Below are 69369 nucleotides of genomic sequence, written 5' to 3' on the forward strand. Positions count from 1 at the left end.
TCTTTGGGATTGCCTTTCTTTGGGATTGGAATGAAAACGGACCTTTTCCAGTCCTGTGGCCACTGCTGAGTTTTCCAAATTTGCTGGCATATTGAGTGCAGCACTTTCACAGCATCATCTTTCAGGATTTGAAATAGCTCAACTGGAATTCCATCACTTCCACTAGCTTTGTTCGTGGTGATGCTTTCTAAGGCCCACTTGACTTCACATTCCAGGATGTCTGGCTCTAGGTGAGTGATCACACCATTGTGATTATCTGGGTCGTGAAGATCTTTTTTGTACAGTTCTTCTGTGTATTCTTGCCACCTCTTCTTAATATCTTCTGCTTCTGTTAGGTCCATACCATTTCTGTCCTTTATTGAGCCCACTTTTGCATGAAATGTTCCCTTGGTATCTCTAATTTTCTTGAAGAGATCTCTAGTCTTTCCCATTCTGTTGTTTTCCTCTATCTCTTTGTATTGATTGCTGAGGAAGGCTTTCTTATCTCTCCATGCTATTCTTTGGAACTCTGTATTCAAATGGATATATCTTTCCTTTTCTCCTTTGCTTTTTGCTTCTCTTCTTTTCACAGCTATTTGTAATGCCTCCTCAGACAACCATTTTGTCTTTTTGCATTTCTTTTCCATGGGGATGGTCTTGATCCCTGTCTCCTGTACAATGTCATGAACGTCCATCCATAGTTCATCAGGCACTCTGTCTATCAGATCTAGTCCCTTAAATCTATTTCTCACTTCCACTGTATATTCATAAGGGATTTGATTTAGGTCATACCTGCATGATCTAGTGGTTATCCCTACTCTCTTCAGTTTAAATCTGAATTTGGCAATAAGGAGTTCAAGATCTGAGCCACAGTCAGCTCCAGGTCTTATTTTTGCTGACTGTATAGAGCTTCTCCATCTTTGGCTGCAAAGAATATAATCAAAGAATACATGTTAGGTGGTGTCAAACTTTCTCAGTCAATGGGTTGTTGAGTTCTTAAACGTCTTTGATCATTTTCTGTCTAGTAAGGGGTGTTGATGTCTCCAACTATAATTGCAAATTTATCTACATGTCCTTTCAGCTCTATCAGTTTTCAATTCATGGATTTTGAGACTCTGTTGTCTGGTGCATACATATTTGGAAATTAAAATAGAAGTGCGACATGTCACAATACGCGGGATGCAGCTAAAGCAGTGCAGGTAGGAGAATTTATAGTACTGAATGCTTACACTAGAAAAGAGGGCAGGACTCAAGTTAATATTTTAAGTTCCTGTCTCAAGAGACCAGAAAGAGGAGGAAAATAAAACCAAAGAAGGCAGGAGAAAAATAGTAATTTAAGAGCAGTCATCAATGAAATTAAATAGGAAAACAATAAGGAAATCATTTAAAAATATTTATTTATTTATCTGACTGTGTCTGGTCTTAGTTTTGGCACATGGGATCTTTCCTTGTGGTGCATAAACAGGACACTCTAGTGTGGTCCATGGGCTCCAGAGTGTGGGGGCTTAGTAGTTGTGGCACATGGGCTTAGTTGCTCTGTGGGATATTAGTTCCCCGACCAGGGATGGAAGCCATGTCCCTTGAATTGCAAGGCAGATTCTTAACCACTAGACCACCAGGGAAGTCTCCAAGAAATCAATTTTAAAAGCTAGTCCTAAAAAATGTTTATAAACTCTAGTAAGACTGAAGAATGTAAAAAGAGAGAAGACACAAATCATCAAAATCAGGATGAAACAAGAGACATCACTACAGATCCTGGGACATTACAAAGATAATAAGGCAAGCTATGAACAACTTTACATTCATAAATCCAACAACTTAGAAGAAATGAATAAATTCCTCAAAAACTATAAACTACCAAAACTCAACCAAGATGAAATAAATTACCTGAATAGTCCTATAACTATTTCAAAAATTGGTGTAAATAAAAGCCCCTCTCCCCAAAGAAATCCTCATGATCAGAAGAAGTAGCATCGATTTTATACAATTTCTTCTAGGAAATAGAAGAGATAGGAATATATCCCAGCTCATGTTAGGAAATTAGTATTACCCTGTGTGATACCCACACCCAGGAAAGACAGTACCAAAGAGAAAGAGAGAGAGAACTGCAGACTAATATTCCTTATGAACTCAGGGGAAAACATCTCAGCAAAGTATTAGAAAAATGAACTTATAAATATATAAAAAGAATTATATAACATGGCCAAGTGAGAGTCAATGGTCAACCCTTGAAAATCAGTGTAATCTATCACATCAACTGGCTAAAGAAGAAAAATCATATGCTTATACTAATACAGAAAAAGCATTTGAAAAAAATCCATCCATTCATGAAGAAAGCTCTATCAAACTAGGAATTGAGGAGCATTTTCCCTAATGATAAATAACATCTGAAAGAAAAACAAGCCCCTGACATCACAGTGGTGAAAGATGGAAGTTTTCCCTCTGTTGTTCGAGAACAAGACAATGATATCTGCTCTCACCACTGTTTTCCAACATAGTACTGGAAGTTCTAGTCAGTGTAATAATATAAGGAATGAAGGGTAGACAGGAAAGGAAGAACTAAAACTATTCCTATTGGCAGATGACACAGTAGGAAATCCCAATGAACCTTCTGTTTTTTTTTTTAAGAATGTCTTTTGGTTGCTGTTCTTTTTTTAAAATAATAATTCTATTTGTTTACTTTTGGCTGTGCTGGGTCTTTGTTGCTGTGCAGGCTTCTCCCTGGTTGTGGAAGTGGGGGATACTCTCTGGTTGCAGGGCATGGGCTTCTCACCGTGGCAGCTTCTGTCATTGCACAGCGTGGGCTCCAGGGCTCTCGGGCTTCGGTGGTTGCAGCGCATGGGCTCAGTAGTTGTGGGCTTCTGGGCTCTAGAGCAAGGTCTAAATAGTTGAGGTGCATGGGCTTAGTCACTCTGAGGCATGTGCGATCTTCTTGGTTCAGGGGTCGAACCCATGTCTCCTGCATTTGGGATTCGACCCCTGGATTCTTTACCACTGAGCCACCAGGGAAGTCCCCCAACGAACCTTTTAAAAGAAAAAAATCCAAACCTTCCAGCACTAAGTATACTCTGTATGATTGTGTGTAAGATCAGCACACAAAAATCAATTGCATTTCCATATACTTACAATGAACATGTGGAAATGGAAATGTAAAATACAATACCATTTATAATCACTCTGAAGAAAATGAAGTATTCAGTTATGAACTTGACAAAATGTGCAGAATCTTTATGTTGAAATTACAAAATGATTTTAAAAAGTCAAAGAAAACCTAAATAAATAGAGACATTTTGTGTTCATGAATTGGAAGACCTAACACAGCAAAAATGTCAGTTCTCTCCGAATTGATCTATAGGTTTAACATAATTCTTAACAGAATCCCAGTAAGGTTTTTTTTTTTTTTTTTTCTGGTAGGCACAGACAAGCTTATTATAAAACTATGGAAAGGTACAAGACTTTGAATAGCTAAAATGATCTTGAAAAAAGAAGACTAAAGTGAAAGAATACCCCTATGCAATGTTGACTTGCTATATAGTTCCAGGAATCAGTGTGATCCAGAAATCAGACAGGGTGGTATTGGCAGAGGGATAGACACATACACGAACAGAACACCACAGTGAATCCAGAAATAGCTCCACTCAAATATACACAACTGATTTCTAAGAATAAGGCACAGAAGCAATTGAGTGGAGGAAAAAGCCTTTAAAACAAATGTTGCTAAAGCAATTGGACATCCACAGACAGAAAAACGAACCTCAACCTAAACCTTACACTTTATATAAAAATTAACTCAAAATGTATCATGAACTTAAAGCTGTAAGACTATAAAACTTTTATTTTAAAAAAATAGGAAAAATCTTCAGAATCTTGGCCTAGGCAAAGAGCTCAGGCATAACCCCAAAAGCATGACAATAAAAGAAAATATTAAGTTTTGCTTTGCAAAAGCCCAGGCGAGGAGGATGAAATGACAAACTACAGACTGGGAGAAAATATTTGCAAACTAGCATCTGACAAAAGAATCATACTTATAATATATAAAGAGCATTCAAAGCTCAACATTAAAAAATTCAATTAGAAAGTGGGCAAAAGATGAAAGACATTTTATCAAAGAGGCAATAAAATCCATTAATGTTCAACATTATTAGCCACTAGGGAGATGCAAATTAAAGCCACAATGAGATACCACTGCATGCTTATAAGAATGACTAAAATAAAAAAAAAAAAACAGTGACAACCCCAAATACTGATAAGGATGTAAAAAAACTAGATTTCTTGTACATTGCTGGTGGGAATGTAAAACAGTGCAGCCACCCAGGAAAATAGTTTGGCAATTTCTTACAAAACTAATCACGCAACTACCATATGACCCAGCCATTGCTCTCCTAAGCATTTATCTCAGATGAATAAAACTTATGTTCACACAAAACCTGTACACAAATGTTAACAGCAGTTTTATTCATAATAACCAGAAGCTGGACACAGCCCAGATGTTCTTCAATGACCGAATGGTATATCCACACAGTAGAATCCTATGAAACAACCAAAAGGAAGGAACTATTGATACACTTGGGTTTCCCAGGTGGCGCTAGTGGTAAAGAATCAGCCTGCCAATGCAGGAGATGGAAGAGAAGCAGGTTCGATCCCTGGGTCAGAAAGATCCCCTGGAGGAGGAAATGGCACCCCACTCCAGTATCCTGGCCTGGAAAATTTCACGGGAAGAAGAGCCTGGTGGGCATAGTCCATGGGCTGCTAAGAGTTGGACACAGCTGAGAGACTGAGCACACACACATTGATACACTTGACAACCTGGATAGATTTCCAGGAAATTACTCTCAGTGCAAACGCCAATGCTTAAAGTTTGCAAACTGTATGATGACATGCATATAGCATCCCTGAGCTGACAAAAGGATAGACGGAGAGCAGGCTAGCAGATGCTAGGGGGTGTGTGGCATGAATGATGATGTTCAGTGTAACTGTGGCAGACAAGTGAACCTCCGCACTTAATAAAAGTACACAGAAGAAAACACACATGTACACAGATGAGTGCATGCGGCAAGGCCAGTGGATTTTGTTAATGCCAGTTTCCTGGCTTGTCACACTGTCCTATAGTTTGCAAGACGTTATAACTGGGAGAAACCAGATGAAGGGTACAAGGAGTCTCTTTATTATTTTTCACAGTTGCATGTGGATCTACCATCCTACCAAAATAGGTTTTAAACATTTGAATAAACATGTTAAAATGTTTATCATGCATCCCGTCTCCAACACACATCTCACAGAGGGTGAAGTGGTGTGAACAGATGGTGTTCCACTGAAGAAAACACTCCATGTCCATTTGGCATATATCCCGGAACAGGTCCTGTGCTGGCCCTGCAGAGAAGGTATGTTCATGCTGGCCTGAATGCTGGCCAGGAAGCTGGCTGGGGTGCTGGGTGAGGATATTAAGCCAGGATGCTGGCGGGATTGCTAAACCCAGATGTTGACTGAGATATTGGGCCCTTCCCTCGCTGACCTGCAGGGGGCAGTCTGCCCATGCAGTACCATGGCCCACAGCGGAGGCTCCACACCCAGTGGAGAGCTGGGCTCGGCTTCTGAGTCCCAGCTGTGTGACTACCAGCTTTTTCTCTCTTCTCTTCTTTTCCTCCCCTCCCTTCCCTTCCCTCTCTCCACCTCTCTCATGCACACATACGCATGCACACACGCACTCGCATACACACACACACACACACACACACGCATTCATGTGCGCCCCAGAGTCCATGAGCTCATTCTACCTATGGCTGGCAGGCTGGGTGGGATCATTTCTCCTTAAGCTCTTTGTCCGGCTGTTTCAAATGACTCATGAGTGGCTTTCACCATCCCCCCCAGGGAGCCCCCCTGCCTGGCCCCATAAACCTTCCCAGTTAGGCCCCAATTAGGCAATGTTTTCTGATAAGCAGCTGTTCACCCACTCCTTCCAGACCACCGGAGAGAACTGTTCCTGGTTCTGGGCAGCATCAAGGGCACTGAAACCTCCCCAGCCTGCCCCTCGAGATCCTCCCCAAACCTCATTCTCATCTTGCTGTTGGCTCGGCAACTCAGGCCTGACGAGTGACTGAGGAGTAGGTGGGCCTCAGCTGGGAAGGTGGGCCTTCTCCTGTCTTCTACGCCTTCTCTCTGGCTCTGGCCCTGGGAGGAGGTGACTGAGGAGGTCACTGAACTGACAGCTGAGGCCTTGCTGCTGCATCCAAACCTGGCCTTGAAGGTGTCGGGTGGGCCTGGCCTAGGAAGGTGTACTGCTTGTGCCCAGCCTGGGGTCATGCTGAGCACTCTAGCTTTGCAGGAATTTGCTGTCATGCTGAGACCTGGGCAGCGCCCTCTGTCAGCTGGGCGTCAGCGTGCTCTGGACCTGTTGCTGTGAGTGATTCTGGCAGTTCACAGGGCTAGGGTCTCCACGAAGTCGGATGTTTGCAAAAGTGTCAGTGAGCCTTCAGAGCTTACCACCCTTGTTTTTCCCCTCCTGGGGTGGGCTTTGTTTCAGAGCATACACCACCCCTGGTGCTGATATAGTCCTCTTGGAGCTGTGCCCATCAGCCCCTTGGAGACCATAACTCTGGTTAGGAACACGTACAGGTTGGAGACCATGCAGACAGCCTGGACCACTCTGTGCTCTCCCGCACGCTGCACGGGGTGGCCGCAGCCCCTGCAGTAGTAACGGCTTGTCCTGCCTGGTACTCTGGATGTCCTTTCCCAGACAGCGTGCCAAGGAGACCTAGGTGGCTGTGGCAGGGGAATAAGGAAGCCTCAAGCCCAGGCTTCTCCAGCAGAAATATGGGACCACTTTGCCATTGGCCAGAGCACGCGATGCTGCAAGAAAAAGCTCTGACCTCCTGAGATAACACGGCCTTCTCATGCTGTGCTGAGGCCAGCAAGATCACCTGTGAGGTGGCTCAGCTGGTAAAAGCATGAGGCAGGGGTCAGGCGTTCCTTCTCCCACCCCTAGGTTGCTTTGTGTCCTTTGTGCTAATTTGCTGGGTTCTCTGGGCCTCATTTTACCACCCAGTGTCAACCAAACCATATACTTGTCTGTTAATGACTATTCCACATTAACTTACCTTCCTTCTCCACACTGGGCACAGAGAGGCCAGGCCAACACGGAATGGCTAGGGGAGGTGTTGCAGGTGACCAGAATCTGCAACGGTGGGTTGGGGCTTGTGTGCGGGGAGGCAGGAGATGGGGACACAGAAGTGGGAAGCACGTGGCCCCCTCTGAAGAGGTCTAGACTGCATGGGTGCCTTGAGGTCCGTAAGGAGCAGGGCCACCTCGGTTTTTGTCTGCAGTACAGGAAGGCCCACCAGTGGTCATGGCGGAGGTATGAATGCAGGCAAGGGCAGGGCAAAGTGTCAGACCTGATGGAGAGGCCTAAGGTCTGGGAGACTCCTGGGGGAGGCGGCCAGTGTCCCCAGGTCCAGCTGGAGTGGTAGCTGGCGGCACCACCTCAGTTGCCGCCATCACTCCAGGGGCGGCCCCACCTAGACCCTCAGGTGTATTCCCAATGTTACTGTGCACCACACACTGCCACCCACCCCACCCTTCTCCCATGTTGCACGGCCTAGGAAAGCCTGGTCCTCCTATTCCCTGGACTGAAGGTGTCTCTCAGAATCCCTTCCCTGCTGATACGTGGGGGAGGCTTAGCACTCAAAAACAGGTGCTTTGCGCTGCTCAGCCTGGCTGCACTAGCACCCCAAGCTGCTATGAGTTGGCAGCCCCTGATGAAAACCCCCATTCCCCTTCCACAGATGGCACTCGTCTTTCCAGCCCCCATTGCACCAACTGTGGGCCCCCCCCCCGCCCCCGCCAAGTTGTTGGCTGGAACCTCAGCTGGCCGCCTCTTTCTTTGGGACTTGCTGGGTGGCCAAAAGAGAACCTTCCACTCCCTATGGAAAGAAACTCTATTAAGGCCTGCAGCGCCTTCCAGACACATTTACAATCTCACATTTCACTCTTTTTGGATGCAATCTCTGTGCCTTTAAAGATGTCATCAGTCTGCATCCCCTCGGCTCATGCCTCACGCTTTCGGGGTGTGGGTGCCAGGACTTCAGGTGGAGGCCTTGGGGGTTGAACTCGGGCACTTGGATGTGGGGCAGGACAGGGTGTCCCCTAGCCCTCCAGCCTGGGTGGGCTGGAGCTGCTTTGGTGTTCTCTTTGCTGTGCCAGCCCTGTTGAAGTGGCTGAGTGTGGTGTGAGCAGACGAGAGTGTTGGAGAGCTCCCTCCTACATGAGGAGTCCCTGGGGTGGGGGAATGACGTGAGGCTGGTCACACCCACAGAAGCAAAACCATGGGTGGAGGTTTCTGCAGCGTGACGTTACAACTTAGAAAAATACATTATGATTTCCTAGAGTTAGATGCGTCTCGGATGGGGAAATTGAGGCCCAGAGAGGAAGTGATTTGCCCACACCCCATCTCCTCTCTGCCCTCTTTTCACCAGCCCAGCACTAGGAGGCCCCTAGGGAGGATGGGGTATGCTCACCTGGGTGGCCTTCTAAGAGAGGTGGAAGCCCAAGAATATGTCCCGCTCCATGAGCCACTATCAGGGTAGCTTCTTTTGCCCTCCTGTTTGGCCTTTCGGTTCTTGTCCTGAGACACGTCACCAAGCAGATCTTCAGAACTCATTAACCCAGCCTTTGGAGGTGCTCAGACCCCCAGACCCTGCGTCACTCTGCCCAGAAGCAGCAGCTCAGTTCAGACGGCTGATAGAAAGCTGTGCTTTCCCTTGCAGGCCCAGGACTTGAGGGCCCCCACAGTACTGGCCAAGTGGACCCATGGAGCCTCTAGGGTCACCTGAAGGCTGGCATTTCGTGGACACTATTCCCATATCCTGAACCTCAGAGCTCTCCCCCACTGTGGCTGTTGACATGGAGAAGCCCTGGTCCAGGGTCTCTAAGGATTCTCCTCGAGCCCACCTGTTTTCTGTTGATTTGTGTTATCTGTTTTAATCTGGGGTTTGGGTTCTCGGACCCTGACTTACTTCAGCAGTGATTCTGCATCGTCTCTCCTCCCTGTCTCTCGCAGCTCCTACTGCCTCTCCCCGTGCCAAGCCCCCTTCGTCCAGTCCTGACAGTAGAGGTTCTGAGAAGGAGGTCACCCGAGGATCAGCGCTGGCAGTGACCTCAGCCAGCTCCTCCTTCGATTTAAGAATAGGGAGACAGAGGTCCCAAAAGGTTGATCTACCCGGCCGCACCATCCCGGATCAGGTCGCCTCATTCCCAAGACAACAAGCCAGGGAGCAGCGCCCGTCTGGCCTCGCAAAGGCAGGGGCATCACCTGCTGGCTTGTCTCCCCTTTCACGCAAACTCCTCTGGGAGCCGACAAGCGAGCTCCAGCTCCGGGCTGACACCCGAGTCCCCCGCCGCACCACCCGCTTGCGTGCCGGCCAAGAGCTCCGCCCCGGCCCCGCCCCAGGTCACACCCCGCCCCCGCAGCTGCACCAAACCTCCCACTTCCAGCTTCCCCCGGCGTTCCCACCCGCTCGCTCCCACCCGGCTAGCCGCCCAGCGCCAGCCTCGCCGTCTTGCCCCAGGCCACCAACGCTCCGACTTGGCTCCACCCACGCCCACAGCCGCTGGGGGGCTCGTTCCCTTCTCCGGGCCCCCGCCGCGCTCCCGCCCCTTCCGGCCGCCCGGGTTCCCACCCGCCCCTCGCGTGCCTCGCTTCCCACGCGCGAGGCGCGCCCTGAGACCCGAGTGGCCCGGAGGCACCAGGGCTGGGCGGTGCGCTGGCTCGGATTTCGGCCCGCCCCCGGCGCCGGCGTGACCCCTCCCCGGGCGCGGGCGGGGCCGGGCCAGCTGGCCGGCGCCCCGCCCCCGGCCTGGCGCTCCGGGCGCTATAAGAGGGCGGCGGCCGCGGGGCGCCCAGCGCGGGGCCGGGAGCGCGATGGTCAGCCGCCGCGGCGCGGCAAGATGCTGGATGGGCCCCTGCTGGCGCGCTGGCTGGCCGCGGCCTTCGCGCTGACGCTGCTGCTCGCCGCGCTGCGCCCCTCGGCCGCCTACTTCGGGTAGGTGCCTCGGCTGCCCGGCGGGCGGGGCGGGCGGGCCGGGCCCGAGGCCGGCGCGGGCGCGAGGGCGGGGGCGATCCAGGTGCGCGGGGCGCGGTGCCCGGGCTAGCGAGGGGCGCCGGGTTGCCTGGAGCTGTTTGTTTGCGGCGCCCGCGTCGCTGGGTTCGGGAGTCGGTGTCCCTGTGGCGCGGCTCACGGAGAGGGGCCGGCGTGCCCGACGGGCTGGCGTGAGGCCCCGGTCCTCCGTGACCCCGGAGCCGTAGTCCCTGTGGCCGCGCCCGCGGCCGTGCGCGAGGCTCCCTGCAGCTGCGGGACCAAGCTCTGGTTATCGGCTGCCTTTGGCTGGGATTTCTTGCCAAACGTCTGGAGCCTCCCTGGCCCCTGCACACCCACCCGCCTTGCAGTTTCCCCCTCCTTTCTCTCCCGGAGAAGTTAATTTAACAACAACAAAAAAATACGTACAAAATCCAGATGTTCCTTGCACTGAGCCCCAAAGGGGGAAAGAAACTCCAGGCTGGAGGAATTTTATTTTTCTTGCGCTTTGCTTCTGACGTTCGCTTGGGCCGCGACCCGCGGGAGCGCGTCTGTGGGACCTCTCTGGTGCGCCGGGCCCAGGCGGGCTGTGAATGCTGCCTCCAGCCGCCTCCCGGGTCGCTGCCCCGCGCGCTTCTCCGCAGCAGCAGTTTTTTGTGGTTTTGGCTCGTCGCGCCCCATCGTTCTTTCCTGCCTTTCCTGGTTGCTCGCTCCCAGATCTGGGCTGTCCTGCCAGGCGAGCTCTGGGGACCCTCGCAGTGCCCTGCAGCTGGGCCCCCGAGGTTTGCGTGGCATCGTGTAGGCAGCCCTGCGGCTCTCCCCAGCCGCCCCGCCTTCTGCCCTCCTGCCACTCCTGGAGCCGAGGGCAGCCTCGAGTCCCGCCCAGACCCCGTCCTGGGTGCCTCATGCCCGTTCCGGGCTGCCGCCCTGCACCCGTTGTCACCTGTTCCCTCTCCCGTGGACCAGGCACCGGCGCGCAGCGGCCTGGCCGGCAGAGGGCCCCGTTGGTCCAGAAATGTGGCACTGCCAGGGCGGGGAGCGGCCGACTGGGCGAGAAGCCCTGCAGGTGTATCCTGTTCTCAAAGAAAATAAAATATTTTCATGGGAAACTTTCCCTTTGTGTTTTTCTCCCCCCACCCACTTCTCCTGTTCCCTTCTCCTGGGTTGTCTTCCAGGGTCAGCTCCTTGTCTTCTCACCCTGGAGACCCCATCCCGCAGCCAGGGCTGTGGCTCTGAGTCTGGCCTGCCTGGGGCTCAGGCCGTGCAGAGGCTGGCACGCCCCTGCATGCCATCTGTGCAGCCTTTGCCTCACCCTCTCGGGCAGAGGGAGGGTCAGAGGCTGGCTGTCTGGCTGCAGGTCCACGGTGAGTCACGATGGCCTGTCAGCCAGCTGGGCCTTTGCGCTGTCCAGGCGCAGCCATGGGTCTGCTCACCAGGCTTCAGACACGCCCTGGGCTCGTCTGCGCCACTGTGCTCTGCTCGGAGTCCCTGCTGCCAGCTTTTACTCTCCGGGAAGATCGGAGCCACAGGATGGTTTTCAGGGTCCTGGCTCCCATCCTTCACCGCCACCCCGGTAGCATCCCTCTCTTTCTCCATCTTTTCTCTGCGCTTTGTACCTCTGGGGAAGTCTCCTTAGCTCCCTTGAAGAGAGTAACCCCCAGGGGCTGTGTGGCAAGTTGGGAGGGCTTGGTGCCCCTGTGGCTTCTCCAGCTAGCCCTTTTGGCCCTGCTCTTTAATCCCAAAGGTCACCTCAAGTGGGCTCCTCAAGTCCCGCCCCATGGAAGACTGCCCCATAGGAAGAAGTTGTGCTTCCTCTGCTGGGGGGTACTCCCCCTCTGTATCCTCCACGCCGGGCAAGAGAGACAAGGCTCAGCTTGGTGCACGAAAGTCCTGGAGGGTGGCAGGCTCTGCGCCAGCTGAGCAGGCAAAGGCGGGAAGGGACCTGGTCCTGGAGTCCACTCAGGATAGCCCCGGGTGTAAAGACCCAGCCTCTGGCCGGCAGTGAGCGGCTGAGCCTGGGTCTGGGGCTGTTTCTCCTGGCAGGGGGAGGCGGAGATGGCCCAAGGCTGGCAGGGCTAGGCAGGGCTGGGCCAGAGCCAGGGGGCCTCCCTGTGCCTTGTGCTAGGGCTCCCCTCCCCACCCCGAGTACCGAGGGAACAGGGGGAAGGCGCTGGGATCCAGCCCTCCTCTCCCTTCCCCCACTCTGAAAGCTCTGCCTGGCACCGGGGCGCACAGGCAGGGCAGCTCCAGTTACAGCCCAGAAACCCGGAGAGGCTGGCCTGGGGGAGGATCACGTGGGCGGTGGGAGCCCGCCCGGCCTGCCCCCCCCACCCCCCCTCAGCCTGCAACCCAACCCGCCTGGCCTCCGCAGTCCTCCCCAGCCTCTGGCCACCAGGCCGGCCCTCCAGGTCACCTGCCTGCCACGGAAAAGGGGCTCCTCTCTCCTGCCGGGCCTGACCCTGCTTTTCGGCGTGATTAGCAGGTGGTGTTTCCATGATTCTCCTGGGGCGACAGAGGTGTCTGTGCTCTGGGGGCCTAGACAGCTTGGCCTGATGCCCTCTTGGAAGGAAGTGGAGCCTGGCTCTAAGCAGGAAGAGGCTGTCCCAAGGGCTTGTGGCACGTTTGAGATACAAACTTGGACACCCCTCCCTGCCACCAACGACCTCCCCCCACTCCCCCCGGCCTCCCTGTTCCACTCCATAGACCTGGGTGGGCTCTCCGATACTCAGCTTCTCTCTTGGTGTTATCCTCAGGTGAGAATATGGAGGTAAAGGGTGCGCCGTGTATGCTGAAATCTGCCCAGGAAGGTGATGCCCCAGACCCTGGGGCAAGCCACCCTTGTGCTTCTCTGAGCCTGGAGTTAGGGGCTGGGGCTGGGATTTGGGGATCTGTGCCAGCCAAAGCATTGCCTGGCCTCCCTGGTGCTTCACTGCCTTTTTCTTAGAGGTCCCATGTGTGAAGCCAGCCCCCAGCAGAGGCCCCTAGGGAAGCTGTGAGACAGGCATCCAGGAGCTGCCCAGGCGAGTGGAGGCCTGAGGCTTCCAAGGTGATTAATCTTCAAAAGAAGCAAGAAGGGGCACAGTGAGCGCTGAGGCTCTTCCAGGTGTTGGCCTCCGCACTCCACATTATACTGGAAGCATTTGCAGGTTACGGAGGGGGAGCAGGGCAGTGCTGTGAGGTCTGTGGGTTTGTCCCAACTTTCTGTTCTAGGCAGCCTGGAGGCCTGCATGGATGAGGCAGCACTAGGAACGGCATTGAGGGCTTCCCTAGTCTATGAGAGGTGCTGGCAATCAATTTAATTGGCAGCTGAGGTGCTCTGGACTGTTGCGAATGGGTGGGGGGCAAGTGCTTTTTGTTATTGAAATGTAACTCACATCTTCTCAACTTATTAGTTGATGCATACAGTTCAGTGGTTTTTAATACATCCACAAGGCTGTGCAAGCAGCACTGCTATCTAATTCCAGAACATTTTCATCACCCCAGAAACCTTATATCCCCCCCCCCCGCCCCCCGCCAGCCCCTGGCAACCACTAATCCACTTTCTGTTTCTGTGGATTTGCCTGTTCTGGACATTTCATATAAACGGAATCATACCGTATGTGGCCTTTCGCATCTGGCTTTTTTCACCGAGCATACTGTTTTCAACATTTATTCACATTTGTAGGATGATTCAGTGTATCATTCCTTTTTGTGACTAAATAATATTCGACTGGATGGGCATATGATGGTTCTCTTCCATCTTTTCATCTGTTGATAGGTACCTGGGTAGTTTCAGCTTTTTGGGTATTGTGGATAATGGTCCCGTGAAAATTGGTTTACGGTTTTATTTTTTGTGGATGTATGTTTTCAGTTTTTCTGGGTATATACCTAAAAGTAGAATTGTTGGATCATGTAGTAATGCTGTGTTTAACTTTTTGAGGAACCACCAAACTCTTTTTCCACAGCATCATTTTACATTCCCGCCAGTAATGCATGAGGGTTCCAATTTCTCCACATCCTCACCAATGCTTAATTCTCTGATTTTTAAAAAACATTTTTTTTTTTTTTGTTAAAATTCTGGCCATCCTGATAGACTTGAGGTAGTATCTCATTGTAGTTTTCATTCACATTTTCCTGATGACTGGCTTCCACAGTGTCTCAGAAGGTAAAGAATCTGCCTGCAATGCCGGAGACCCAGGTTCCGTTTCTGGGTTGGGAAGATCCCCTGGAGTAAGGGAATGGCTACTTACTCCAGTATTCTTGCCTGGAGAATTCCATGGACAGAGGAGCCTGGCGGGCTATAGTCATTGGGGTTGCAAAGAGTCAGACATGACTGAGCGACTAACGCTTCCCTGAGAGCTAGGGATATTGAGCATCTTTTTATGTGCATAGCAGCTATTTGCAATGTCTACTTTTGGGGAAATGTCTATTCAGTTTCTTTGCCTAATTTTTAGTACAGTTGTTTGTCTTTCTGTTGAGACGTCAGAGCTTCTTAAATGTTCTAGATCTCTTCTTGGACCGAGGTGAACCTGTTTTCTTGACCTGTGAACCAGCAGGCTGCCTCTCAGCCCTTCCTAAAGGTTTGCATCCCTGGGCCGTCACAACAGACCTTCCTGCTTGGCCCCCAGGGGACTGTGTGGGGGCAGGGGTGAAGGTTTGCTTGCTGGGGTCTGGTCTGGGGTTAGGGCTTTGCCTCAGACTGGGGCTAGCTGTGGGCCCTGGCACTGTGCTTAGGGGTGCTCTCATGGGGTACGGGTGGTCTCTGAATGCAGGTCAGGGAGGGTCAACCTCCTCCGCTTCTCTGAATACTGAGCCTTGGGTTCCACTGGGGGTCCTGTGTGGCCACATGCCTGCTGGCTGCTTCAAGGAGAGGCTTCCAGCTGGTCCCTGGAGCAGAAAGGAGGAGAGAAGGCTTCCAGGATGGGAGGAGCCGGCCTGAAGGTAGAAGGACGAGGCTGCGTGGTGAACCAGTGAAGTGGGCGGGGGGCGAGGTGGAGACCTGCTGAGAGAGTGCCACAGCCCTCGTAGGGGCAGGGGGAGATGTGGGGGGCTCGGGAGACCCAGAGTCCGCGGGGGTTAGGGAGGGGCTGGCAGGGTGAGGTGTCCCAGGTGATCCCCTGGCCAGGAGTGGGGGTGCTGTAAGGTAAGTCGGAATTCGGGGAGTCACGCAAGCTTGGGTGGCAGGGCGGGTGCTACCCACAGAGACCCACCTCAGGACAGACGTGCCCTAAGAAGGCCAGCAAGGCAAATGGCCTCTGGGGGAGAGGCCACGGGGAGCAGTGCGCTTCAGAGGGTCAGGAGAGAGTCGGCCTCCACTGCGAGCTGAGGCTCAGGCGATGGGGCCCTATCCACAGTGTGCAGGGCCGCTGAGGGGCTGGCAGAGAGATTGCTGACGCCTCTTGGAAGTCGCCCTGGGTTACATTAAGCGTTCTAGATCTGTTCTCAGACCGAGGAGAACCTGTTTTCTTGACCTGTAAGGCAGCATGCTGTCTCTCACCCTTTCATAAAGGAGCTCTTACAACTCAACAGATAAACAACTGAGCCAGAAATTAGGCAAAGAAACAGAATAGACATTTCCCCCAAAGAAATGTTCTGCAGCGGGGGATGGGGGCTGGGGATGGAGGCAGCAGGCTGCTGGAAGGGCCTGGCGATGTGGGGAGGGCTTCCAGGGACAGGAGAGGACGGAGGGATGTGGTGGACGGGCCGGGCTTCCTGCCCGCAGAGGAAGGGAGATTCTTTCTGGACTTGCGGTCTCAGACCTCTGTGGCCAGCAGAGGGACCGAGGTGTTCCAGTTCCCCAGCCTTCGGGTCCAGGGCGGACATGGGGAGGCAGGTGGAAAGAGCAGGTGGGGGAGGCGGAGGGGATCCCCTGGTGGGCTGACTGCCTGTTGCATCTCTGGTCTCCAGAGTCCTCCTCCTCCTGTCCACTCTGCTCTGGGGGTCTGTGGACTCCCAATCCATTGGCTCCGGCCTCCCTCATTGTCCCCTTCTGCAGGCTCCCGTGGGGCTCTGCCCCGGCCCCCTAACACAGAGGCAGGCAGGAGCATCAGGGAAGGCCTGGGCCTCGGGGCTGGGAGCCCATGTGCACAGGCGGTGGGGTCTGAAGCCTCCTGGTGGGGCCTGAGGTGAGGAGGAAGCCGCCGCCATCTGGCTCCCCTCAGCTGTGTGAGCAGGTGTCCCACCACAGCCGGCGGCCGTCTGGACGGGAGGACAGCTGGCCTAATCTCACCCTGTCCTCGCCACTGTGGTCCAGAACCTGAGTCCCGGGCCATGGGCACTAGCAGGATCCTGCCCAGCTTCCAGGGTGCCCCAGCCTGAGGCTGGTGCCCACCACCCACCCCAGGGGCCTTGCAGTATCAAGGACAATAGAAACGTGTGGTTTTTTTTTTCCCCTGGAAAAGCATGCATGCACATGATTCCTCCTGGGGGGCAGTGGGCCCTGAATTTGGGGCAGAGCGATGAGCTGATAGGGGGCCTGACTTGGCTTTCCTGGCTGCAGAAAAGTGACACCTGTCAGCAGGGCCAGCACTCAGTCCCCTTAATCCCAGCCTGGGGGGCACCAGGCTCCCATTGTGTATTGTCCCGGTGGTAGGGGTGCCCCTGCAATGCCCACCCTGGCTTAGCAGGCTGCAGGAGGTTTCAGAGGAGGTGCAGTTGTCAGGGAAGTGAGTGAGGCCAGGTCCCTGCCTGGAGGTCAGTCTCTGGTGGGTGGGGAGCAGGGCCACTGTCCTCATGGGCCTGCCCATCCTCCGGGGTAGCCTCAGCTGTTGCCTCTTTCAGGAAGCCACAGGACAGCCCAGTAGTATCACCCTATACCTGTGGTCCCTTGTGGTGTCTTGTGCAAACTGCGCTGGGCTGGCTCTTCGAAGTCCTGTGGGGGATCCTGTCTCCCTTCCGCTTCCTGTCTCTGCACCCAGGAGTCTGGGTGGGGTCTGAGGTGCTCGTTCCCCAGGTGGCCTGACTCTCTGCTCACCCGACCTCCACCACGCTGTACCCACACTTGCTGGCTGGACCACTGCACCTTCCGGTACACGGATGGTGGGCTGGGTGTCGCAGACTTGAGACACTGGGTCCTGAACATTGGACAGAGGCTTCGTGGGCCATTGCTGTGGGTGCTGTGCTGAGGGCAGAGGGCTCTGTTGGAGCGCCCGGGGGCAGGAGGGAAGCAGAAAGTCCTGTTGAGCAAGGGTTGGGGAGGTGGGGGCAGGTGGTTGCCCAGGTCACGTAGCAGGTCTGAGCAGGTATGTGGAGCGGGGCTTGGTAGCATGGTCTGGGTGATGACCAGCCTGTCTTCCTGCAGGAGCTAATGATTAAGGGACATTCGTGGGCTGGGCCAGGGTCTCCAGAGGAGGACAGCCCCACTCTGGACAGTGTCGACCTGGGTGGTTTGCTGGCCATCTGGCTCCGTGACCTGCAGGCACAGTCCGCCATGCTGCCCTGCTCCTCCCAGTGAGGTTCCTGGCTGGCCTGGCGCCCCTAGCCGCAGGAGGAAACCCGGCCGCCCAGCTGGCAGGCCTTGTGCCTCGAGACCAGCCGCCGGACGAGGGAATGGAAAAAGGCAAGCCTCAAGCTGCGTTTGTTTTTCTTAGCGATACCTGAGGTAGACGTGGCCAGGGAAGTGGTCTGGCCCGGGAGTAGAGGCCGCCAGGGGCTCCCAGACCAAAGCACAGCAGCCTGGCTTCCGCTCGGACGGAGTGCGCAGCAGTGGCTGCCCCAGGCCACCCCAGGGCGGGGTGTTGGTGCCGGCCGTCCCAGCATCCTTCCTTTGTGTCTGGCGTGGTGCTGGGCCCCCGGGAGGCCAGCTCCGGGAAGGAACCTGGTCACCACGTCGATGCTGGGAATGGTGGGGCGGGGGCGCCCTGGGATTCTCCCAGCACCTGCCCTGAGTCTCCCCTGTCCTTTGTGGCAACCCCACCGTGAGTCCACAGCCATCTCTGAGGCCTGCGGAAGTGGTGGCCAGGACACAGAGGTGCGCTGGCCCCTCTAATCCCTGCGTGAAGCCACTGTAGCCCGTCTTCTCCTTGCGGCAGGCAGTGCGTCTCGGCGGTTGCAGGCAGCCTTAGTCACTCTCCTGGGGGCCTGCAGGCCCGCCATTCTCCAATGGGGCTCCATCATCCTAGTCTGGGGAGGGAACCGTTGTCTGGTGACCCTTAGAGTCTGGGGGGGGTCCCACGAGTTCTGCTCACTTCAGGAGCCAAGGGTGGATGGGGGCATTTCTGTGAGGCTGGTGGATGCCAGGCCTGGTGGGCAGTGTTCCGGGTCCCAGGTAGCAGAGTGTGCCGAGTCCTGGGTCTGCCAGCCGACTCCTGGGGGGCCAGGCAGTTCCCTGGAGTAGCCGGTCGGTGATGGTGCCGGGGACCGACCAGGAGCTCTTTGTGCCTGGGATGTCAGAGCCCCCTGAGACGGAGGACGCGGGGCCGGGTGCTTCTCTCTGCTGACCGAGGTGACAGCCGTCATGGACACAAAGTCCCCGTCGCAGTGTGACCTGTACACGGGGCTTCCCTCCTGCGCTGCTCACCCGGGTCCCTCAGCAGGGCGCCGAGGGAGGGTGGCGCTCTCGGGGAGCCCCGTGCGCTGCTGGGGTCTGTGCTCACTCCACCCCCACGTGCTTGGGTGGGAGGCGGCAGGCCACGGGCAGATGGAGGGTTAATCTCAGAACCGGTTCTCAGCGCTGGAATTTGTTTTGAATTTGATTCACACAGAAATTAAATGCTGTCTGGTGGGGCTGAGGTTTCCTTGGCAGGGCGCTGTGGCTTCTGGAGCTCTGGCCTGCTCTCCTTCCGTCCGCCCAGCCCAGGGTCTAAGCTCCCCATGCCCCAGGAGCTAGGTTTGCGGGCAGGGTGGCCCTTGGGGTGGCTGGGCCTGCTGGCAGGAGGAAGGAAAATCAAAACCTGTGCCCACCCCCGGCCGTGAGTGGGCAGGAGTGAGGTGTTCTCGGGGCTGAGTGCTGAGGACCAGGGTGGCCCCCGTGCCCGCATGGGCCAAACCTGCACACCCCCTCTTCCAACAGTGCCTGTCCTGCCACCTGGCTGCCCTGGAGGGCAGATGTGAGGATGTGTGACTGGTGGGGTGCTCAGAGGGGTGGGCCTGGTAGTCTCCAGGGCATAGTCTGGCATGACAGCCTCAGGCCTGGTCCAGAGGGTGTTGGGCATCCCCAGCTTGGCTCTGTCTGTTCTAGGTTCTTTCCGGCTCCCCCAGGGCTGGAGTGGGGGACTCTGCAGAGCTGGTTGGGATTGGACGGTGGGCCCTCAGCAATGTGGGACCTAGTCCAGGATGATCTGGTCTCAAAATCCTTACCTTGATTACTTCCACAAGGACCCACATTCCAAATAAGGGACATTCTGAAGTTCCAGGTGGGTGTGAATTTTGGGCACCTTTATCCTCTGCTTCAGGTTATTCCTACAGACAGTTCCCAAATATGGTGACCAGCACATGGACAGAGATAACTTGGTGTGTGAGCAAGTGCAGCCAGGGACTTGCGGAATTGATGGCAGCAGACCAGTAAACAGAGTGTCCCACACTGAATAAAACAATTCTCGCTGTGCTTTCAGGAGCAAGATAAGCTAGGGATATCTGTAAGGAATGAGAAGCCACAAAAACTGACCCAGCAAGTTTGGAAAAACCAAAGAGAACTGGGGAAAAATTTAAGTAATAGGCTGATTTGAAAGCAGGTTAGAAACTGTTGAAGCGAATTGGAAAATTGTAAGATAGGTCAAGAGAAATTACACAGAGTATGGCCTGGGCAGGCAGATATGTGGCAAACAGAGAGGACGGGAAACCTAGGAACACAGTGAGGAGGTCCTGCACGCTCCACCAGAAGCCCAGAGGTGGAGGAGGGGAAATTAACAGGGTGAGGTCTGGAGAGAATGGCTGAAAATTTTCTGAAACTGATCAGAACAATTAAGAAGATTCAAGAGGCCCAGTGTCTTTCTAAGCAGGAAAAAAAAAAAAAAATCATACCATAATATAACAGATTGCAACTGCAAAACACCAAAGCAGTCTCCAAAAACAAAATATAGATCACCTTCCAAGGATTATCAGGCTGACAGCTGACTTCAGAACTGAGAGCAAAACCAGAAGACGGCGGGACCATCCACTTGGTGCGTGAAAAGAAAATGACTGCCAGCCAAGAACTCCACGCTCGGTGAAGATTACTGCAAAATGATGGTGAAGTAAAGACGTTTTCAGGCAAATTGAGAGTTGCTCTGAAGGAAACATTGACAGTGCAGTTTAGGCATAGGAAATGGCCCTGCGTGTTCCAGACATAGAAAGGAGTGAAGAGCAAAGAGAAAGTCAAAAAGAAGGAAGGGATAAGGGAGCATTGAACAGCTTCCTGTTGGGTCCTGAATGTAGAACTAACATACCCAACAGCATATAATTCCAGGGAGTCAACAAGATTGACTCAGGGCTCATGTTACTGAGAAGGGGACAGTCCTGACCAACATGGAACATGGGTAACTTACAGACTCAAGTTGTAATTTTGAGGGTAACCATGAAAATAATGGAAATATGACTTCAGGTTAACAAAAGGAAAAGCAGGGTAATAAAAATAACCCAAAAGAAGGCAAGAGAGGAGGTAAAAAAAAATGGGAAGAGGCATGGCCAGCAGAAAGAATAAACAGACCCCAAGACCCCAGTGGATGAAATGCTCCAGGCATAAGACTGCGGTGATTGGTGTTGTGGTAAGGTCCTTAGTCTCATTATGGGATCTGGGTAAGGGATACATGATGTCAGGGTACAGAAGATAAGAGGATGGGGGAGAACACACCAGCTCAATGGGCCATAAGGGAAAGAGGGAAATGAGAGAGAGAGGATGTGCTGTGACTCAGCTCAGTACAGTGACCTCAGCTGGTCCCTGGAAGGGCTGTATCAGGCTCAGTCTGGTGACCTGAAGCTGCCAGAGTGGTAATTAAATGCATATTTTAGAAGTGGAAAGACACTTGAAAGGACTCAGCAAGTGCCCATCGCCAAAGTGAGGGAAAAAAGGTAAATTGAGAGAAAATTAAAGTAGTGCAGAAATTGACAAACAAATGTGCACTAAAGAAGAAGAGACCCCTTTTTGGGACGAAGGTCTCAGAAGCATCTGAGGAGACTAACCCAGTGAAGAGGAGGCTCAGAGTGCTAGGGTCTGGCGAAGGGAACATTATCACGGATTCTGCAGGCAAAAACAAGGGAATATAATGAGCAGTTCCATGCTGATAAATATGCAAATACAGAGGAAATGGAGAAAACAAAAAAAGTAACAGAAACAGATTCAAGATTTTAAAATATTGACTAATGTTATAGTAATAAAAAAAAATTGGGATTGTAAAATGGTTTATAGCCACTGTGGAAAGCAATCTGATTGTTCCTCACACAATTAAACATGGAATTGCTCTAGGACCCTGCAGTTCCACTCCTGTGTATATACCCCTGAGAAATGAAAACATATATTCTTGAAAAAATGTGTACTTGAATGGTCATAACGGCATTATGAACAATAGCTAAAGAGCGAACAACTCACAAGTCCATCATTTGAGGAGCAAAAAATAGAATGTCGTGTATCCATACAACGGAATATTATTATGTGCTACAGCATGGATGGACCTTGAAAACATTGTGATAAGTAAGAAGCCAGTCACAAAAGGCCACACATTGTTTCATTGCATTTTTAGGAAATGTCCAGATCAGGGAGACCACAGAGACATGAAGGTAGATTAGTGGTTGCCAGGAGTTGGGAGAGGGGAATATAGGGAGTTGATAGCTAGAGAGTACATTATGGAGTTTCTTCTTTTAAAAAATAATTTCACTATGCATTTATTGTTTTTGGCTGCGCTGAGTCTTCCGTGCCTTGCACGGGCCTGCTCTGGCTGTGGTCAGCAGGAGCCACGCTCTCATTGCCGGGCACGCGGAGCTCACTGCGGCGGCCTCTCTCTGCACAGCACAGGCTCTGGGGCTTCAGCAGTTGGGGCACGTGCGCTGAGGTGCTGCACGGCATGAGGAGTATTCCTGGACCTGGGATTGAACCTGTGTCCTCTGCATTGTCGGAGGATTCCCACCCACTAGACCACCAGGAAAATCCTATAAAGTTTCTTTTTAAAACAATGAAAATATCCTAAAATTGACATGGTGGTGTTTGCACATATCTGCAAATGTACTACAAATGTTGAACTGTATACTTTAAATGGGCAAGTTTTATGGTAGGTGAATTATATCTCAATAAAGCTGTTTTTAAACAAGAGAAAAAAGAAACTGGATCAGAAAGAAAATCTTTCCACCAGGAAAACATCAACCTGCATGGTTTCGTGGCAAGTTTCACCAAGCAGTCAAAAAGGCATGGTTCTAATCTAACAGAACTCTTCTAGGAAATTAAAAAAAGGGCAGCTCTTGCTAAGGCACCAAAACTCAGCAGGAGGAGCATGGGAGAAGAAAATTACAAGCACGGATGCAAATATCCTAGACAAAACATGATCAAGTTACATAGCAATACAGAGAAGGGATAAAACCCATCATGGCCAACTGGGTTTATTCCAAGAATGCTTAATGTCTGACATTAGAAATATCAATTAGTGAAATTCCTCAGTTTAACAAATTAAAGGAGAAAAATCACACACCAAAAGATGCAGAGATGACATTTAATAAAGTCCAGCATCCATTTGTCATTTTTAAAAACACTCTTAGCAAACTAAAAGCAGAAGGGAACTTCTTTAACTTGCTACAGGGTGTCCAGAAAAACAGCTGACCTCATGCTTAGTGGTGAAATGGCAACACCTTCCCTTTTATGACGAAGAGTCAGACAAGGATGCCTGTCATCAGCGTTGTCTGAATCTGAATGATGCCAACTGTCTCAGACCCTGAAGTGTGGTGGGAGTTGTTTCTTTGACGTAGCAGTCACGTTCTGGCTCTGTGAGGGCACTGATTCCTGGTCTCTGGCCCCATAGTACCAGCTGTTAGGGTGCTCTTATGTCCGGAGTGGGGGTCTGGGTGGAAGAGACATGAGTTTGGGCTTGTGGAGGGGAGATGAGCAAGGATGGGGGTCCCCACTTCCTGGTGGTGTTGCCCAGGATTCTCTCCTTCACCTCATGGCCACCCATGCTGGCAAGGGCATTGGATAGCCTGTGCTGGCTGGTGGCTCTGGAGCTGGGGGTCAGGAGGCTGGGCCCTAGAGGGTAGTTGGCAGATTCTGCACAGTTGTGCTGATGGCCCTAGCCAGCATAGGAAGGCAGGAAGAATCACGTAGTAAGAAAATATAATAAAAGTCTCTGCAGACTGCATGATTGTACACGGAGCATCTGAAAATCATCAGAAACGAATTACAGCATGTAGCAGGGTCACCAAATACTAAATCAGCATAGGGTCAGTTGGATTTTTTAGGTCAGCAACAGAGAGAAGACCAACTTTATAAAGATATTTTATTTTTACACAAATGGTACTAGTGGTAAAGAACCTGCCTGCCAATGCAAGAGACATGGGTTGGATCCCTGGGTCGGGAAGATCCCTTGGAGGAGGTCATGGCAACCCACTCCAGTATTCTTGCTTGGAGAATCCCATGAGCAGGGGAGCCTGACGGGCTACAGTTCATAGGGTCGCAAAGAGTTGGACACGACTGAAGCGACTACGCTCACACGCACCCTGGAAAACAGACTGAGCCTAACCCAGGGTCACCCTTTGGGGGTCTGTAAGTCTTCAGACTTCAGTCGGGGAAACTGTAAGACTTCAGAGAGAGGCAGGAAGGAATTCTGAGTAAATGGAGAGAGACTGTTCTCCCCAGTGGAGAGGCTCAGAATTGCACACACAGCAGTCACAAGCGCCCCAGCAAACCCTGCCACGTGTGTGCAAATGCAGATGCAACGTGTGACCTTGGAATCTATTGGAAGGAGCTCCTGAAGGAATACCAGTAAAATAGCAGTCTGTGGACAACTAGCCCAGCATGGGGGGAGTCTGGGAATGTGCCCCATGTGAGGCTGCTGTGACGTCACACAGCAGTGAGGAGACAGGACCTTTAGGATCCTGAGGGACACTGGCCCCACCAAATTCTTTTGGGCAGATGTTGGCATCAGCTGGACGGAGAGCTGGATGTGTACAGCGAGTTGGGGAGCTCTTGGAGGATGTTTGGGAGCTTGTTTATGACGCTGGTGGTAGGAGCTGGGAGTGCCCATGCATAGGGCTATTGTTTGAGCTGCGTGAGAGCCGTTTTCCACAGTTGTGCTACTCCCTTCCACGTGTTTACTGTATCTCTTGAAAATACTCGAGTGTTGGGAAGTGCCAGACCAACATTTATATCTCATTGTTTCTTCCTGGGAAGTAGGTCCAGCGTTGGAAGAGGCCAGTGGGATGGAGCAAGGGCAGCCAGCCTTGGCTCAAGTCCTCCATGGGCCGCCCGGCAGGCTTCTGTGCCCACCCACTCACCTGTCTCAGCCAGACATCGGGGGTGGGAGGGGCGGCTCTGTCGGGCCCAGTGGCAGGCATACCGGTACGAACAGCTGGGTGTTTGGGGGAGCTGTGCTGTGCGGAGTGGCCTGGGCGCTTTCTGGGCTGGAGACCGGCTGTGTGGGCAGAGGCTTACCACTCCAGGCTGGGCTGCAGGGCTGGGAGCCTGCAGCTTCTCCAGGCCCCTGGTTTGGACTTGGTCATTTCGAATAGGCCACATGTGCATGGGCCAGCATGCGCGTGGCTCACAGGCCGCGGGGAGAAGGACGGGATTCCTCTGCCCCGCGCCATCTTTGTCTTGGGTCTCCCCGGGCACCCCCACGTGCGCACACGGGTCCTCTGCAGATTGAGGCCTGCACCTGTGCCCCGAGTGTGCACAGCAGGCGGGCCGTGGCGCCTCTGAGGGCTGCTGAACACCGGAGTGGACGGTCCCCTTCATTCATTCAGCCTGTCTCCAGTCTTTGTGAGTAACAGTCAGCGCTTTCAGGGTTTCTGCATGATAGCATGGGCTTCCCTGGTAGCTCAGCTGGTAAAGAATCCGCTTGCCATGCAGGAGACCCTGGTTCAATTCCTGGGTCGGGGAGATCCCCTGGAGGAGGGATAGGTTACCCACTCCAGTATTCTTGGGCTTCCCTTGCGGCTAAGACAGTAAAGAATCTGCCTACAACGCGGGAGACCTGGGTTCGATCCCTGGGTTGGGAAGATCCCCTGGAGGAGGGCATGGCAACCCACTCCAGTATTCTTGCCTGGAGAAGCCCATGGACAGAGGAGCCTGGCGGGGTACAGTCCCTGGGGTCGCAGAGTCGGACACAACTGAGCGACTAAGCAGCATTGCATTGGGTAACACATGAGTGACATGTGCTTGTACATTTCTTTCTTCTTGCTGATATTAAATTTTTTTTGACTTGTACTTTAAAAAAATGTGGACCATTTTTAAAGTCCCTTATTGAATTAGTTGCAATACTGCTTCTGGTTTTTTGGCCACAACGCATATGGGATCTTAGCTTCCTGATCAAGGATTGAACCCACAGCCCCCCCTGCATTGGAAGGTGAAATCTTAACCACTGGGCTATCAGGGAAGTCCCTGCCTGTACATTTTAAGATAACACATTAATATATGGGGGCTGTATTTCTAGAAAGAGATTGGTGGTGAATTTTTGTAGGTGTGTCCAGAATTCCAGCCAAGGAGGAACACCTCTTTCCCTGTGTCCTTGACATTATCTTGTCAGATACTGATTTGCGCTTATCTGATGAATGAAAAATAACTGATCAATATAGTTTTATTTCGTGTTTTTTTGAGTGAAATGCAAATGTTTTTAATAGCTAGCTGTATTTCCTTCTCTTGAACTGTATGTTCATATCCTGTATTCAGCGAACAGTTAATCCCTTAGTTATTGATCTAGAGGAAAAGATACACCTGTGTTCACACATGCACATACCCACATACAAGCAAAGAAATTTGGCCCTTGGCCTGGGATCTGAATGCAGCATTTTCCCTGGTCTTTGTCTGTTGGTCTTTGGACTCTATACTACTCTTTTCTGTGCAGAGATTCTTGTGTATTTCATCAAATGTATTAAATTTTCAAGGCATTTTGGATTCTGAGTTGCTCTGATAAAGGCCTTCCTGATTCTGAGAATGTTTTGTGAACCTCTCATTTTTCCTCCAGCACTTCTGTGGGTCCTCTTTGTGGTGGGATTTCTGTCCTGCAAGACCTGTTGCTTGTCCCTGGCGCCTTCTCGGCTGAGCCCAGCTCACCTGATGGCCGCCCTCCTCCCTGCACCCCACACATGGTCCCCGCACCCCTAGTCCAGCACCTGCATGAGGGCTTGTCCACTGTTGCTGCGTTCCAGGCTGTAAGCTCACAGGCTGCCACACTGTGTCCACCCTGATTGTTAGGGGTCCTGGAGCCCTCCTTGAAGAGGTGGGGTGCCAGGGGATGGAGCAGTGTTGCCCCATTGGGTCCTAGCCTCATGCCCACCATGGGAACTGGGTGGTGGCTCAGAGGAAGGCCTGGCCCTTGGGCCTCTGGCCTCAGCCATGTGGCTGCGTGGCTGCCAGATGGACATTCCTGGACCTGGACATCCTTCTGCCCAGAACAGATGTAGACACCACCTGGCCTCAGGAAAGGGTCCGCTTGCCTGTGGCTGTGTTTACGGAGCCGCCTCTGACCCCCTGATGGACATGCTGACGTTAGATGGGAGTGAAGCTACCTGTAGCTATGCAGGCTGGCCCTGGGTGTGGGGGACCCCTGAATTAGCTCCCCATGTGTAGTGTGGACACAGGCTAGCACTGAGTGGGTGGGAGGCCCTGACTTCTGTCCCCATGCACAGAATTTGGACACAGGTGCTCCCACTGCCTCCTGGAGAACTGGAAGGCAGCATCACCTGCTATTTGTCTCCCTCTCCTCGTCCACACCCGCAGCTACCCTTCCCAACTCTGCCCTATGTTCCCCCAGGATGGCTCTGGCAGTCGGGGTCCTCTTGGATGCCGAATGTTTTGGCAGTGGTGGGAGCTCGGTTAATCTGGGAGAATCCAGCCTGGGGGATGTGCTGGTGGGACACTACAGTGCTTTAGCTGTGTGGCACGCAGTTCTGGGCACAGCTGTTAGCATTCCTGTCTGGGGACAAGTCTCCACCGTGTGCGCTGTCTTTGTGTGAGGAGTGGGGCTCTCCCGGCCTCCGGCCCGGGGTGCTCGGGCCACTGCCTGCTCCCTGCCCTGGCGTGGCAGCTGTCCTCAGGCAGGGGCCTGGAAGTCCACAGAGCCGTCCTCTGATGTCAGCTTCTGCCCCATCCCAGTCTTTTTAGGCATGACGTCCTAACACTCGGTGAGGGGTGCAGGTAACCAGGGCCTGGGGCTGGCATGGGCTGCTATCCCACCGATGCACTGTCCCAGCTCCAGGCTCCTGTGTCTTCTCCCTGAAGGCCTCGCTGCTTCTGATTCCCACTGCTGCTGAGTGTCCACATCTCAGGGACCTCTGGAGCTTCTCTCCTAGCCAGCACGCACGCTGGCCTCCCAGTGCATACCCAGGAGCCTCCTGGTTCCGAGTATTGCTCACGGAGAGGGGAACAGGCTCTGCAGCGCAGACTCGAGCTGGCAGCGCTGCCGCTCACCCACACCCTCAGTCGCAGGGTCGGGAGCAGGTGCCACCTCTGCTCACTGGCGCGGCAGTTCTCAGCACTGTGGGGAGCAGTGCCAAGGCGGAGGGCGGGTCTTCTCAGGGTGCCCACCACGGCCTTGCTCGTGTTGCACCTAGGTGTGCAGGGGCGGGGCGTAGCGGTCCTTCCTGCCGCACACCCCTAGACCTGGCCAGTCTGCTCGGGCGTCCTGGCGGCTGCCTTGCCCTGCTGCTGCCTGGGCCTCAGCACCCTGCTTTCCTGTTCTCAGGGAGCTGATCAGTGAGGCTGAGATGGGCAACTCCTTTAGGGCCTGGGGTCTGGGGGTCTCAGAGTAGGGCCGGTTCTGCTTTGCACAAGACCCCACCCTTATCCTAAGGGTACATGCAGCGATGCCCCTCTCCATGGGGCAGGGCAGGGCCTGCGGAGGCGTGTGTGTGCAACTACAAAATGTGGTACCCCAGGCTGTCCCCAGAGGAGCCTCAGCCTGCTGCGTGAGTGCTGGTGTCTGCTCGAGGGTGGGGTCTCGGAGGCCCCGCCCACCTCCCTGCCAAGGCAGCTGGAGACCCCGCCCACACCCTGTCCGCTGCAGAGAGCTGCAGCTCTCTTCGTCAGCCCAGGGCCAGCGTTCCCCTGAGGGAGTTTTGCAAGGACAGCAGCAGTGGGGATGGGGCCAGGTGTGGGGCTCCAGTATCTGTGGACTCCTGCCAGCCCTGTTTCCTGGGTTTGGCTGGCGTGAGAGATGGGGGGTGGACTTGTTTCTAATGATGCTCTAGTAGGGGGCGCTGAGCGCCGTTCGCATCCAGGTGGGCACTTTTCCCTTCCAAAGGCTGAAGGTCTGAGTGGGGCTGGCTTGGACATATCTGGGTCTCAGATGTGCAGTTGTCTGTCTGTGGACACTGAGACCCGTGCTTCTGAGCAGAGCAGGCAGAAGGCCAGGGCCGGTCAGTCCCTGGATGGAGCTGGTGGTAAGGAGTTAGGGCAGGAAGGCCAGACGGCAGAGACCGGCTCCGGCCTTGGCTCAGCCAGGAGCGGGGATGGAGGTGCTCCAAACCAGCAGCTCCCTCCTGAGCGCCGCTCGGGTCCTAGACTGGGTGCCCTTACTGGTGCACGTGTTCCAGGAGACTCGGCTGGAACCATGGGGGCCACCTGCACAGGCTGCAGGAGGACAGAGAGGGAGCAGGGCTCCCCCAAGGGTCTGCAGGGCCAGGGGGAGGCACCCCTAGCTGGAGATGGCAGAGGCTGGAGGTCTGGAGCAAGCTGCGTAAGCAGACATGGGAGTGGGTGGTGGAGGGTGTGGTAGGTGTCCATCTCACGTGGCCTGTGACTCCCGTCCCCTCCCTGCCTTGGTCGTCTGTGCCTCTGGCCAGTGCCCCGGGCTGGGCAGCCCTCCCAGGTGTGTGTGTTTGAGTTTCTAGAACAGAGAGCTGTCATCAGACCTGGGCGGGAGGCTGGTGCCAGCTGGGGGGTCACTTTCTGACAAGTGTTGCTGGGGAGGGCTCAGCAGCCATGCAGGTACCTGGGGTCTGCTCCCGGGGCAGCCCGAGTGAGAACCCAGCGCACACAGGGGGCTAGGCTGGGGTCCCTAAGCCGTCGGCAGGGCAGGGCGTGAGTGATACAGGGGCAAGCGGACGCAGAGACGTGCCTGGTGGGCAGGGGTCCTCCGGGCTCGCCCCCTCCCCTGCTGGGTCTCTGCGGCCTGCCTAGCCCTGTCTCTGGGCTCGCTGCCCTTCCTGCCCTCCAGGGCGACCCGCTGGGGCTCCCGTCCCGCTGCCACCATGCTTTTCAGAAGCCAGGTACTGCTGCCGCCGCAGCGCCTGCAGCAGCTCACCCAGCGCCGACGTCCCACCTCTGGAGCAGGGCTCATTTTGGCCTCTGTGTGCCCAGGCTGACGGGCAGTGAGCCCCTGACCATCCTCCCGCTGACCCTGGAGCCGGAAGCCGTTGCCCAGGCCCACTACAAGGCCTGTGACCGGCTGAAGCTGGAGCGCAAGCAGCGGCGCATGTGCCGCCGGGACCCGGGTGTGGCCGAGACGCTGGTGGAGGCGGTCAGCATGAGTGCCCTTGAGTGCCAGTACCAGTTCCGCTTTGAACGCTGGAACTGCACCTTGGAGGGCCGCTACCGGGCCAGCCTCCTCAAGCGAGGTGAGTGCGCCAGGCCCCTGGATGGGCGCCGGGGGTCGGGGCTCCAGCCGGGGGTCGGGGCTCCAGCCGGGGGTCGGGGCTCCAGCCGGGGGCGGGGCTCCAGTCGGGGGGCGGGGCTCCAGCCGGGGGCGGGGCTCCAGCCGGGGGGCGGGGCTCCAGCCGGGGGCGCCCCCGTGCGTCTCCTCAGCCAAGTTCAGGTGGCTGGGCGGTGGGTGGGACTTGAACCCGCAGCTCTCCGCCCCCCGCCTCCTGCCCTCTCCCCCACGCCTGGCCCCCCCGCTCACACCTGCGTGGAACAGTTGCTGGTGGCACAGGCGCATGTGGACAGCTGTGACAGGGCCCGAGGCAGCTCTGACGGCTCTTGCCACATGGCCGGGACTGAGGCCGAGTGCCTGGACGCAGGGGCAGGGGTCCAGCTGGCGCCCTAGTTCCTAGCGTGGAGTTCCTCTTTCGTGTCTCCTTCCGTATGAGGGTGCCAAGGGGGCCTCTCATCTGAATCTCTCAACAGCTTTGTTTGAAAACTAGGGGTCTGGGGCGCAGGGCATGGCAAGGCTTATGGAGGCCCCTGGCCAGTCCAGTAGGTTCGAGACCCAGAGGGATGGGGTCTCTGAGTGCTGGGCACCGCTGTGGCTGTAGTACACTCCGCATTCTCTGCCCCTGAGCGGTCCTGTGTCTGGGGCATGAGAAGGTACCTCCTAACCCCAGGAGCGCATGTCTGCCCAGGTTCCCTGTGGCCCGCACCCTGGAGGATCCTTCCCGCAGATCCTGCTCTATGTGGAATGTGCGCGCGGGGAGACTGCTTTGGCTGCACCCGAGTGAGATAGGGCCACTCTGGCCCTCTGACCTGCCCCTGCCCTCACCCCCAGGCTTCAAGGAGACAGCCTTCCTTTACGCCATCTCCTCCGCTGGCCTGACGCACGCGCTGGCCAAGGCTTGCAGTGCAGGCCGCATGGAACGCTGCACTTGCGATGAGGCGCCGGACTTGGAGAACCGCGAGGCCTGGCAGTGGGGCGGCTGCGGAGACAACCTCAAGTACAGCAGCAAGTTCGTCAAGGAGTTCCTGGGCCGGCGGTCTAGCAAGGATCTGCGAGCCCGCGTGGACTTCCACAACAACCTCGTGGGTGTGAAGGCAAGCCGGGCGGGGCGCGGGGCGGGAAAGGGTGCAGGGTCCAGGGCCTGGGGCAGGGCAGGGCATGGTGTGGGTGCAGTTAGCATGTGCTGGGGCTCAGCGTGGGACAGTGTAGGTGGTGGGCAGGGTGCACATGTGTTTAAGGGGTGGGGGGCAGGGGCTGAGGGGCGGGGCACTGGTCTGGGAGAGGGCTGGGAGTCCGAGAAGAGGTGAAGGTGGCTGCCATGGTGTGTCTGTTCCAGCCTCTGGGGACAGCTGGGGCCTCCAGCCCTTCTGCTTACAAGACTCATTACTTACCCAATGGGCAGGGTAATAGTTGTCATGGGGAGCTCTGTGGATGGGGTGCCCCACGGTCTTGCAGGGTTGGGCAGAGCCAGAAGTCCTGCTTGCTGCTGCCTGGGGAGCAGGAAGGGGCATCCTGGGTGGTCAAGGCCACAAGGAGGGTCTCATCTACTGGGCACCATCTAACCAGGTGGAGATTGGACTAGACCTTACCTGTTGGGGCTGAGGGGTGAGTGGTCCTGTCACCAGGGACCTAGGTGAATGGTAGATGGGTCAGTGTGTGGTTCAGGGGTTCTGGAGAAACGCTAGGGGTATGGCTGGCCCAAGCTGGGGAGGCTGCTTCTGCCTCAGGGGCCCTGTCTGTGGCCAGGACTCTGTTCTGAGGAAACTGGAAACAGAAGACTCAAGCTAGAAAGGAGTGTTGCAGCTCCCTTGCTGCAGGCAGCCACCCTCTACCCCAACCCGCCCCCCGGCAGCCCCTCAGCTCCACACCCTGGAGGAGGCTTCAGGTCCCACCACCTTCACTGTGCACAGAGCACCCCACCCTCTTAGCCCCTGCACCGCCTGGACAATCGAATGCCTCCCAAGGCTCAGCCTGGGCTGTGGGGCCGTCAGGGGCGGGAGTGGGATCTGCGTGCTTGTGGGGCAGCCCTTGGGATTTGGAGTCCCAGCCTGGGGGCTGGAGGGGGTGATGAGGTAATTAATACCAGCCCCTTTCTGAGCCCCTCTTTATTGAGAAGCCAGGGTTCTGAGGTATGGGCTTATTAAAGAATCAATTTCCCCCTTTGCCACGGGAGCTCTGCCTGTCCTTCCACCCTCTGGGGAGGGGTGCAGGCTGATTAAATCCCCCAGGGGAGGCCCTTTCTTTTCCTCTGCACTCGCCCTTTTGTGAGCTATTAATGAAAAGTCAGAATATGAAAGTGCTCCATTAGCTCCACTGGTCCTGGGTAAGCCACATTTTAATTAAATTTGTCCGGGTTTCTCAGCAAAGTATCATTAAATGTGACTCTTCTGTTGCCTGGCTGGAGGGCAGCTATGTTTCTTAATCCTCCTTGAGTTGGCTCTCCCTGGGGGCTGTGTGGGAGCTCAGGCCTGGCTTGGGGCCCAATGGGAGAGGAACCTCCCCCTTCCTTGCCATTCCTCTTCCCCACGTCCCTCCTGGGACCCCAGTGTGGGAAGTCAGGCAGGAGGCCCTGTGGGACAGCTGGCCTGACTCCATGGCTTTGCACGTGGGACCCAAGTCCTGCGAGGGGAAGGGCCAGCCTGAGTCTTGGGCAGCCCCCCAGATGCAGAGCAGGAGGCTGGTGCTGGGCCGCGCCTGCCCCCGCCGTGTGCGGGGGTGGGTGCAGCCCTGTCCTCTCTGCTCCTCGCTGGAGGCTTTCTCCCTCCGTCCAAGTTCCACTTAGCAGGGTGGCAGCTGGTGCCTGCACATGAAGTTGCATCTGGTCCCTATGCCCAGGCAGAGACATGGTCAACTCAGAATGTACACTCTGGTGGCCAGTTCTGTCCACTAGGCATGCTGACTTGCTTGTCCTTAAATTTTCAAGGAACAGACTGCTGAGGACAGACTGTGTGGTCCTGGGGTCACTGACAGGAGGGCTAGTGGGGAGGGGTGCCCTGCCCTGGCGGGGGGCATCCTGGGATGCGGGGATGGGAAGGGGGCGCCTGGGTGGTGCAGGGTGCTGTGGTGGCTCCTCCGGAGTTGTGCTGGCTGTGGGATTTCTGTCCTGGGTGACCCATGGCTGGGAGAGGAAGGGCTGTTTGTGGGAGCCAGGAAGCCTGGGTGATAAACAGTGGTGGCCCGCTTGGCCGTGAGGTCTGGCAGCGCCAGCCCCTCTGCGAGCTGCCTCGGGGGCTGGTCTCGTCTGCTCAGGGGGGCCCTCACGCCCACCTCCCCTCCTCTCGCCAGGTGATCAAGGCCGGGGTGGAGACGACGTGCAAGTGCCACGGCGTGTCCGGCTCGTGCACCGTGCGGACGTGCTGGCGGCAGCTGGCGCCCTTCCACGAGGTGGGCAAGCGCCTGAAGCACAAGTACGAGACGGCCCTCAAGGTGGGCAGCACCACCAACGAGGCCACCGGCGAGGCCGGCGCCATCTCGGCCCCGCGGGGCCGGGCGGCCGGGGCGGGCGGCGGCGACCCGCTGCCCCGCACGCCGGAGCTGGTGCACCTGGACGACTCCCCCAGCTTCTGCGTGGCCGGCCGCTTCTCCCCCGGCACCGCCGGCCGCAGGTGCCACCGCGAGAAGAACTGCGAGAGCATCTGCTGCGGGCGCGGCCACAACACGCAGAGCCGGGTGGTGACCCGGCCCTGCCAGTGCCAAGTGCGCTGGTGCTGCTACGTGGAGTGCAGGCAGTGCACCCAGCGGGAGGAGGTCTACACCTGCAAGGGCTGAGCCCCGGGCCTGGCCAGGCTGCTGCAGGGGCTGCGTCCCCCGGCCTGGGCGCCCCCAGCACGCTTGGCTGCAGGGCAGGGGCGGGGAGGCCTGGGGGCCGGCTGAGCGGGCCATCTCCAGCCCTTTGGCTCCGCCTCTCAGAGGCCCAGTCTGGCCCCTGCGTCCTCCCTGCTCGTCCCGCCCCGTGACCTGAGAGCTTTGCACGGATGCTTTCCAAGTTGTGTCCCCCCAAGTCACCAGCCGCCTGTCGTGCGCTGGGTGCCCTCTGAGGAGCGGCGGGCACACCTTCGTGACCACACGACCTCTGTGTGGGCTGACCTGCAGCAGCACTGGCTTAGAGTCAAACCACTAGGAGAGAGAGCAGGCGCCTGGCCGCCCGACTGTGGGGGGTATTCCGCTGGCCCCTCTGACATCACGTACTTCTCTTTGGAGTAGTATCAGTGACTTTTAAGTTATTTTTATTTAACTAATATATAATATTATTTTCTCCATCTCTGCAGCCTCCCAGGCTGTGGCTCCTCCCCTTCCCAGTAGAGCCTGGTCTGGAGGAGCCCCTTCCTCCCTCCCCTCCGAACCCCCTCCTGACCTGTTTGCCTGATCTGCTTTGTCGTTTGAAACCACTAAATCAAGAGAGACATTGCTGTTGTTGTTTTTAAAGAAGTAAAGCAAGCTGTGTCTGGCCACCACCCTCAGGGTTTCTGGAAGCCAGGTCCCATGGTCCAGGTTGGCTACCCATAGCAAGGCTGACCAGGGAGGTGGACGGGCCCTCCTCTGCACCCCGAGGGCACATGGATCCACACTCGAGACTCCTCAGTGCAGATTCTGGGACTGGGGGGTGGCAGAAGGCAGCCTGTTCTTCCCCCAGAGGTGGGCATGGGCAGAGGGTCAGGGCCAGCCTCTTGGAGGTTCATTTCATGAGGAGGGCACAGCTTGTCCTCTGTCACTGTAGGGGAGGCAGGGTGGGGGCAGACATGGGTGGAGAGAGTTTGGAGATAGGATTTGGCAAATGGAAAGTGTTCTTGGTCATGCTGTCGATTTTGCAGAGAAGGGAAAAGTATGGCCATCACTGACCTGATTTGGTTGAGGGTGTGTGCACACGTGTGTGCATGTGTGTGTGCATGCATGAGTGTGTGGTGTGTGTGCATGAGCATGTTTGTGTGAATGCATGAGTGTCCATCTGTGAGTATGTTCTGTGTATAAGTGCAGATGCATGCTTGTGTGTGCGCACATACATGTTTCCACATGTGTAGTGTGTATTCGTGCATGAGAGTGCATGTCTGCATGGGTGTGCATTACGTACGTGGGTGCATGTGCGTGTGTGACCATGGGCGTGTGTTTGTGCATGTGTGGTGAGTATGTGCTTGCGTGTGCCTGTGTGTGGCGTTGTGCTCACGTGTGCGCTGTGTGGGTGCGGTCAGTGGTTGGCTCGGGCGCCTCTCCTAGGTGTGGAGCTCTCCTGCCCGTGTTGGTAGGGCCTCTAGCCCTGGCCCCATCCTGCTCAGCTCTGTGACTCTGCCCAGAGGGTGTGCACTGGGGTTTAGGCAGGCATGGAGCTGGGGCAGGCAGTGTGGACGCGGGAACTACTGAGTGAAGGGATTCCTCGGAGTCCAGGGGGGGCTTCAGGAACCCTGGAGACTGTGTTTGTAGAAGAAAACCTATTTATGTGGATGTGGGTCTCTTTGTCCCTGTTCTATAGTGTAAATAGTAGAGTCTTTTCTCCTGTGGTTCAGAGAACGTCCCCGTGAAGAACAGCGTGCTGACAGTGGGGCAGCCAAGGCATGTCCCCTGGGAGGGAGCTGGGGTGGGCTCTGTGGCCGTGGGGGATGCGGGCCTGCAGCCTGGTCTCCTCCACACTTGGCTGGAGGGCGGGGAGAGGCGGGGGCGCGTCCCAGTTGTCCCCAAGCATTCCCACCTGCTGGGGCCTGGAGCAGGCAGAGCTGGCCATGTTTCTATGACAAGACTGTAGCTCGGTCACTACTGGGTTGGAAGGGCAGCAAGTCAGAGGAAGGATTTTTTCTAAGTCAAATACCACATTTAGCTCTATGTCATAAATATTAAGAAAAGTATTTTTTTAAACAAAGCAGATTGAAAACGTCTGCTGGCTGGTTTGTTTATACATAAATATATATCAGAATGTCTTGCTACGCGAAGGAGCACTCCCGCAGACGGAGCCTCTTATTAACACGCTTCTTGTCTGTACAGCAGAGGATCTCTCAAAGAACACATGTCTGTGGCGGGGTCCAGACCCCCAGCCCCGGGGCCGCAGGGGCAGAGCCATGCTGAGGGGCCAGGCAGGTCCCGGCCACCTGCTCTCTGCTCAGCGTGCTCGATCAGGCCAGGTGGAGGCGGGCGGGAGGAGAGGGGCATTCACACACAAGAGAAGTCTTGTGTGAGCCTATCGATTTCTCTACCTCATCTGTATAGTGAGTAGGTGTGTACTCGAGTGACTTGGAGAATGTATTTATTTAATGGCCTTGTGTAACAGAACAGAAACAAATGGAAACACTAAATAAATGTATTTTTAAATTATAGCCTCCTCTCCATGGCTGCCTTCAGAGGGGTCTGCAGGGGCCCTGGGGAGATGGGCCTGGAGGAGGAGCAGGGCCCAGGGAGGTGAGAGGGTTTACGGAGTAAAGGGGTCTCTTGCAGACCGAGTCCAGCCCAGCCCTGCCCGAAGGTGGGAGGGGGCGGTAGCTCCCGGTCAGCATCCGGAAAGGCAGCAGCTCTCACGTGCAGAGGCCATGTCCCAGGTCCCCAGTCACCGAGTGGCCCCGCGGATCCGCTCATAGGCTGGTCCTGGAGGACCAGGTGCCCAGCTCCATCTCGCTTGGCCTCTGTCCCAGCACTCCCTCACGCAGTGAGCCCCCGGGCCCCTGCTTCTAACAAAGTGCCACACAGACAGGGACTCTCCCACGCTTTGCCCTGGAGGAGTGTGGGGACAGCTGGGGCGCATTGCTCCCTGTGTTAGTCAAGGGACAGGCATAACAGATGACCACAAGCAAGCTGAGAGACATGGCTTACAGCGACAGGGATCTGTTCTCTCCCAGCTCTGGAGGCCAAAGTCTGAGATCAAGATGTGGGCAGGCCCAGCTCCCTCGGGAGGCTCCAGAGGGTGATCCTTCCTGCTGCTTCCAGCTGGTGCTCCCGGCATTCCTGGACTTGTGGCCACATCATTCCTGTCTACGCCTCCATCTTCATGTGGCCATCTTCATGTCTTCTTTGTCTTCTCCCCTTCTGCCTCTTATGAGGATACCTGTCATGGGACATAGGGCATGTCTAGACAGTCCAGGATGCTCTGATCTTGAAATCACAGGGGCTTCCCAGCTGGTGCTCATGGTAAAGAACTTGCCTGCCAGTGCAGGAGGGAGACTCAGGTTCAATCCCTGAACTGGGAAGATCCCCTGGAAGAGGGCATGGCAACCCACTCCAGTATTCTTGCCTGGAGAATCCCCATGGACAGAGGAGCCTGGCGGGCTACAGTCCATGGGATCGCAGAGTCGGATATGACTGAAGCGACTTAGCACACACACACATAGGTAACTAAGTATATCTGCAAAGACCCTTGCCCAAATAAAATCATATCCTGAAGTTCGTAGGAGGAAAAGGAGTGTGTTTTGTGGGAATGGAGCAAGGGTGGGGCCAGGCGCTGTGGTGGGCAGGACAGAGCACGCCTCCTCCTCTTGCCTCGTCAGGAAAGGCATTCTCTTTCTTGGGTAGTTCTTCCCCCATCACCTCAAGGCCTGTGTCCTTCAGGGGCAGTGGGCCAAGGCCTTGAGGCTGCCGGCAACTCAGCTCACCTTGCTATGCACGCATTAGGCTCCTGCCTTGGCTGCCGTCTCTCTACCCCAGGTGTGTCCCCCTCCGTTGTGTGGGGCCCTTGGCCAGCTGGAGGGCGCCTCTGCTTCCTCTCAGGGAACCTGCCGGATACCCAGGTTTCCCTCCCCCACCCTAAGCCTGCAGCCTCTTCCAGAAGCAGTTCCCTTGTGCTTCGGCCCAGCGCTGAGTAGCAGCACTGACATAACCTGTCCATCTGTCTGTCCACCTGCTCTGAGTGTGGGGCGCTCTGGGTCCAGCACAACGCCCTCCCCCTGTGTTTGTCTCCAGTCCCTACCCTTCTACCCTCCCCCCTGGCCTCTGTCTTCCCACCCCTGAGGCGTGCCTGCTGGACCCCCGGTGGCCCCTCTCCTGGGAGGTCACCTTCCTGCCGTCCCGGGTCTTGTCCACATGTCTCTGGACACCCAGGAGAGGGGCTGCCCCCTGAGGATTGTGGAACCGTTCGCCTGACACCATGCTCAGGAAGGAGGGCTACAGCACCCCCTCTCTGGCCTCCTGAGCACTGCCCTAGAGACTGAATGGTTCCTCCTGGTGCCAAACCCTCTGCCAGGCTGCAGGTGACCTGACCTAGGAGGCCCCCCGGCCGGGCACCAGGATCCACAGGTGAGAGACAGGGGTGGGTGGTAACAGGGCAGAGGGGGGCTCAAGGACACCCCATTACATGTGGGATCCACGGGGGTAGGGGACCCACAGGACATGGGTCCCACGTCCTCATTGCACGTTGTGAACACAGACCTCCTCCTCTGGCACTGCAATGAAGTGGCAGGCCAGGGACTCAGGCCCCTGTGCCCTGGGTGGGAGAGGGTTGCAAGCTGCCTGGGGCAGAGAGCAGGCAGCCTGAATGGGGCCATTCTTCCATGGTAAAGGGTGGCTGAAACTGTAGCCGAAACCAACCCAGGTACATACTGCAGGCTGCAAGCGACTGGGGGCTCCAGAGGGGAGACGGGCCAGTCAGGATAGCATAGGCTGTCCCTCTGCACAGCCTCCTGCCACGGTCAATCTCCTCCTGCTTCATGCAGCCTCCTGCAGAGTATCCTTGTCTGGACACCCAGGTCTCCCCTCCAGCCTAGGTTCTTGGGATATGCTGGGATAAGCTCTGTGGCGAATCTTGCATGTGCCTGTGTGTGTGCACGTGTGCAAATGTGGCACATGGGGGTGCTGGGTCCATGTGCCTGTGCATGTGCATGCGTGTGCCTGTGTGTCTGCCCGCACATGTGTGCATGCCCATGCAAATGTGTACATGCTTGTGCATGAATGTGCACACAGTGAGGACAAAGTGCTGGGTTATCCCTCTCCTTTACTGCCACCTGCTTTGCCCAGTGGCCACAGTCTCTCCTGCCCCTGCATCTGGCCTCCTTCAACTGAGGCAGGGGAAGGCCTGTCCTGTCAGACCACATCCTGGGGAGGCAGCCCAGGACCACAGGTGGCCAGAGGCAAGTCTGGGCTCGAGCCCAGGTTGGCCTGCTGGGTTTGGGGCAAGCACAGGAGGCAGGAGATGGCTGGGGGATTAGGTAAGAAGGTGCGGTTAGGTAACGTCTCAGACGGGCCTGCACATTGGGAAGGTATTCAGCTGGATCCCACCTGCCTTCCAGGATGACTTCAGAGACAGCATGAGGGGGAGAGGCAGATGAAGGGGGAGGGGAGGAGCAAGGAGATGGAGAAGGGCAGAGGGAGGAAGGGAAGAAAGGGGGAGGAAGAAAGGGGAGGAGGCTGAGGAAGATGAAGGGGAGGAGGGAGAGGAAGAAGAGGGGGAGGGAAAGGGTGGAAAAAGTGAGGCCAATTTACCATGGCCAGATAGCCCAGACAGGCAGTGGTGGGGCCCTGTTTCATCTCGCTGTGAGACCCTGGAGGCCCTGGGACCGCAGGGACCACAGGAAATCATGCTCACTGCCCTGTCAGGGTCGGGCTGGGCCACACACAGCAGGTGCTCGGGGAGCAACCCTGAGTGAGAAGGAGGCCCCCAGGAAGGCTGAAGGCCCAGAGCCCCGAGGTACCGAAGGCTGGGAGCCTGTGGGTGGGTCAGGGTGGGTGGGTCTGGACCCCAGCCCAGTGAGCACGCAGCCCCCATTCCTGGCCTGGCCCAAGCCTACCCTGCCCCTCACAGGCCTGCCCCCAGCTGTGGAGGCTCTTGGCTGCTGCAAAGACCCCTGGATGGATGGACGGTGGCACAGTGTGGGTTGGGCTTGTGTGCTGGTGCCCTGGACACACAGCCTGGCTTCGACTTGCCTTCCTGCTCCCCAGCGCCTCCCCAGCTCCTGTCCCCACGCCCCTCCTCTCAGAGCCGCCTCAGCCTGTGACTGGCCTCCCTGCCTCCCCCTCCCCACCCGGCTGCCCGCCATTCCCTCCCCGGTGCCTGGCCTCTGTGTCTTTTCTGGAAGCAACCTTGCCCTCTGAGCCCCTCCTTGATCACTGCCCAAGGCGTCTTCTCTTGGGACAGGACCCTCTCAGCCCCCTGTCAGCACTGAGGTGAGGGGCTGGATCCCCAGGCAGGACAGAGGCTGGACAGAGTTAGAGCCCCCGCTCTGGGCAGTGGGCTGCACGCCTGGGGCCCATTTGACCCGTATCACCTGAGCTCCCCTGCAAAGGGAGACCTCGGTCTGGCCTGGGGACAAGTGTCCTGATTGCCTCTGCCTGATTCTTGAGCCTGTTTCCCTTGGAGGTGGAGCTGGGGGCTCAGGGGCAGCTTCATCCCTTACACCAGCAAACACCTCTGTGGATGGAGTGAAGGAGGTCTAGCAGGTTGCCACAGAAACAAGGCCAAACAAATAGTCCCCCCAACAAGCCTGCAGGGCCCCTGTGGCAATGACCTCATCTGCCACCAACCCTGTGCTGTGGGGGGTCCTGGGCTGGCAGTGGGGAGCTGCAGCATCCTGTGTTTGTGTGGGCCCTCGTCCATGGAAACGGCTGGAGCTGGGGAGCAGAGCCGGGAGGCTCCTGCTGTGGTTATTAGCTGGGCAGCCAGAGGCCCACCTCCCAGAGCAGGGAGAGGAGGGGAGGGGACAGAGGGGGAGGGCAGGGAGGGGAGGGGAGAGGGGATGGGTGGGAAGCAGGGGGAGGGAGGAGGGGGAAGAAGGCAGAGGAGGAGGACGGTTGGGGGGAGGGGGTGGGGGGCAGAGGAGGGGAGGAGGGGTGGGGAGGGCAGAGGAGGGAGAACGCCAGGGCAGTTGGGGTTTGATGATTCTGGAGGCCCTGCTGCCATGGGAGATGAGAAGACAAGAACAGCCCACTAGGCAGGTGGGGCGGCCTCACAGCCTGCGTGGGAAGAGCGGGGATGGCCCAGACCTGGGGCAGCTGGGTCAAGGCCTAGAGGGCTCCCAGATCCTGGGGGCAGGGCAGGCTGGGGCCAGCCAGCAAGCTCTCAGCGTGGATTTTAACACAGGGGCAACTGTGCATCGCCACATGATTCCCTCCCCAGCTTGGAAAGAGAATTTGCGGCCCTCCTACAAACAGCAGGCGTCATCTGCTGTTACATGGAAATTATCAGGAGCTGTGCTTTAAAGCCCAGGGCCAGGGGTCACAGGACTGCCTGGGAGTCTACCTGGCACACTCCTGTGTGTCCTGCGCTGGTCCAACAGTTGTTAATTCACTCACGTTTACTTTGTTTACTCTCAAAAAACATGGCACATCCATTTTTACCTTTTGAGAGTATGTTGGTGACATCCTGACAGTCTGCCCTTGTAATTCTCCAGTGTATCTACCTGCAACATGGACCTCCTTCCTGTCTTCACCCTGACCGTTGAACATCAGTGGGACAGCGTCGTTGCGTAGCTGTGTTTGGTTTGTTTGTGTGGGCTGTGCTGGTTCTCTGTTGCTGCTCCGGCTTTTCTCTAGTTGAGTCGAGCACGGGCTATTGTCTGTTTGCAACGTGCTGGCTTCTCATTGCAGTGGCTTCTCTTATTGTGGGGCAAGGGCTCTAGGTACGTGGGCTCAGGAGTTGCTGCACGCGGGCTTGGTCGTTCTGTCCCTGGACTCTGGAGCACAGGCTCAACAGTTGTGGCACACGAGCTGAGTTGCTCCAAGGCGTGTGGGATTTTCTCAGATCAGGGCCTGAACCCGTCTCCTGCACTAGCAGGGTCCTTTGCCACTGAACCACCGGGGAAGCCCTGCTTCTGTTTTCTAATCCAGGGCCAATTAAGGATGTAGCTGTTCGCCCCTGTGGGGATCCCGAGGGTGACCCTGAACGAAGCAGTAACTGCCCTTTCTCTGGCTCTGTATGCATGTGGTCTCCCTGTGACTGGTGGGCAAGCCAGGCCACCAGCGGTCCTGGGACTCATGGGTACTCTGCTCTGAGTAGTGATTGCTCCAGAGCCTGTGAAAAGGCAATTTACAAATTCTATCATTCTTGCTACATTTATTACATGTCACTGTTCTGTGAAGAAAATTTCCCTCCCCAACTTTTGTTTGCTTTTTCCCATTGTCAAGAACATACAGATTCTTTTTTTTTTTAATCCAAAACATCACAATGCCATGACATTGTTACTCTTCTAGTATTCACATTTTTCCAAATTTGGCTAGGAGGAACCCTCCCGCCCCCTGCCACCACGCTGTCCTCTTTGTCCTATCCATCTATGCAGACTTCTTTGCTTTATGGATTCCAGAATTTTTAAGCAGAAGTGAAAGTGTTCAGAAAGTCACTCTGGGGACTCAAGAGACATATTCCTAAAAAATGTCATCAGGAAAAACAGAAATAATTGGGCACAGAAAGGAGGTTTAAATTAACTCATAAGTATCATCAGAAAGATTTGTGAAGGAATTACATAAAACAAGAATAGAATCTATTGGAAAAGGAACACTAAAAAGGAAAGTGAACTATTGGAAATGAAAATATGGCTAGTGGAATAAAAAATCTTTTTAAATAAAAAATGAAAGATAAAGCTCGAGAAATCTAGCGAGGGAAGGTCAACTTCTTGTTGAATATCTTTCAGCCAGGTTGGCCATCTGTTTTGACCACGGAGATGTGGTGACAATTTCTTGTGGAGAGGGTTCGGGGCTCTTTCTCTAACAAAAAGGAAAAGCTTGCTTAAGAGAATGCCCATTTTCCTCATCACCTGCATATCCTTCCATCCTCTTCCTTGCTCAAACACAGGCTGTGATGGAGGAGTTGCAACAGTCATACTGGGATCATGAGTATAGAAGCCACACATGAAGGATGAAGGGGCAAAAATAGAAAAGGCTTAGGTCCCCAGTGACCTGGTAAATCACTTACTCTACACCTGCTCTGCCTCTTCTATTTCTGTTGCATGTATGTGATTTGAAACAAATGAACTTGGGAAGGTAGGACTCTGTGCTTCTACTGCAGTGGGCATAGGTTCAATCCCTGGTCAGGGAACTAAGATTCTACATGCCATGCGGTGCAGCCAAAAGAAAAAAATGAGTAAAACAGATAAATAAATAAGTAAAATAAAATAAAACAAATGAACCTCTGTTTGCTTAGGCTTCCGTTGATTGGGTTTTCTTATCTGCTACCCAGGTCATTCCTAACTCATGCACACATAGAGCCCAGAGGATTGAACAGATACTGGATATCATCCGCAGTGGAGGGTGCTAGATTGAAATGGAGCCGTGGCTTTCAAGCTCTGAGGGATAGTCATCTCCAACCTAGAAGTCCACGGCTAGCCAAGCTTACATAAAAAAGCGACCAGAGGCATTTTGGGCAGGCCAGTTCTCAGAAAGTTCACGTCTGTTACACACCCTTTCTAGTAAACTATTTGATGTGCTTGCACAGAGCAACCGAAGGGATGCAGAGAACAAGGCTCCACCCAAAGAGCGGCAGGAAACCTTGGGATGGCTGGGGCTGGGGCGGGGGGGACCCAAGAGGCGTGAGCAGGGTGGGGTGCAAAGAAGATGGCAGGTGTCCCAGGACTGATGAAACTCAGGATGTGTGGGTCCTCATGAAAAACAATACAAAACAGGTCCGCTGCTTGTGACTGGATCCAGCCACTGGAAAGACAGCTTCCCTGGTGGCTTAGCAGTTAAGGGCCTGCCTGCACTGTAGGAGACGCAGGAGATGCAGGCTCGATCCCAGGGTCGGGAAGATCCCCTGGTGGAGGAAATGGCAATGCACTCCAGTATTCTTGCCTAAAAAATCCCATGGACAGAGGAGCCTGGTGAGCTACATTCCCTGGGAGTCACAAAGAGTTGGACACGACTGGCGACTGAACACACACACAGGAAACACAAACCAAAGTACAGAGCTCGGAATGGGGAGATTTTTGGTCAAAAGCACAGGTTGAAGGGAAGGTGTGAGTTTTGAGCCCACTGAAATGTAAGCAAGGAAGTGCGGCAAACTGCAGAAAGCTGGCAAAGTCGGGAGACTCTGGAGGGGACACAAGGAGTGGGCCAGGCACAGGGACAGACCCTGCTCAGACGCCAGAGCTGGCGAAACGGGAACCTGCCCGATGTCCTCATTCGCATATTCTCTCTCTTAATCCTAGAAGGATTATTTAGAAACATGCACGTATCTCATGGGTTGAAGAGACATTTATCCCAAGTTCAGCAAGTAAATCTTTGCATCTCATTGCCTCACTTGGCTCCCCCTTCCTCCTTTCTCCCTCCCTCCTTCTCTCTATTTTCTCCCTCCTCCCTCCCTCTCCCTCTTTTTCCTTTCTTCCTTCCTCTTTTCTTCATTTACACAGAAAATAATTTTCACAGTTAACACTATCAATTCAATTAGGCTATAGATAGTTATGCCTCTGTGTTGATACCTGGACTGTGTGTGTTGCCTGGAAATCTACTTTCTGTTAACAAGGTTTACTTTTGAATGAGGAGTCTGGGGTCATGATTTACTTTCACAGTACATTTTAGTTTTGCTTGTTTAAAAAAGATACATTGCTTTAACCAATCTCATCTCTTTAAAAAGACATCCTGAAAGTGAAGGAGGTATGGATGATCTCACCAATGCTCTGAGGTGACAAGAGAAGAAAGGAAGGACAGGCAGGTGGATTTGGCCCCAGCAAGTAAGTGGCCAGGCCACAGAGGGCTTCCCGGGAAAGGCTGAGGGCCAGTGGGGCAGAAATGCAGTCCCCTCGTGGAGCCAGGCTGGGAAGAGACACAGCGGGAAGAGGGTCATGGGGTCCAGAAGACTTTTCTTTAAAGAATCTTCACTCACGCCTGCCTCACTCACTCACTCATCACACAAATGCCTATTGAGTGCCTGATATGTGCAGATGCTGACACTAAGGATGTAAACATTAGAACCGAAGCCGTCAGCTTAACGGAGGAAAACGTGTGTGTGAAAGCTTTACGGACACACCACAAGTTCACAAACCATAAGGAAAAAACAGATGGCTGGTTGTATCGGGAGAAGCATCTCTGCTGGCCACTGTGAAGAGAGTAATGGGAAAGACGTCTCCAGTTTCTGCCCGCAGAGGAGCCCCTGCCGGTGCCTGAGGAAGCATACCACCCAACGGCAAACAGGCTTGCAGTGCGAGGTGTGGAGATGTTCGCGGGCCTGGCCCAGTGACCTCCCCAGCACTGCTCACCGGAGGGAAGGACTCACACCTGAGTGCTGGTCACAACGCAGGTGAGTGGGCAGTTGCAGGGGCAGAGAGTGAATGGTGCTGTTGTCTCTTGGGTCTGCACTCTGCCAAGCAGGTCCTCAGAGAGCCCTCCGCGTGGAGCCCAGTAGCCTGGACCGGAGGAAAAGGTCAGGTGTAGAGCAAGATCTGAACTGCAGTACACACGTGGGGACAGGGTACCCGTATCCGTGACCACGGGCAGGGCACACTCCGCACAACAGCAGCCTTGAGACAAGGGCCCAGGGAAAGAGCGCTCCCACGACCGTACCACGTTTTGGATGAGAAGGAAGAAGAAGGCAAGAGAGAGCAGCTGGTCCTGCCAGAGAGAGCCCTTTCTTATGGACTCAGCTGTGGGGAGGGGAGTGGGGATAGGAGAGGGAAGCTGAGGAGGGGGGGAGGTGAAGAGGGCTGCTGCGTGAACTTGTGAATGCGCGTGAGTGTGTGTAAGAACGTGTGCGACTGTGCATGTGTGAGAGTGTGTGAGTGAGCTGCGACTGCTCAGAGGGACCTGGGACCTGGGACACAGGGCCGTGGGGCTGAGAGGAGCAGGTTATATGGCTCTAGGGCTGCTGTTAAGTCAGCGCTTCTTAGCAGATCACCAGGGTTTGGGCCTGGAAGCTTCTGACATATGGAGTTGGGTAGCCTGCCTCCCATGGGCCATACACGCAGGGTTACCCAGGGGCTGGATGGTGTGGGCCAGTGTGGGAGAGCAATGGAGACCCAGCCTTGCCAGCTCAGAGTTCGGGCCCTCAACCCACAAAGCCTCTGAAGAGTCCTTGCCCAGGGAAGGGCGCTGGTCCTGGAGGGGTGTGGCCTTGAGTATCACCTGGACCAGTTTTTCTTCGTGGCTGTGATTTAGCATCACATCCACAGTCCTGGTGCTGCTACCCCTCCCGTGTGTCTCAGAGCTTGCTTCTGGGGTGTGGGCAGATGTGTGTGTGTGCTAAGTCGCTCAGTCATGTCCGACTCTTTGCGACCCCATTGACAGTAGCCCATCAGGCTCCTCTGTCCATGGGGATTCTCCAGGCAAGAATATTGGAGTGGGCTGCCATGCCCTCCTCCAGGGGATCTTCCCCACGCAGAGATTGAACCCACATCTCTTGCATCTTATATGCTCCCCAGAGTTCACACAGCAAATGAGGGGAGTGGATAAGCCCCTGCTCTAACCAGCGAGGGGGGGGGTGGTGGTGGTGGCCACAGCCAGTGACGTTTCAGTGGCCCTAAGGGGAAGGGCGATTTTCACGCCAAATAGCTTGCTGTGGTCTCACCGGATGAGGACGTGACACAGGGCGACATGGAGGCTGTAAAGGCTTTATTACCGGGCACCTGGGCCCATGTGATCTTCCCTGCGGCCTGGGTCTGATTTCTGCCAAGTATGTGATCTGTCGTGCTGGGGAATGTCTCAGCAGCTGAGGCTGAGCTGGATTCCTTCATCCCCTCAGGGCTGGGAGGGAGCTGGGGCCTTGCCTCTGTTCCCCTGACCCTGCTGAGAGGGGCTGATAGAGTCGGAACCAGCGTGCAAGCTCAAACCTCAACAGGGTGAACCCGGGCGCCAGGCAGGCCCCAGGGAAGCTGGTTCTGCTATCGGGCGGCAGCTGTGAGGGTCCCCCAGCCCCCCACCCTCCACATATTCATGAAGGGAGAGCTGAAGGCGGCTCGGAGCGTGCCAGGTGGGGCACACTTCTGTGGGCCCCCGAGGAGCCTGCCCTGCCCTGCCCCACAGATGGGGGAATCCTGGCACCACCTCTGCTGGCAGTGACACACCTTTCCAGGCTGGGTCTGTGTCGGGGGGAGGGGGGGGGGATGCTGGCAGGGACTGTCCCCTACAGCGCCCGACAGTTCCTCCCCGCTCTGTGCTATGGCCCAGGTGGCAGGGCCCTCCAGAGCAGCAGCTCAGGCGAGGGCCCAGCCTTGGAGACTCTGGGGCCCAGAGCGTCGGGAGGGTGGGTCCTGGCCTTCTGTGGGAAGTTCTGGAGTAGCTGAGGCTTGGACGGCAGCGGGGACATGCTCCAGTGGGTGCTGGGAATGCAGGGCCTGCAGATCAGCCCACAGTGCGCTGGCTGAACCCAGCCCCTCCCCGGGCCGTGAGGCTGGGAGCCACCCAGGTCATGGCCAGGAAAGGGCTTGGCTTCTGGCTCAACTGGCTCTCTGGACCAGCCTGCCATTAGGATCATCGCCAGGGCCACAGACCAGATTCCAGTGCAGGAAGGGCTGTGTCCGCAGACCCAGGGCAGGGCTGTGTCCTCTAAATCAGTCCCCAAGGCAGAGCTCCATCTCCCGCATCCCCATCCTCAGGTGCTAGATTCTCTGAGGCTAGCTTTTCCTGAATTGCAGCCCTCCCAGGTGGTGTCTGAGACCCCGGAGGTCTTGGAGAGGTGAAGGGCGGGTGGCATCGGTGGGCCTCCCTTCACTCCACAATGCCTTGAGTCTCCCAGTCCCTCAGCCTGGTACAGCCATAGCTCTCAGGAGGCTTTTCTTGCTCACTTAGGGCAGCCCCAGCCCCTTCCGGGGGCTCACACACTCCTGAGATGGCACTCCTGTCTTGGCCCATGTAGCTGCAGCCAGGAGTTCTGGGTATGGCCCAGGGCGGCCCCTCCTGCTGGGGGCCTCTATCCCCTGGGAGTATCAGGCAGTGAGCACTTGGGGCCACCCAAACCCCCTTGCTCCTCTCTGTTCTTCCTCCCACCCTATCTCCATCCAGGGGTCTTAGCTGCCCTGGTCTCTGAGGGCCTGGGGGGATTCTTGCCCCTGCAGTGTCTGCAATAATGGGCTCTCTTCTGTGTTGGCCCAAGACTCTTGTCTTGAAGCAGTTCTGATGGTTCCAGGACAAACAGAACCCTGTCTACCTATCTGCCGGAGGGTCCTTCCAAATCTTGCATAGGGGAGAAACTCAGGCCCAGGGGACTGGAGCCCTCCCAGGTTTAAGACCGGGGATGCCTCAGCATTTTGGGCTCCAGGCCCAGACAGGCCCTCATCTCCTCCAACTCTGGGTGAGTGGTGTCAGCAAAGAACACTCAGAGCTGACCCCTCCAGCACCCACATCAACTGTCATGGCAACCAGGGAGAAGAGGAACCAACTTGGAACTGATGGGAAACAAGCTCTGAGATCCAAGGGGGATCCTGGTCTGGATGGTGGATGGGAAAGGTAAATGGAGGGAAGCAACCACAGAGCAGGGCTCCTCCCACCATGACTCTCTTCTTCCTTTCCTGGTGGACACTGGAGAGAGGGGTTAGTCAGCTGGGCCCAGAGGCAGCAGGGTGCCCTCACCTGCAGCCCATACTGGGCTTCTCTTCTAGGCAACCACTTCCATACCACATCTCCCTGGTCATCCGCACCTGTGAGGAGGTTGCTATGGTTGTTCAGTCGCTAAGTCGTGTCCAACTCTTTGAGACCCCATGGGCTGTAGCCCACCAGGTTCCTCTGTCCATGGCAAGAATACTGGAGTGGGTTGTCATTTCCTTCTCCGTGGGATCTTCCTGGGTCAGGGATTGAACTCATGTCTCCTGCACTGGCAGGCGGATTCTTTACTACTGAACCATCATCTCTCCCCACCACATCTTCTCCTCAAGGCCCCAGATGCAGAAAGCTAGAGGCTGTCCCTTCCCTTGTGGGTCAGCCCAGGGCCACACCCGGCTGGAGCCTAAGGCCTGCCCTGATTCTCCAGCCCTAGTGGCCAATGTCCCCTCCTTTCCTGTGGCCTGCGCCCCTTTAAGGCCTCTGAATTCTGCCTGCCTTCCTCAGCCTCTCATCACACAGGACTGAAGACTGCTGCCTCCTTCAGAGGTCTTCTTGACTGCCTGCCTCAGGCCAAGGTGCCTCCCCTGAGCAAGAATGTTTCTTTTCTTAGTGGGATGGGTCCATCATTCAAGCCCACAGGGAGAAGGGGACTTTCTGGGATCAGGGTGAGTTGACCTTAAAAGAGAATGGTGATGGGGCGACAGAAATCCTGGCATTCTGCCCATCAGAAGCAGTGCCTCTCCAGTTGGACTTGTACGTGGGGGTGAAGCCTAGCTGGCCCCATTTGCAGCCTGAGAAGCAGCTTCAGAGAGAGACAGAGGTTTGGGCTGGCTGCCTGGGGCTCAGAGTGGGTGGGTGGGGGCTGAAGAGCCCCACAGATTGCCTGCCTGCAGTTCTGCACTCCAGTTCCAGGGGTGGGGGAATATTTATGTAAATACTGCATGCTGCTGGATTCTGGCAGGGTGAAATCATCCTTCTCTAGCTGGGGGGAGCAGAGCTGGCCAGGCCGGCTGGGAGGGCCCAGGACTGGACCAGACGTACCCTGAGTGGGGTCCAGCAAGGGAAGCGCTGGTGCACCTGGAGTGCCAGAGGCAGAACCTAGAGAAGGAAACACAGAGAGGCGGCCTGCAATGAGTGCATCTGGACAGAGAGGAACTTGGAGGCTGGGGCCCCAGACCTTCTCCCACAGCCTGTAGGGCTGCTCACCAGGGTGACCGGGGCCCTGCTGCCCGCCCTGTGCCCAGTCAGACTCCTGAGTGACTTGGTCCTTTCCTAGGATACTGTGAACCCAGAAGTAGGGACCCATATGTTGTTGGTACTCCATAACTGCACAAGGATGAATGAGCGAACCGCCGACCTAACGCCCAGAGTCAGCTGGTAAAGGGCCTTAATGCTGATGCAGTGGGAAGACTGGGCATGTGAGTGACAAGGCTGTGGTGCTGGGGAGGGGTCAAGAGGGGCCTGGGGCCTGAGGGCACCCACAACTTGGCCACACCCTGCAGGGCACACATTTCTTACTGCCTGGCTGCTGACTGGCCTTTTCAAAGCTGCATTCTGTAGATGTGAAAACTGAGGCCCAAGGCCTCGATATGCATGCACCTGGACAAAGACCACAGTGATCGTCTGAAGGCAGCTCAGAGGAGAGAAGAATAGACAGCTAGCCTCCTGCCAGACCCAGTCATGGGTACCAACCAACCTCAAGGGAGAATGTTCTAGACGGTGACTGGGACTCAGGAGCAAAGGAATAAGTAATTCAAGAAATAGGTCAAGAAGGGCGAAGGCTGGCTGCCTCATATGCACTTGGACATAAGGATGTGTGGTTACCCGATGTGTACTCCATGGATATGGCTATTGGGTTCGTGCTCTCTGGTGGCACGGAACCCAGAGGGGCTCCCCTCTCTAGAGCTGTGGGTGGATTACTGCCCCTCCTGCCCAGGGTGGAATTCGGGTCTCTCACGTCCAGGGCTCAATGGGGAGCAGACAGTGTTCCCCTCCTAGGCTAAATGCCTGGGGTTTGGACCTTGCATGCAGAGAAGTTTGCAACAACAACGGAGCATCATGTGGGATCTGCTAGCCCCCACACTGCACCCCTCTCCATTGTCCCTCAGCAGAGAGAAGGAGAGACAGACAGAGTCAGACAGACATAGCAAACAAGCAAGCAATGTGTCAGGTGTTGCTGACCCAGGAAGCATAACCAGGAGAAGCCGAGGTGATAGGGTGGTGACAAAGGTCTGGTCCTCATCGAGATGTCGGCAGGGGCCCCTAGGAGGTGGACTGGAGAGAGTTGAGTTGGGTGAGGGTCTGTCTATCACTCATGGGCTTAGTGGGAGCTTCTGTGTGTAAAGGGGTGTCTGGGAGACCTGGGGCTCTGTGCTCTGGCCTCTCAGCCAGGCCTGGGTCCTTGTATTCCCCAACCTACCTCCCTGCATCAGCAGTTCAGGTGGGAGTGTTTTTGTCCTGGGATCCAGATGTTCATGCAGCATGTGGGAGCTGAAGACTGGCAGCTTCTCCTGCCTGGGCCCAACACCTGCGGGTCTCTGTGTCCCCCTCCCCTGCTCTCCCAGCCCCCCTCTACTACAGTCAGTGATGTGAGGACTGGCACAGAAGTTAGCATAATAGATGCTCATAGAGTTTGCTTGGTGGGTGAAGGGTGGTCTAAAGCAAGCAGAAGGGGTGGTAGGCGAAGAGGCTGGGTCTGGGAGCAGTGTGCTGAGCTGAGATGGACTGGGAGCGTGTGTGTGTGAGCATGTGCACATGTTACAGGAGCTATGTGCACACCACAGCGCGTGTGCATGTCTGTGTGCAGGAGTACCGCATTCTGAGTCAGATGCTGATGGGGGAACTGGAGGCGAACAAAGTGGGAGATGGCAAGCACGTCGTGTCCCTTGGGGAAGTCAAGGATGGGCCTCTGTGCCCATGCCCACCAGCCCCCCACGGAAGCTTTGGTTCCCAGAGGAATCTTGTGGTTTCCCAGAGGGTGGGGACCGCCAGTAGTCCACACCTGTGCATTTCCTAGTCCACCATCCCTCCCCATCCCCACTCCCACTCCCAACCCAGCTTCTACCCCCAGCCATCTCACCTCACACCCCACCCCCACTCACTGGTATCTCACCCCCTGCCCATCCCCACCCACCTTGCTCATCTACACTTGGCCATACAGAATCTAAGCCTTCATCACCCACTAGTCCTTCTGACAGCCCATCTATCTTCTACTCAGCTGCCAGGTCTGGCTTGCTGTGGGCCCCAGGATGTGGTCAGTGGACTCGGGCTGACTGTAGACCCGGGCTTCCGTCACAGGTGTCCGTCTCCAGGCAGGCTGGTGCTCGAGGCTGGTCCTGAGCTTCGTGCTGGAAGGATTTTCATTTTTTGGTTTCGTTGGGTCTTCGTTGCTGCATGTGGTCTCTCTCTAGTTGCAGAGAGTGAGGGTTACTCTCTAGTTGGGTGCATGGGCTTCTCCTGTTGCAGAGCATGGACTCTAGGTGCATGGGCTTTAGTAGTTGGGGTGCACAGGCTTAGCCACTCCACGGCCTGTGGGATCCTCCTGAAACAGGGGTTGAACCTGTGTCTCCTGCACCGGCAGGCAGATTCTTATCCACTGTACCACCAGGGAAGTCCAGAAGGGTCTTGCTCCTAATGTCTTCACGAGGCCCACCTCCTCCTTTCTCCGCGATGTGGCAGCCTCAGTATCTCTGCTGTCATCACAGGGCGCTCCCTCCCTCAGATGGTAGGTTCCCCAGATAAGCTGGGCCTCTGCTCACCTGGTATCCACCTTAGCCTGGTGGCCTCCTATAACGCTCCTGGCAGAGAGTACTAGAGACAGAAAGGGTCCTGGGAGAGGCTAAAATCTTGGCATGCCCTGTCTCCCAGGCTTTGGGCCCAGCAGTTGGGGAGGGCTCTTTGAGAGGACCTCAAATCTTCGGATTCTAGGGGAGCAGGCCATGAAATCTGAGCTCTTGATTGCTTCAGAGAGCAAGCGGCCACATGCTGCCTGGTCCCACATCCTGGCCCCTGGGGCAGCAGGCAGTTCTGCACATCTGGGGCAGAGCCTTGGAGCTGTAGGTGGCAGGGAACTTCAGTGAATGCTTTCACAGCCCAATGTGCACCCAGGACAAGGAAGCTCAGAGGGCCGTGTTCACTGCCCCAATCCCCTTGCAAGTTACTGCCACCTTCTACATCGGGAGGCCCAGCTCTCATTTACTCTTGAGCCATCAGGGAGTGCTTCCTAGAGGAGGAATCACAGAGAACTCAACTGCCTCACAGAGGGGTGAACCCTAGAAAGGTGTGACAGAGGGAATGGGCTGGGTCAGGCTAGATTTGAGGACAGCATGGGAGCCCTGACTATTCTCTCTGGGACCGATTGAGTCCCTGCCCTGGGGGCTGCAGAAGAAACCCTGAGTTCTCTGATGTGTGTGCATGTGAGTGTGTAGTTTTTGAACAAGCTTCTTGTGACTGACAGAAGGTGTGGTCATGTGCAATGTCGTGGTTTTGTATGTAGATTCCTGGCCCCATGTGTGGTTTCTGCATGTGACTTTGTGTTTCCATGCGTGGCTTTGTAGTTTTGTATATAGCTCCATGATGCTATGTATGGCCACATGTCTGTGTGTATATCTACCATCCCCTTTAGGCAGCCCTAGTGGGGACAATTACTTGGGCCCACTTTGCAGGTGGGGAAACTAAGGCACCAGGAGGTTTATGATGCATGAAATCCCAGGGGTTTTGAGGGTCGGCTCTGCTACCTCCTGCCACCCCACTTCAGGGTTATCAGGTGAGGAAGGAGACCCAGGGCTGGCAGGAGGATGGGCTGGCCTGCAGATGGAGCCTTGGATCTCCTTCAGTACATGTACCTGGCTGCTCCTCAGGCAGGAACCTGGGCTTTTTACTGGCTCCCACCTGTTAGCCACCCTGACCCCTTGTGCCAGAAAGTATTTGCTAAGGAACAGATGTTTCATTCCCAACTGAGCAGATGCTTCATTTCTTCATTTATTGGTTCATCCAATTACCCATCCATTCATGTATCCATTCATTCATCTACTCATTTTTTCATTTGTCCATCCATCCATGGATCCATCCATTCATTCATTCGTTCATTTGTTCACCCACTCATTTATTCATCCAATCATTTGTTCATTGTCTAGACTGCTATGAGGCTGACACTGAGCTCTTGGGAACAGCCAGGCTGGGGGTCACTCAACCTGGAGAAAGGACGTGATTTCCACCTGAGGCTCACAATGTGGGTCTAGTCCTGGCAGAACTGAAGTGGGGGACGGTCCCCCCAGAACTGTGGGCTGCTCTGGGAGGTAGGGAGCTCCCCATGGTGGGGAACATTGCAGGGATCTCTGGGTAGGGTCAGCCGGACACAGAGTCCTAACACCCCAATCATCTGTGTGTCCCCACCCAAGGGCCCCCACTTCCTCTCCTTGCTCTCAGCCCCTCACTCCTTCGCTCAGGAAGTAAGGGATTTCCCACCACACGGTCAGTGGTTGGCAGGCCCTCATCCCCAGTCCTCACTGACCCTGAGGGGCAGCATGGGGACGTGAGTCATCTCTGGCCTCCAAGCCCGGCTGGGGAAACCTGTGGAGGGGAAATGTATGGCCAGGGCTCCCTCCTCAAACCACAGGTCCTGCACTGCGTCCCTCTCTCCCTTGCACATTGGGATGAGGGCTCTGGGGGCATCTACTGCTCTGACCCTTGCAGCGACCCCAGTGGCTTGCCTGCTCCAGCCTTGGGCCTCTGAGCCTGCAGAGGGCTGTCTGCACTAGCATTGGCTGCATGGTCAGACCCCGGCTTGCTTCCGTCTCTCCTCCTAGGTCCTGCTTCCAGTCACTGGGGACTCAACAGGTACCTCAGGACCTAGACAGGGCCTGGTTTCCTGCTGTGTGTAGGAAGCCCAGAGTCCAGCCTCCCACGCAGCATATTGGCAGATAAAGCACACGTTCCCAGTAGAAGGGCCTCAACATGGCTACAGGCACACAATGGGTGGTTTTGCGGACTCTTGTTCAGGTGGACCCCCGCCTGCCCACTCCGGAATGCCCCTTCCCCTTGGCCCCTTGCAGCACCCCACCCCACTCCCTGCACCCCTCAGATCCAGGTCATCATGTCCTCCCACAGCTCCCACCTGGGACTCAGCAGTGCTCTGCCAGTCTATGGCCCCAACGGGCCTGGTTTGACTCTCCCTCAGCACCCCCTGGGATACTTCTGTCAAGGGTCATCTTCTCAGGGACATTCTCCCTAACCCGTGTCATTCTGAGCCCTGTCCCTGCAGCCCTGGGCCTCACTGAGGAGGGGCAGCGTCCCACCCACCCCACCTTGGATCTTGAGACTCCTGGTGGGGTCCCTGTGGCCAGAGATGAAGGCAGGGGTTGGGAGGAGGCCTGTCCCCCTGCCTGGGTGAAACTTCTATGAGAGAAGAAAGGCTCCCCCTGTGGCCCATTCTGTCCCTTGTCCTCACTCCCTTCTTCTGACCTGGGATAGAGACATGAGACTCAGCGTGCGGCCGCCGTCTTTGGACCACAGGGATGAGGTTCAGCCGCTGCACTGACCTGGGCCTTGCCTGGCCTGGCTTAGCCACCTCTGTCCCCTCTAGCAAGACTGGATGTGTGTTACTGTGGTCCCTGCTGTTCGGAGTGTGGGCTGCACCCTGACCTCACCAGGCTCTCAGCGCCCCCACACCTGGCAGTCAGAATCTGCCTTTTGACACAGGCCCAGGGTGGGGTGGCAGAGAGTTCAGTGATCCGTCTTCTACGTCCTTCCTAGCCGGAGGAGGATGGGTGCTCTATTGATTTTCCATGGGGAAGAGCTGCCTCTGTGAATTAGGACTTTCTGCTTCCTTCTAGTCCCATGCAAGCGAGATTTTAAGGATCAAATTTCAATGTTTTTAAAGAAAAAAAATGTAGTTAATTAATATTTGAAAGTTGGAGGTGTTCTGAGTGGTAAAAGGGAATAAATGAAAAAGGAGCGTGAGCTCAGGGCTGGCTCTGCTCCTTCTTAACTTGGGCAGTTTAGGGCCCCCACTTGTGCATCCACTCTCCTAGGAGGGCTTGGGCCCCTGGACAGAGGGTGGGCGTGGAGGGGGCATAGACATCACACCTAGTGCCTTGGGGTGGCCCTTGCCACAGTCCTGTGCGGTGGCCTTCATTTGCCCATTTCCTGGGTGCATGCATGCATGCTAAGTCACTTCAGTCATCCCAACTCTGCGACCCCATGGACTGTCTAGCCCGCCAGACTTCTCTGTCCATGGGATTCTCCAGGCAAGAATACTGGAGTGGGCTGCCACGCCCTTCTCAGTGGATCTTCCCGACCCACGGATCAAACCCATGCCTCTTATGTCTCCTACACTGGCAGCCAGGTTCTTCACCACTAGTGCCGCCTGGGACGTATTTCCTGGGTGAAGACACTGACACTTTCAGAGTGAGAGCGGCCCCAAGGAACAGGCGCTGCAGGTGGGACTCGGAACCCTGCTTGGCCTCCTCGAGTGCAGTAAGGGGCTCTGTGAACAACTGGGGTCCCTGCAGCTGCCCCAAAGGCCAAGAAGGACCATCTGAACTCCAGTGGTCCCCAGACCTGTCCCTGAGCAGAAGGCCTCCTCCTCTTGAAAGGGTGGTGAGGTGGGACCCCTTGGGACAGGCTGTGTGGGGCAGGGCCAAGACCCTGGGTGGCGTCTTTGTGTCCTCCATGGGCTTTGGTGAGGCCTGCACGTGTGGGAGGTGTGGGTGGGTGGGCCAGGGGCCACGGCTCTGGAGAAGCGGGGAGGGATTTTTGCTAATGGAGTCTTACAGACTCTGCCCTTCCTACCACCCTCGGGAGCTGGCCAGACCCTTCTGACCCTCATTCTGCTGTGTTCATTTCTCCCAGGTTCAGACCAAAGCCCCTGACCTCCAGGAACCACCCTCCTTGAAGTCCCCCATTACCCAGAGGATCCTTCCAGCTTTGTGAACTCCTATTTGCATGGCAAAGCCCATCTCAAAAGCCTCTTGCCTGGGCGTCCTTCCCTGACTACACTCCCTGGAGGGAGGACAGACTCTCACCCCTAGGTCAGCATCTAGGCCCCTTGATGCTATTCTGTCCTGGTCTGCCCCCACGTGCCCCAGGAGCTTGGCAGGGACAGAGTAAAGGAGCCATTTAGTGAATGAATGAATGACTGAACTGATGGATGCCAGGAGGACATCCAGGTAGGGAAACTGAGGCTTGGAGAGGGGAGGGAGTAGGCTTAAGCTACACAGAACCCTTCCATGCCCTTCCTCTCTCCTCAGCCCACAGACAAACATACTTCGTCCTCTCCTTTGCGCTGGCTGACAGCTCAGGCACTGTGCTTGGGGCACTTGACTTAGAGGGGCAACTAGATACCAGCAACCAATTTCCTTTGCCCAGTGAGGCTCCCAGTGAGGACTGGGTGGCCAGCCCAGAGGCACTCAATGAGAAGAATCCTGCCTCTTAGATCTAGCCCTTGCATAGAGCATAAGAAATGAAGCCTTGGGAACCCAGATGGACTTGGCCCTCCAGGCCAGCCTCATTCTACCGCTGAGACTTGGAGGACACAGAGGCTTGGAGTCCCGGACGGGTTCTCCTTATAGGCTCCACATGCCCACCACTGCCCATGGAGTTCCTCCTGGGAAAGGAAGCTGAGATTGGAGTTAGTTGAGATCCAGGAAGCCAAGGGGCTATGGGGGTGAGCATCAGGCCCTGCCTGGGGTGCTTAGGGTTCTGGTCCACCATCCTTGGAACTGAGAGTGGTCACAGTGAGGATGGCCAGGTGCACCTGGATGGGGAGAGGGGAGGCAGATCCAGGGAACTGCCTGTGTCCCTGGGCAGCGGTCCATCCAAACGGAGTGTGAGCCTCATGTCTGCACAGCTCCACAGGGGAGGAGAGGTGTGAACGCCTGAACACTGGTCACCAGCTGGACTCTGGGCCTCTGGGCCATGTGGGCTCCGGGGTGGGTGGGCACACAATTCATAAGCAGCCTGGCCGGGGGCTCTGCCCCTGTATCTCCTCCTCCTATCGGGCCTCTTCCCTCCTTGGGTCCCCAAGGTTCTCCTGCCCGCCAGGCTCCCAGGGGCCCCCATGTCACTGAGGTGGCTGGCATGGGCTCCTGAATGGGCGTGCCTGTGCATTCAGACCTCTGAGTGCCCACACATCATGAGCATGAGAGTGTACTCCCTTCCCGACTGGCAGAGAGAAGGGCCCCTTAGGTGTGCATGCAGCTTCAGGCTCTACAACCCATGGGAGCAGACGTGTGCACGTGGGGGCAGTGTGTCCTGAATGGACCATGGGCACCGTGCACCTGGATGTGTCCTGGGTGCAGGCCGTGTCTGTGCTGCCAGGCCGTCTGATTCATGCTCTGTTCTGAGCCTGCAGGCTGCAGCCACCCCGCCTAACCTTAACCGGAGAAAAACGTCATTCTTTAAGCCATGTTTCCAACGCATAGGTTTATTTTTTTAATCTCCAAGAGAAACATGTCCAAGATGCTCCGGGAGATAAGTGGTTTCCTTTGCCTTGTTTCTGAGTTTTGTCTTTGCTGTTTCCAGATTGTGAATGTTTGAGAACTGAGGATGGGTGGGCGGAGAGGCTGAGGGCAGGGACCAGCACCAGCAATCCCCATGCTAGAGGACCCCTGGACTGGGTCTGCAAGGGTGGGCATTTGGGGACCCCCTACATGCCCCAGCATGGTCTAGTTCCTAGACTGGCCTCCCCCTGCCCCTAGGACTCCATACTGCGTGCTCTTCCTGCACCCCCAGGGGTCTCTCCCCACCCCTGGGTGGCTGCTTCAAGGAGGAAGTGGTCAGGGAAGGTCCTGCAGGAGGAGGTGCTGGCTGGGCCGGCACGATGCCCTCTGGGTTTGCACAGGTTAGCATTGCCAGGAGATGGGACCCTTAGAAAGCCCTAAATGCCAGGTTGGAGTACTGAAGGCTCAACCCCTGCTGCCCCCCTGTTACCCCGCACAGGCTCTTTACACACCTTCCTCAGGGCTCGCCTGCCCGCGGCAGCTCCTGCTGCTCGTGGGGGTCTCTGTGTCTGAGGCTGCGGTGCTCACCCTGGCCAAGGTCGCCTCTGCTCAGGCTCTCACACTGGACCTGCATGTGCTCAGGGAGGCTTATCGGGCAGCAAGGCTTCCTCCCTTCTCCCAGCTTCCTGGGCTAACCACTTGTTGGTCATCCACTTTAAATATGTCCATCCCAAACTCCCTAAATAAAGGAGTGAGTTATCTCTTCCCCTAGAGTTTTCCCTGGCAACCATAAGTTCGCTCTCTTAAGTCTGTGAGTCCCCTTCTGTTTTGCAAGTTAGCTCATTTGTATCATTTCTTTTTAGATTCCACATGTAAGGGATGTCATACGATCTTCCTCCTTCTCTGTCTGACTTACTTCACTCAGTATGACAATCTCTAGGCTCATCCATGTTGCTGCAAATGACGTTATTTCATTCTTTTTAATGAGACATAGCCCTGAGACTTCTGATGGCCCTTGGCCCCACTGCGCTTTCCAGAGCCGTGGGGTAGCTTGTGGAGCTAGTCATTGAGAGCATCCCTGGCCCTGGCTGTGGGTCCTGGCTCCATAGACGTGCCCCGGGACTCTGAGATGTGACCTTGACTGGTTTATCTGTCTCAGCTTTGCACCAGGATGCTGGCTCTATGCCTGATGTCTGCGCCTCACCTCTTCTGCGGTAAGACTCCTCCCTCCCTAGCCACTGTGAGGGTCCTAAGCCATCCTTCTCCCTCCCTGTGAACCTGGGCAGGGCACACTGCCTGAAGGCCAGTGTGGGGAGGAGGGGTAAGAACTGAGTAAGGACGGGGAGGAAGCCTGCTGCAGCAGCAGATACAGTACTCTGGGAGCCAGACTTGGAGTCTGGCCTTATCCTGAGGGCAGGGAGCCACTTAGAGGTTAAAAAAGTTTGTTTTTTTTTTTCCCTGTTCATAAATGTGATGCAAGCTCTTATGGACTTCAGAAAAGCAGAAAAAAAGGCAAGTCCTGCATAGCTCCCTTGGAGAACCTGGAGTACCTGGAAAAGCCATGCAAGAGCCCTGGGGCGCCCTCTGCCTCCTTGCTCCCCTGCTTTCAGCTTTATTCCCTCTCCCCGTGGATTCCCAGAATTCCTTCTCAATCTCCTTTTCGCTGGGTGTGACCCAGAACCACAGCATTTCTCTCCCAGTCCTTGCCCTGTGGCCTCCAGGCTCGGGTCCAGGCCAGCTCTCTCAGTGGTGCCCACAGCCTTCGCAGAGCCAGCACCTGTTGTCGGCCATCTGGTTCAGGACGGGGGCTGTGTGACCCCCGCCCCAGAGATGCAGCTGTTCCCCGCAGCAGCGCTTGTCCTACTCTGGGTTCTCAACTGGGCAGGAGCTGGTGGACAGCTAACCCCTGCACCATGCGGCCACAGGGACTGGGACCTGTGGGGCGCAAGCACTCCTGAGCTTCCTCACAGCATGGCGGGGTGGGGGCAGAGTGAGGGAGCACAGGTTCCAGGCGAAGGCTGCGTCCCCTTCTTGGAGGTCACCCTGAACACCCCTTCCATGTCCGAGAGCACTCTGACAAGAGAGCCCCCATTTCCTGGCAGGGAAGTGCAAGGGTCCAGTACAGTATGCAGAGCTTAAAATATCAAGGTGGTATTGTGGAAAACTCAACGGGCCACGTGTGTACAAAGGCACATGACACCTGACCTCTTAGTGTCCATACCGCAAAAGCCTGCACCTGCCCTGGCAGTAGAGACCCCGCCCCCAGGGGGACCTCTGCCAGTTTTCCTTGGCCTTTGTGCCCTTCATACTTGTCTTTTCTGTCCCACTCTGAGGCAGGGGCCTTGCAGGCAGTTCTATTCTCGTGTCCTTGGAGGGTCCTGTCCCAGTATCTTCTTTTGAAGTCCTGGTTTTTTCTTCTTGGCAGTTATTAGATGTCCTATGAAAATTCCATCCTTGATCTGCTGTCTGACCCTCCACCTGGCCCAGCCCCACCCTGCCTTGGCTGAAGTTCCGGTTGGCTTTGTCGCCACTGTCATCCTAGGACCCCAACAGGTCTGGCATGTGTGGTGAGCATCTGTGGCCCACAGCAGCCCAAGTTGCCTGAGTGAGGGGCCCTCCCAGGGGCGTGGCATTTACTGCCTCCTGCAGGGCCGTGTGTGTTTCTGTGAACTCCCTCCAATGCCCTCCCATAGCTTCTTTTTCCTGCCCTAGTGTGCAGGCTTCTGGATGATAGCTGCCTTGCTCACAGACTCCCCCACTCCTGGCCTCCTGAGCCCTGGGGTGCTCAGGAGCCTCACAGAGCCCTCCCCCCACAAATTCAAAGTGGCCTAGGGCAGGCTGACCCCACCACCCACCCCAGCCTCCTTAATGATGCCTCACACTAAGACAGGGTCCCCCACCCTGGGGCCCTAACAGGCAGAGGTTGAAGGACGCCAGGGTTGGAAGACAGCAGGCTGCCATGGCCCCAGGGACTGGACTTGTGTCAGGGACATCTCACGGAGGGCTTTATCAGCCTCTAATCCCCAGGGTCCCACTAAGCTAGGGCCTTCTCAGCTAGGGGCCTGAGCCTGGACTCTGAGCATCTGCAACCAGCCCCAGTGGGAAGGCCTGGGGCCCTAGGGGGCAGCCTCTTGAGTCCCACCTGCCCCTGATGGCCACATTCTCCTGCCAGCCTAGCTTGTGTGATTCAGGCCAACTCCCTAACTCTGTCGGGACCCACAAATTATGTGAGACCCAATGGGAGTAGTACCCCAAATTCAGGTTCTGCTAGCCATTGAGAACTCAGGACAACCGGCTGAAACTGACCAGACTGTGCTTGAGGCTCTAGAGGTTGGAGCCTGGTACATATGGGGCTGGTTCGGAAAGGCTTCAGAGGACGGGTCCCAGGCCCAGAGAGGTACAACGTGCACGTGGGTGAGTGGACTCAGGAGCATGTGCTGTGCACACACGTGGTGAGTGGACTCAGGAGCATGTGCTGTTTGCACACAGGGTGGCTGCCCTGTCAAATGGTGGTTCGGGTCTTCATGCTCTCCTGGCCCTAGAGGGCAATCCCTGTTGACTCCAGGACCTGGCTGGCCTGCGTGCCAAGACAGATGATGCTGTGAGGTTTGTGCAGGGCCAGGTATTTTACAGGGCTTTGTGCACAGACTCTGCAACTTCCTTCCTCACAGAAAAGGGAGCTGTCCCCAGGGGGACGCCACGAGGAGGATGTCTGCAGCTGCCCCAGCACCCACATCTCCCTGTCTCCCTGCTGCAGCCAGCGGTTGTCAGGAGTTCAAGGGCCGTGTCTCCCTGTGACAAGCCTACCTGCATTGGTTCAGCCTCCTCTGGTTCCCACAGTGGCTGCAAGCCTTCCTCTGCTGCCCGCCCACAGGGCAGCCCCACCTGCAGCACACCCCGGCACCACACTGGTCCAAGCCGTAAACTCTCTGGAGTTCAGGGGCATGCCTGACAGCGCCCTGGTTCTGCCTCCCCAGGAGGACTTAGGGCCCAGACTCAGCGTCCTGGCTGCCCAGGCTCCCCGTGCACTCAACACAGCATAGCCGCTGACATGTGTGTTATTTCACCTGCTGGATCCCGGCATTCCAGCGCAGGGCTGGGAAAGGTCATAAAAACGTTGCGGTAACCTATATATTATTTTTATGCCGGTGCTTAACATGGTGACTTTGACACATGTGCGGGAGCCCTGTTGTAAATCAGGCCCCTGGGCCCACTGTGTGCACACGCAGGGGCCACCCGCACCTCTCACGTGCGCTCTGACCTGGCGGCTGCCCTTGAGTCTTTGGACTGACTCTTGAGGTCCTTGGGCTGGTCTGGGGTCCATCTGCTGGCTGCCCCACCTTGTCTCTAATAAAGCTTCCCTGAGTTCAGGAGCAGGGAGGGGGGCTCAGCTGGTGACAGACTCCACCAGCTCCAGGCCAGAAATTGAGGGAACGCCCATGCTGCACTTGGCAGCCATGGACGCATGTGGGGGCCGGTGTGCAATCTCCTGGGTGTATATGTGAGTGTGTGTTCTCCTGGGGGATGTGCATTCTCCTGGGTGTATATGTGAGTGTGTGTGTTCTCCTGGGGGACGTGCATTCTCATAGGTGTATATGTGAGTGGGTGTGTTCTCCTGAGGGGGGGAATGTATTCTCCTGGGTGTATATGTGAGTGTGTGTGTTCTCCTGGGGGACGTGCATTCTCCTGGGTGTATATGTGAGTGTGTGTGTTCTCCTGGGGGAAGTGCATTCTCCTGGGTGTATATGTGAGTGGGTGTGTTCTCCTGGGGGAAGTGCATTCTCCTGGGTGTATATGTGAGTGTGTGTGTTCTCCTGGGGGAAGTGCATTCTCCTGGGTGTATATGTGAGTGGGTGTGTTCTCCTGAGGGGGGGAATGTATTCTCCTGGGTGTATATGTGAGTGTGTGTGTTCTCCTGGGGGATGTGCATTCTCCTGGGTGTATATGTGAGTGGGTGTGTTCTTCTGGGGGGGGCAGTGTATTCTCCTGGGTGTATATGTGAGTGTGTGTGTTCTCCTGGGGGACATGCATTCTCCTGGGTGTGTATGTGAGTGTGTGTGTTCTCCTGGGGGATGTGCATTCTCCTGGGTGTATATGTGAGTGTGTGTGTTCTCTGGGGGGCGGGCAGTGTATTCTCCTGGGTGTATATGTGAGTGTGAGTGTTCTCCTGGGGGATGTGCATTCTCCTGGGTGTATATGTGAATGTGTGTGTTTTCTCCTGAGGGGCGTGTGTTCTCCTGGGTGTTTGTGCATGCATAAAGAGTGTACACACTGTATGTTCACGAGTGTGTGTTCATTCTCCTGGAGGTGTGTGCAAAGGTGTGTGAGTGTGCAAGGGTGGCTGAGCGAGGGCATAGCACCTCCATTCACTCTAGGCCAGACTTCACAGTTCTGCATGAGTTGCCCTCTGCCCAGATGGGCCAGGACTACCTTCTCCAAGCCTTACCTGGACAAGGCCCCCAAACCCTCAGGGCATCCCCTAGCTTCCAGGGTCATGGCCGTAGTCTTTCCCTGGACAGACAGATGCACAGCTGTTCCCCAGAGCTCTGGGGCACCATACCGAGTCAGGTTCTCCTCACTAGCTCTCTGGGCCTCAGTTTTCCCACCTGCACACAGGACTGGTGCTGGCATTGGTAGGCGAGATAAGGGGGATGGAGAGAGAAAACCACCCTGTTTCTGAACAAGGAGCCTGGAGAAGTGGAGAGAGGTGGACAGGGCTGGATGTGCAGCTTTGTCAGGAAAAGGCCCTGAGAATGATTTGGCCTTCCTCATGGGGTGGTGCAGATGGCAGGTCAGGGCCTCGGGCCTTCCTTACCTGGCCCCGATTGTGGACTCTGTATGCTGCCTAGGAGCCACTGCACTGGGCTGAGGCCCCCGGCCCTGAGTGCTGTGGCCCTTCCTGTCCCTGCATCTCCTGTAGGCTCCTGGAAGCCGTGGCATCCAGCGTTGAGTCCTGAGCCCACTGCCCTGGCGGGTGTGCCCTCGTCCTCTCTTCCTTCTGCCTGGGAACCAGCTCTCTTGCACCTTTCAGGGATCCTCATATCACACCGTGGCTATGGTACAGGTGGACAGATATCCCTACTGGGGTGATCAGGCATAAGACTGGGAGCTCTAGAACCTAGCAGCTCTGCATGCTGTGTGCCTTGGTGGGCCTGACACCACTCACCCTGAGGATGGCAGATCACACCCATGGACACCTGGAAAGCCACCTGGCCGTGGCTTTAGGGGAAATGTGTTCTGGGTGAGTAAGAAATAGCCCCAAACTGAGCGGCCAACACAATGATGAACAATCATCTACTGCCTGCTTTTGGAGTCTGGTCAGCAGTTCTGACTTGAGGCCTCTCACCAGCAGATGTCTTCCGAGAGGTCTGACTTGTGACTTTTGGGCTGGAGGGCTGGTGGCCAAGGCCTCGGTGTCTCCCCACAGCACTGATTGAGCAGCAGAGCGGCGGCTGTCCCCCGGGCAGGTGTCCAGGGGCCTCGGCAGTGCTCATGTCACCTAGGAGTCGGTTGGCTGCACGACCACCCCTAGCTCAGATTAAAATAACCCCCAAGGGCATGAAGGCTAGGAGGCCCATCTTGGAGAATGGCTGCTTTCATGAGAGAAGGCTCTTCATTGACTGCTTAGTACAAGTAGCTGGCAATTGACACCTAGCGGATGCTAAGCAGGGTCTGTGACTCGGGGCTAGGTAAGCAGTGGTCTCCTAGAAAAGGTTTCATTTCTCCCCAGTCCTGACCCTGACCCCAGGAAGGATGGCTGAAAACCCCAGGCCCAGTACTGAGGACAGACATGGAGGGGCTGGGGCCCAGGGAAAGAAATGCTGATGGTGCCTTCCCATTGAGAGAGCCCCCAGCTGCACCACAGGGGTCTAGAATTTGCCTGTGTTCCCTCTGTGTCCCCACCCTTGGGAGGTCCTTCCTTTTCCTGCCCTCTCTCCCTTCTGGAGTCACTGACCTTCAACTGGACTGCAAGGGAGGCACCCTGGGGCCTTTGGCCTTGGAAACCAGTCCACAGATTAAGGTGTCCTTGGAGGATTCTTGCCAAGAGGCTCTGAGGACCCTGGGGGGCTTGGGGGAGGGCCCAGCGGCAGCCCGGTCCCAGATATTCTCTGAAGGACAGGGGTGAGATCAGAGGTCCTTCCTGAGAATGAGAAGGAGGCAGACAGAAGCCACTCAGGGTAGCAGAATAGCCAGCTCTCTCCCTCTTCACCCAGGGGGCAGCAGAGTGGTTGGGATGACGTTTCCAGGAAACCTTAGGTGAGTGTGGCTGAGCCTGCGGCAGGGCAGGAGCTTGCTAGGGCTGAGCTTGGAGGTCAGAGAGGGAGGGCAGCTTGCCAGTGCCTTGGGGAGGGGAGTCCAGAGGCAAACAAAGCAGATGAAGACGGGGCTCTGAGATCTAGAAAGCAGGCCGAGGCAGGGGCTCTAGGGGCTTGCTGGTTGGAGTGAGGTGGGAGGTAGATAGTTCTGGCTTGGAAGCTGCCACCTAGGAAGGACCTTTCCTGAGTGAGGGTCCTTTCCTGAGTTGGGGTACTGGGAAGGGCGTGCTGGCCCTGAGGGTTTGTGGCTTGGGGGAAGGGTGAGAAGTGGCTTCTGGCCCAACTGGCAGGAGAGTGGCCAGGACGCAGCTGGCCTCAGGGACGCTTGGCTGGGTCCCAGGGCGGGTGGGTGGGTACAGAGAGGGGGAGGTGAGAACAGGTCCCCCGTGTGGGTGCTGAGTGCAGCCCCACCTTCCCAGCTCCTTGGTGTGTGGGGACATGCAGGTGGTGGGGGGCGCTGAACTGACAAATAAGCTGCTTGCGCTGAGTGCTGGAGAGGAGGCCCTCTGTGCTGGCAGAAGGACAGGACCCTGGGGAGACAGGCGGCAGCTGAAGGCACACCTGTCAGTGTGGCCCTGCTGCTGGGCTGAAGTGGATGGAGAGCTGGCCCTGACTCTCCGCCCTCCTGTTCTCTGGTCTGTGGGCATCTAGGTCACGGACACTGGGGCTGTGGACACCTGGAGCCTGGTACCTCTGGGCCTAAGGCAATCTCATCTGTCTAGCTAGTTCAGGCACCGCTGTGGTTTGGGGGAGGTGGCATGTCTCCTGTGCCCAGATCCAGTGGGCCGGGCTGGGCCTCTTCATACAGGATTGGCTGAGGATGTTTGTGTGGTGGGTATTGGGGGCAGCAGAGATTAGGTCTGCAGGAAAAGCATAAAGCATTATGAAACACATGGACTGTAATTTAGAGCAAATGTTTGATGCTGAGGCTCAGATGGGGGGCTCTCCCCAATCTGAGGGAGGCCTCACATTCCCACCACGCCCCACACGACCGTGCAGGAGCCAAGCATTGTCCCGTATGCCACTATCACCCCACGCGGCAAGCCCTGTGCTAGGGGATGGAGAACAGTCTCCTGCCCCACCTAGTCACTGCCATGGGGTGCAGGAATGACCCCTGAGCCCCAGTGCCCAAGTGTGACTTGGCACTCCCAGGCCCCAGCGACGTCTTGCAGGGCCCAGGATGGTGGGCCCCACCTCGCTTCTGGATTCCCGGGGCCGTCCTTCAGTTTGCCCAAAGCGGAGGCGACCATGCCACCCCCGCCTCCCACTCAGGTCTGCTCTCGGCTGGCCCGGGCTCTGTGTGCATGCGTCTGGGGGCTTCCAAGGCCGGATTTGAGATCCAAGGGGACCCAGGAGAGTCGGGGCAGTTTGCTGCACCGGTGGTCTGGTGAGGGGAGCTGGCCCAGTGCTGCAGCACACATCACGCATTTTAAAAGGAGACAGGAAGTGGTATCTGCCTCCACGCCACTTCATTTTATTAGAAAGAAAGAGAGGTGAAAGACAAACAGTGGCTTCTACAGGGGCCACACAGGTGGTACAAGGCAGCTGGGGGAAGGGGGATACAGACTGCTTAGCTGAAAGTAGCCCCCTGATGATGCTGGCTCCCAACCCCCATAGGGTGGCCCAAGGCTGGGATGAGTGCCAATGGGTCCCACTGGCCGCAGCCCAGGTCTCCACGCTTACTGACTACCTGCTGCCCTGGGTTCTGGGACTAAAGCCCAGGGGTCTTTGGGGGTGAGTCTTGCCTGCCTTTACCCTCCTGGCATAGTTATGGTTGAAACCTGACTTGTCATGAGATCTCTTTAGGCCGCCACATACCCTCAAAAGAAGGCTCTGCTATAGCCATGGGGCCTGTCCAACAGTGGTTTTGGGGTGGTGCTGACTTCTTCAGGGACCTGCCTCTGACCTCTCACCTCCAGGTCTACCCAGGGGTCAGTTTACCCCTGGAGTCCAGCTCTCTCCCATCACCACCTCAGACAGACCTCAGGGTGCTTTGCCCTGTCTCTTTGGAGCCTACCTACAGGGACCCCAGAAGCCCCAGGTCCTGGGGTGTGTGTGAGAGAGGTTGGAGACTGTCACAGTGGGCAAGGGCCGGAGGGGGCCACAGCCCAGTCCAGCGCATGCAGTGGAGGCTTGCAGCCCCTCCCTGCCACCCCTGCCCTCCCCAGGTCGCACACCTGCCTGATGGCAGGCAGGAAGGACTGCTCTCCTGGACTGCTGGGAGGAGGTAGGAGGCAGAGACGAGGGGGAAGAATCAGACTTGGTGTCCCTCCCTGGGCTGGCCCTGGATTCTGGCTCCCATTCCAGGGACGGTCCGCTCCCGGGTATGGGAGGGGCTCAGGCCACGGCAGCGGGTGGCAACCCAGAGACCCCAGCGGGGCCCAGGGAAAGAGACAGGGCTGAGGACCTGGAAAAAACACTCTCACTGAGAGCGCAAACAGGGCTCACCCTCTGCCACATGTTCCTGGAAAACGTCTAGGACCTGTATCAACATATGAAATTCCTATCAAACTTTTATTAACCGGAGCCCTTTGCTGTCAGTCCCTACCGGATCCCTCTGGACATTCCTGGGAGGGGCCTGAGCCTGGGTTACTGGGAGGGCTTGAGGTAGGGCAGGACTGCAGCTGCCCCACACTCAAGGCCGGGTTGGCTGCGGCTCCCCCGGCTGCAGCAACCAGAACCAGGCCCGCTGAGTGACCGAGACCCGAGATGGAGCAACTGTCGTGCTTCCGTGGGTCATGAGCCCACACTTCCCATGCTCAGAGCAGCTCCTCTCGCACCCACCCAACCCAGGACTGCTGTCAGCTGTTTCCAGAGCTTCTGGACGGGGCACAGTGGTGATGCTTTTATTGGGTAGGAGACTCATAAAGAACCAAAAGCCTCACTTAGGAGCTGAGAGCCGGGCTGGCTCCACAGCTGGGGAGAGGGAGGCTTAGGCAGGACTTTTGGGGGAGGAGGTCCTCAGGAGGGAGCTTCTGGGGAAGGGCTTCCTGGGGAGAAGGGTCCCGTGGGGGCTCCAGTCAGCCCCTCCTCTCTAGGACTAAGCCACTGGGACCCCTCAGACCTGGCTATCCACCGGCCTCCATCCCACTTCTTCCCATCCTGCACATGCTCCCTCCCTTTCTAGGCCATCACAGGATGGAAGTTCTCTCCTGTTCCTGGAGGGAGAGGGGCTAGGCTCATTTCGTCCTGGGAGAGCATCCCAGAGATCTTTGTGGGGTGAGGGGAGAAAGGAGTCGATGCTGTTATTCCACACAGAAAGATTGGCTGCTTTCTTTTTTTTTTTTAATCTATTTATTTTTTATTGAAGGATAATTGCTTTACAGAATTTTGCTGTTTTTGAAGACGGTTTTCTTAAAGACTGTATGTATGTATGTATTTTTGCCAGCTCTGGCCAGGGCCAGGAGATGGTATTGCATGAGAACAGCCCCCACCCCCATCAGGGTAACCTCAGCTGACTCACAGCTCTCTGAGATGGAGATGGAGGGAAGGAACACGGTGTGATCCCCTCCGGGTCTGTCCTGGCCCCCGCCTCCAAGTGCCTGAGGCTGGGTCTGTTTTGGGCATTACAGTGTACATGGAGAGTTGCAGCGGATGGGGAGCATGGGAGGGTGAGGTGCTGTTTTTGTGATCGGCAGGGCCTGTGTGTGCCTGGGCCCCTGGGCGGAGGAGCCTGAGAGGGTCCCTCTCACTGAGACCTTGCTGGGTGGGGTGGGCCCACAGAGCAGCCCACATTCCCTTGACCCCCACAGTGCCTGCCTCCTCGGGTCTTTTTTCCTGCTCTGGGGGATGTGGGCCAGGCAGAAAGGTGGAGTGCAGCCAGGATTCAAGCTGGGGGCTGGGCGTTATTCAGCTGATGCCCCGTCCGCCCCCATCCCTGCTTGGGAGGTCCTGAGACTCAGTGGCCAGTGAGACCTTGGACTGTGGATTAGAGGGCTGGCCTGACCAGGACAGAGCTGGGGGTGCAGCACTTAAACTGGGCCTCTCTCTTCAAGAAGTTCTGGGACAGTTAAGGGTAGAAGACCCCTCCAACCCCCACACACCCTGTCCCTCCACCACACACTCTGCAAACTCAGGGGTGGTAGGGGAGTACAGACACAGTATGTTGGTGAAGGGATTCTGTTGCTCTTTCCACGCATTTCTCTGGGATCAAAGTCTTTCCTCTCACCCTTCTGAAGGCCACAGTGGGGTGTCAGTCCCCCCCACTTATTAAGCACTGACGGTATACAGCACCCCAGCAAGATGACCGGGAGGGAGGAGAGTCCTGGTAGAGAGGTCCTTGGGTGGACCAGTGGGGTCTAGGCCAGCATCCTGGTCTGCATTCCACCTTGTTACTCATTTACAGACGGGGAGAGTGTGCATGCCTTGGGGTGTACAGGCGTTTTTCCGGGACAGACTCCTTCAGCATAAGGGCTGGCAGGACAATGCACCCACAGCAGCAGGCACTGTGCCTGCGGTCTGCACAGAGACATTAAACTTAAATCTGCAGCTCCAAGCCCACCCTGCTCACAGCAACCTCATCCTCTTT

At 55.9% G+C, this 69369-nt stretch overlaps 2 protein-coding genes across 2 annotated transcripts; both read left to right on the plus strand.

Annotated features, from left to right (window-relative positions):
• The first annotated feature begins 9788 nt into the window (after window positions 1-9788).
• On the plus strand, window positions 9789-36027 carry WNT9A (Wnt family member 9A). The gene is made up of 4 exons (XM_043910777.1): window positions 9789-10013; window positions 29437-29693; window positions 30560-30822; window positions 33014-36027. The coding sequence occupies exons 1-4, from the start codon at window positions 9919-9921 to the stop codon at window positions 33494-33496; spliced, it is 1098 nt and encodes a 365-aa protein (XP_043766712.1). The 5' UTR covers window positions 9789-9918; the 3' UTR covers window positions 33497-36027.
• On the plus strand, window positions 10042-20025 carry LOC122699174. Its single transcript, XM_043910779.1, has 2 exons — window positions 10042-12799; window positions 14531-20025. The coding sequence occupies exon 1, from the start codon at window positions 10640-10642 to the stop codon at window positions 11621-11623; it is 984 nt and encodes a 327-aa protein (XP_043766714.1). The 5' UTR covers window positions 10042-10639; the 3' UTR covers window positions 11624-12799; window positions 14531-20025.
• Window positions 36028-69369: the final 33342 nt, after the last annotated feature.

Source organism: Cervus elaphus, chromosome 9 (genome assembly GCF_910594005.1).
Source record: "Cervus elaphus chromosome 9, mCerEla1.1, whole genome shotgun sequence".
In the NCBI taxonomy this organism is placed as follows: Eukaryota; Metazoa; Chordata; class Mammalia; order Artiodactyla; family Cervidae; genus Cervus; species Cervus elaphus.

What these genes read in the sequence shown, in the direction of transcription:
- LOC122699174 (XM_043910779.1), top strand. Translation starts at nt 10,640, where the DNA reads ATGCTGCCTCCAGCCGCCTCCCGGGTCGCTGCCCCGCGCGCTTCTCCG.
- WNT9A (XM_043910777.1), top strand. Translation starts at nt 9,919, where the DNA reads ATGCTGGATGGGCCCCTGCTGGCGCGCTGGCTGGCCGCGGCCTTCGCG. An exon ending in GGCCAGCCTCCTCAAGCGAG is followed by an intron (nt 29,694 to 30,559) that starts GTGAGTGCGCCA and finishes CCTCACCCCCAG; the next exon opens with GCTTCAAGGAGACAGCCTTC. An exon ending in ACAACCTCGTGGGTGTGAAG is followed by an intron (nt 30,823 to 33,013) that starts GCAAGCCGGGCG and finishes TCCTCTCGCCAG; the next exon opens with GTGATCAAGGCCGGGGTGGA.